Genomic DNA, 60,948 nt, shown 5'->3' on the forward strand with positions numbered 1-60,948 from the left:
TCCCATAGAATAGGGATTGGATTGTGTTGGGGAGGGACTGGTGGTCTTGTGGTGGTGCCGGATGATACGGTGGAGGCACTAAATTATACTGTGATGAAACTAAATGATGCAGTGGAGGCACCAGATTGTACTGTGGTGGTGCCGGATGGTACGGTGGAGGAGCAGGGTTGTACCGGGGTGACTTTGGATCTTCTCACTGCAAGGGTGGCTCAAACTACGACAGCGGGGAGGGTAAGACAACTTTCTCCTTTTCTCCCAAACTTGCTGGGCAAAAATGAGTCTTTCCAGCATCTCAAAGAGTTGGCTAACATCCTATAGAAGCAAACCATCTTGGGCTACTCGATTTAGTGGGGGCTCTCCTTTTTTCATATTCTTGTACCTACCTTTCATAATGAAGGGTTGAGCAATAGCTTATTTTTTGGTGTTTTAAAGTCTTTATGTAAGGAATAGTTCTAAAGAACGCGGCTTTGATACCAACTACCTAGAACCTTAAACAAATAAATTTATAATTTAAATACGGAAGCAATTAATAAAATTAGAGTTTACATTCTTTACACAATACTTTAGAATACCCAATAGAGTTACAAGAATGTCCCTACCAAAAGACAAACGGTAATTAAGGAAATAAAAAGAAGAACGAACAAATAAGCCTTCTAGAATAACCTTCATTAGCACTTGAATGGAGTCCAGGGTGGTGAACTACTCACAACCATCTTGCTTATCAAGATTTGGATCTTGGTCTTCTTGATAAGAAATGGTTAATGAAAGAGTGAACTACACTAGTTTAATAAGAATATCATACTAATCGCATATATGAAAAACTGAAGATTAGTAAAAATCATGAAACAATTAATGGAGCTCTTAATTTGAGTAAATTCATTCAATATAAAGAAAAATGTTTATTCCATACTTACCATAACAACTTTTTTAAAAACAATCTATGAAAACTCATATTTATACTACTTTTTATTTTCACGCATAAAAAAATAAGAGATGATAACTTTTATTTCTTACCTACTTACTGGTACCCTTGGGTCCATAGGGATGTCCCCCTACTCGTGAACCCAATATCCAATTCAAACAATTAACTGACCATTCCTATACCCCGTCTGGTAATGGGCGTCAAACATTCCATCACCTCGATATCTCGTTTGGTATAAGAGTGAACCATATCTCTCAAACCTTCTTGGTGAGGGACTTCTTAGTTCCGTTCGACTGAGGTAACGTTCACGGTAGGGTTCCTTATGTACTGGTCCGTCTGCCCTTTCTTTGGATACTCAGTAAGTCTTTCACATAAAGATTTCCATCAACAAAAGAACCAACCACGCACACCAATATCTCATATTATATTTATAGATCAATTAAACTATATTCATACTGACGGAATAAAACTAAGTAAACCAAATAAATTGATGAGACTATAGAAAATATAATTTAAGAACATACACCATATAATAACAAGCAAATAGAGCAGTACAAGAAAATATATAGAAAATCAGGATAATCGTGAACTAATTAGTTTCATCTCCACTAGTGACCTGTAATTATTTTAAAGATTCTCTAATTTTTCATAAAAACATGACATTATACATCGTTGAGCCTCAATTTACTGTAACAGAGAACAGGATGAGGGATCCTTACCCAGATCGGTGTTTCGAGACGTCGCATTGTTTACTATGCCTCTCAACGAGTACCAGATTTTTTGAATTTTTCCTGTGAAAATCTAAAACACTCGTCACATACCTAAAAATACCCTAAAAATCCAAAATCGATGTCCAAAGCTCTTTCCGACCAATTTTGGGGTTCTGGCACAGCGGCGCTGGCTCCGTCGTCCACGACGGCGATTCGCCTTGACCTTGCTAATTTTTGCCAATTTTTGTCGGTCTTGCACGTATCCCTATAGAAAAACATGTTAGGGGGTCTCAGTTGGCCAAAAAATCACAAAAACTGAACCTACCGATGGGGGGAAGGGGAGGACCTTCGGGTGTGGCGGCTTCGCCCGTCCTCCTTTGCGACTAGAATTCTTTCTTTAGCTAACCTTCATAAGAATTCTTTCTTACCCAAACCCTGGTTGACACTATCTCACTTTCTCTGATTTGACCACAGAAATGCTCATAATCAAATTTCGAGCGGGTAAGAGAAACTTTTACCTTTTTTGGTGGCTGACGGTGGATCCGGTGCGGCAGCGGTCGGCAGTCGACCTCCTTCTCCGGTGCCTGGTTCTTCTTCTCCGACGGGAGGTGGCAACCAGGATTTGGGTTCCTATGCAATGCGAAGTATTTATACCCATCCCGTGTCAATCTGGATCGTTCATCACGATTGATCTTGTCCGTCCAATCACGCCTAAGGAGGAAACAAATTTGGATCGTTCATCGGGATTGATCTCGTCCGTCCGATCGCATCTAAGGAGAAAACGAATTCGAGCCGTCCACGCGCGCGAGATCAATCATGGGTCATCCAATCGCTGGGCATGTGGATTGCCCACGTGGCCTCCCATGTGGCGCCGATATCAGCGTGTCTTGTCATGCGGCGTGCTGACTACCCTGTCCTACATGGCCGAATTTTTCTTTTTAACACTTTGACCTCCTATTTTTAATTTTTTTTTTCAAAAACACCTCTTAAACTCAATTTTTTACCATTTTTTTTTCAAAATTATTTTCGATTACATCCCTAACCTATTTTTTCCAATAATTTAACAAAATTAAATTAAATTAATTTATAAATAATATTTTTATTTATTTTTAAATTGTCAAAATTGATCCCGGCCTAATTTTTGGGTCTGAGTATTACAAATATTGTTAAATATTACTGTTTGGATTATTTCATCATTACTACTATTATCATAGAGTATTATTTAACTAAATAATTTAGACATCTTTTTTCTATAAAAAGTAATAAATTTGAGTCAAACTGTATTGTCATATATATTATTGTTTATAGGTAAAAAAAAAATTTATCAATACTTATTAAGATATTAATTATAATTTATTAGTTGAATCTTATAGTTTAATTCTATTTAATAATAAAAAATAATAGTTTGATTTATATATATAGGTCCCTGCATTAAAAATCATAATATTAATTATATTTATTTTTGTTTTGTTGTTTCGCACTAATATTTGTGGCATGACATATATTTAATGGATTGAATTGATAGATGTATTTTTTATTAATGGCTAATTAATCACTATGATTTTAAATTATTAAATGTTAATTTTTAAAATTTTAAACCTTTTTAAATCCTTAATTTCTTCCATGTAGAAGAAAACTAATCTTACTTTTAAAAGCAAAATATTTTCCATCTATCTTCTAAAATTCCCCATAAAGCTTGTCATATAGATATATAATATAATTTCTAAAAATAAAAATAAATATTATCAATTTTTTTCTCTAGATACACAAAAAAATAAATTCATAAAAATAAAAGCAACGAAAACATTACAACTAACGAGAACACAATAAACACATCTAACAACATCTATTACGATGAATGTCTTTTCTTCTCTTAGGAATTTGAAGCCTTGGAAGAGAAAACAAAAGGGTGATGTCAAACTTCCCAAAGAGAGTAAGAGATTTATGGAATTTAAGGGAGATTCGGGGCATGATTTTATTAAGTTTTTCTTTGTAAATTATCCTGATCGTATTCGAGTCAATAAGAAAGCAGAGCCCAAGTTTTTTAATTTGGATCCTAATTTGGTCAGCATATACTTCAGCAGATTTGATAGCTATAACCTCACTAGGAAACATGGCGAGAAGTCAAGGTGATGTGGATAATGATTACTCAAAACTGAGTCATGACATTCAGTCATTCTGGGTTCCGTTTCTTCTTTTGCATCTTGGTGGGCCTGACACTATCACTACATATTCCTTAGAAGATAATGAGTTATGGTTAAGGCATTTTTTAGTTCTTCTAGTCTAAGTTGGAATTGTATTTTATGTATTCGTAAGATCTTGAAGGAATATGATACTAAAATTAATAGCTATTCCACCATTTATTTTTGGCATTATCAAGTATCTAAAGAGGACTTGTGTTTTGAAGTCTTCAAGCTTTAAGCATTTAAGAAACTCATTATTGTCTAAACCTCAAATCAAGTACGTATTGGTCAAAGAGAAAGAACTGAAAAAAAAAGTGTTTAACAAAAAGGTAAAGGAAGAATAGAATACCTTATATCCAGTAAGACTGTCGTTTCATCCATTCACTTAATCACACAATTTTTTGTTTATCTTTAATTTTTAGTTTCTCAATTTTAACTGTAAATCATGTAAAACATGCAATACATGCATCAAGGAAACACGATTGAGTTATCATACCAATTCCAGTGTATTAACATGCAATTAACTGTAAAACAATTTAACAGAATCAACAATAGATAATTTCTGATTCTGGCTCCATTAGTAACCCGTAATTAATTATAAATATTTTTTAAGTTATAAAAAATATCGTATTATTATTTATTTAGACTTCAATTCCATAACAGAGAATAAGGTGAGAGATTCTTACATAATTTGATGCCTAAAAAGCTAAGCTGTTGACTACAGTAGGTGAAAACGCCTTATAAATAGCTAGAAATGTCCCAAAAATCCAAAATCAGTCTTAGTACCCATTTTGGCCAATTTCAAAATTCCAACACGATGGCTCCACCGTGCTCCGGCGATGACACTACCGCTGGTGGCGGCAGTCCACCTCGAGTACGCTGTTTTCGGCCAAATTTTACTGATTTTGCATCGATACATGTGAAAAAATATGTTAAGGGGCTTCAATTGGCCGAAAAAACACAAAAAACTGAAACTCACTAGCAGCGGGGCTCTCCGGTACGGCGGCTCCTCCGGCTCACGTTGTGGTTGGGTGTTTTACTCCGATCAATCTTTAGATAAGGAAACGGTGATCACAATGGTGAAAAAATTACGTAGAACAGGAATCGGGATGGGGACCCATCGGAGGCCTTTTATGAAATTCTCCGCGACGGCACTGCCGGGCTTTACCCGTAATTTTTAGCTAATTCACCGGTCTTTTTACTCTGATTTAACCATAGAGGTGTTTAAAATTGAATTCTGAGCAAAGAGAAAATATTTTACCTCTTTTGGCAGTCGAAAAAGGCTCTGGCGCGACAGCAGGTGACGACGGTCTCCTTCCCGGCAGCTGGATCTTCTTCTCCGGCGAGGGGGGTATGGCGGCTAGGGTTAAGGTTTAGTGTGAAAGGGGTTATTTGTACTCGTCCCCTTTTGATCTGGACCATCCGATCGCGATTAAATAGAGAGTAAATCTAGACCGTTCATCGCGATCCAATCTGGACCGTTCGATCGCGTTTAAATAGGAAACGGATCTGGGCCGTCCGTGCACGCGGGGGCGAATCTGGGTGGTTCAATCGCGGGTATGTAGATCAACCGCGTGGCACTGTGTCAGCATCCGTTGCCACGAGGCACGTCCTGGTTCATCGGGACTGCTAACCGGGCATCTCATGTGGCACAACTTTTCTAAATTGTATTGTGACCCCTAATTTTCGAATTTTCTTTTAAAAATATCATCAGAACCCAAATTTTTACCCTTTTTTTCAAAATTGTCTCCAATTTCATCCACCATCAAATTTTCTTCATTTTTATACTAAATTAAAATTAAAAAATTACATTTATAAATTAATTTAATTTATATTAAATTAAATTTGGACATTACAACTCTCTCTCCTTCAAAGAAATTTGGTCCCTCAAATTTGTTTCTCTCACTCTCAATCAAACAAGTGAGATATTGGGCTCTGAAGTCTGATTCTAGCTCTCACGTGGCCTCTCTCGGTGTGTGATTCTGCCACATGACCTTGACAAAGGAAATTTTCCAGTTGCAGAGTAATCTACTCTTTCGGTCCACAATACCGACCGGTACTTCCTCGCAGAACGGATCCTCCTAGAGTGGAAGAAACTCGTGGGTTAAGACGTGAGAGGAGTCCAGATTGTACTTGCGTAGCATGGACACATGAAACACATTATGGACCCTGAAAAGTTCTGGAGGCAGTACTAGTCTGTAGGTGGCGGTACCAATGCTGTCTAAGATTTTAAATAGTCCAATAAATCAGGAATTTAGTTTCCCACGTGGCCTCTCTCGGTGTGTGATTCTGCCACATGACCTTAACAAAGGGATTTTTTCGGTTGCAGAGCAATCTGCTCTTTCGGTCCACAATACCGACCAGTACTTCCTCACAGGATGGATCCTCCTAGAGTGGAAGAGACTCATGGGTTAAGATATGAGAGGAGTTTGGGTTGTACTTGCGTAGCATGGACACATGAAACATATTATGGATCTTGAAAAGTTCTGGAGGCAGTGCCAGTCTGTAGGTGGTGGTACCAATGCTGTCTAAGATTTCAAATAGTCCAATAAATCGAGAATTTAGTTTCCCCTTCTTGCCAAATCTACTGATTTTTTTGAACGGAGTGACTTTAAAGAACACTTGATCGCCTTTCTCAAATTCCAAATCCCTCCTCCAGGTGTCTGCATAACTTTTCTGCCTGCTCTGAAGCCATCTAATTATTCTTCCTGATCTTAACTATTTTGGCTATGGTCTCCTCCACGAGATCTAAGCCGAACAGTTTTTTATCACCCATTTCTTCCTAACATATCGGCAATCTGCATGGGCGGTCATATAACACCTCATACAGAGCCATGCCAATACTTGCTTGGTAACTGTTGTTGTAGGCGAACTCTATCAGGGGTAGATGGTCATCCCAATGGCTCCCAAAGTCAAAAACACAAGCTCGGAGCATATCATCAAGTGTGTAGATCGTCCTTTCTGACTGTTTATTAGTCTGAGGGTGGAATGTAGTACTAAAAGAAAGTTTCGTTTCCATGGCTTGTTGAAAGCTAAACCAGAACCGAGAAGTGAACCTGAGGTCACTGTTGGACACTACTGTCACTAGCACTCTATGTAATCTGACTATCTCTCGGATATACATTCTTGCCAACTTGTCCAAGGGATCGGTCATCCTGATGGCCAAGAAGTGGGGAGACTTGGTAAGCCAATCAATAATTACCTAGATGACATCATGTCCTGAGCATGTCCTAGGCAATACTGTCACAAAATCTATGGTGATATGTTCCCATTTTCACTCTAAAATTGATAATGGCTGAAGTAGCCCACTTGAGCGTTAATGCTCTGCCTTAATTTGTTAACATACCAAACACTTAGAAATAAAGTAAGCTACATCTCTTTTCATCCCATTCCACTAAAATTGGGGTCGCATATTTTGATACATCTTAGTGCTTCTAGGATGCATGGCACACTTTGAGCTATGGGCCTCTGTCATAATATCCCATTTCAACTCAATGTCACCTGGAACACACACTCTGTTCTAGAACCTAAGCAACCCATCGGCAGAGACTCGAAATTCTGAGTTAACTCCATATTCTGCATCTTTCTTCAGGGTTGCTAGGGTGGAATCGGCAGACTGAGCTTCCTTTATTCTTTGGATTAACTCAGGCTGAAGAGTCAGGTGGCCCAAATATGTGATTCTCTTCAAGTCCTGAAGCCGTACCTGTTGTGTGGCCCCTATCTGCCTGCATTTTGAAACCATCAAATGAGCTAATGTACCTGCACTTTTTCTACTGAGTGCGTCAGCTACCACGTTGCCTTTACTCGGGTGATATAAGATGTCGCAATCATAGTATTTGAAGAATTTTATCCACCTTCTCTGATGCATGTTGAGATCCTTTTGAGTGAATATGTGTTTCAAGCTATTATGATCGATATAGATCTAAAAAGTCTCCCATTACAAGTATTGATGTCAAGTCTTTAAGGCGTGGATGATTGCGGCAAGTTCTAAGTTGTGGGTGCGGTAGTTTTTCTCATGACTCATTAACTGTCTGGACCCATAGGTTATAACCTTACCATGCTGCATCAAAACATAACCTAACCTTAGGTAAGAGACATCACTGTAAACTGTATATCCACCCAATCTGTTCGGTAAGGCCAACACCGGTGCGGTAGTCAACCGTCTATTTAGTTCTGAAAAACTTTTTTCACAGCTCTTATTCTACTCAAACTTGACGTTCTTTTGTAACACCCAATAAAAATTTCTTTTATTTTATTTTTATTTTTATTTTTATTTTATTTTAATTTTTATTGAAATTTTGTTTAATTTTATTCTATTTTAATAATTAATTTATAAGGTTTTTAATTTAATTTAATTTAAATTAATAGAAATAAAAATAATAATAATAATAAAATAGGGTAAAATTATTTTTGAAATTTAATTGAAATTGATTTTGAGAACAAGGGGTGAAAATTTGGATTCTATGGGTGTTTTTGAAAAGAAAATAAAAAATCAGAGGTCAAAACATAATTTAAAAAAATAGTGCTACGTCAGAAGCCCGGTTAGCAGCCCCAGCCAACCAGGACAGGCCGCGTGGCAGGGACACTGACGCGGGAAGCCACGCGGGACGGAGACACTGGGTGATCCGTGTGCGCGCGATCGGAAGGCCCAGATCCGTTCCCGCGCGCACGGACGACCCAAATTAAAAGCGCGCATGGACAGCCCAGATCTCACGCGTGCGGACGGTTCAGATTTGATCATGCACGGACGGCTTAGATCGCATCGCGATGGACGATCCAGATTTATGTCTAATTTAATCGCGATCAGACGGTCCATATTAAATCATGATGGACGGCTTAGATTAAAAGAGAAATGTTATAAATAATCGCATCCATACCCAACCCCAAACCCTAGCAGCCAGAACCCTCGTCGGAGAAGACGACCCAGCCACCGAAGGAACCGGTCGCCGCTACCCGCCGCCGCACCGGAGGATTTTCTGGCCACCAAACAAGGTAAAATTTCTCCCCTTGGCTCATTTTTCGATGCTGAACCTCCCTGTGGCCAAATCGGAGCCAAACCACCGGTTGATTGGCCGAAAAAAATCGCTGAAGTCCAGCGGCACCACCGCGGGTTTCCTCAATTTTTGCCTCCGATGATGACCTTCCCGGTTCCCGTTCGATGTAATTTTTATACCACTGTGACCACCGTCTTTTTCTCTACAAGTTGACCGGAGTAAAACATCAAATCGTAACTCGCGTCGAGGAGCTGCCGTACCCAAGAGCTTCGTCGTCGGTAAGTGTCAGTTTTCTAGAATTTTTTGGCTCAAGAACCAATGCAAGTTTGGCCGAATTCGGCCGAAAATGGTCAACTCGAGGCGGATCGCTGCCGTGGGCGGTGGAGCCGTCGTGCCGAAATTTCAAAATTGGCCGAAAAGGCCCTGGGTCTGATTTGAAGTTTTTTGGGGACATGTGCAGGTACCGGAAGTGTGTTTCAGTTTCCGGAGAAAAATTCAGGGAATCTAGGGACTGCCCGTAGGCGCAGTGAGAATCCGATTTCAGACTCTGAAACAAGTAAGGATCCCTCACCCTATTTTCTATCACGATATTAAAGTTTAATAAATGATAAAACGGTATTTTATGAATTAATAGATATATATAATTAATTAAGATTGCTAATGGGGCCCGAACCTGATGTATTTGTCGGTTTGTTCTTGTTTGATTTATTTTACAGTTTTAAATGTATTATGGTATCTGATCTATTTATTTTGTGGTTTTGAATGCATAAATCACGGTTTTATTTATTATGGTTTGAATTATTGTAAACCCGATGTTGTGTTGGCTTGTTTAGTGTCGATTACTGGTTTACGTGTTTATGTTTGATTGAATAATTGAAGTTAAGAAAAATAGAAAAATGTATGTGAATTGATAAATGGATAATGTCGACAGCCTAACTAGATATCCTGGGAGATGGTGGACGGACCGGGTCCATAGGAAACCCTACCGGGAACGTGGTCTCTCATATCAGACGGGGTATGGAGACTTTATGTGTTTTGGCGCCCATACCGGACGGGGTATGGGACGACCCATTTCACCCTCATATCGGACGGGGTATTGAAGTTTATGGTTTTGGCACCCATACCGAACGGGGTATGGGGACGGCCCTGGAATTAAGTTATTAATATGAATGGTTCACGTGTAGCGGAGACCCCCTATGGATCCCCATGGATACTAGTAGGCTGACAAAAGAGAAAATTTGTTGCATGATGATTGAAATACAAAAGTATGATATGTGTTATGTTACAAAGTGTGCATGATCTTATGATGTTTATGATGTTATTCTTTCTCATAAGTTGTTTTCATGAATCTCACCGAGGTAAGTGGACAGTAAAGATTTTTTATTATCGATAAATGAGTTTGTTATAAATTATGCTCCATTGGTCGTTTTTGTTTTCTACTAACCTTTACTTCTGTGAGAGTGAGATAGTATGATGTCTTTACTGGGTTAGTGTAGCTCATTCCTTACTTATCCATTTCAGATCAGGAAGACTTAGTTCCCGAGACCGTCCCGCAGGAAGACGGTGAGTAGATGTCTAAAGATTTTATAGTTTTATTTATAACATTCATCTCTAGTATTTACTTTATTTAATTTTATTCTGCTTCCGCACTTAGAATTTTTCTTATATATACATTTCTCTTTAAAATTCTGGGGCCGTTACATCTTCTTTGTGAGTCGAGTCAGATGAGCAGCTAGACTAAAAAACTCTTCCACAAACCTGTGGTAATAACCTGCAATCCTTAGAAAGCTACGGATCTCTTTAACTGATGTCAATTTTTTCCATCCAAGCACTATTTTAACTTTTTTGGGGTTCACTGACACTCCATCCTTTGATATGATGTGTAACACCCAAATTATTTTTTTTAATATTATTTTATTTTTATTTTTTATTTTTTTGTATTTGAATTTTTTAGATTTTAATTTAATTTAATTTAATAAAAATAAAAATAATAATAATGATAAAATTGGGTAAAAATATTATTTGGATTTAATTGAAATTGATTTTGGGAAAAAGGGGTGAAAATTTGGATTATGGAGGTGTTTTTGAAAAGAAAATCAAAAATCGGGGGTCAAAATGCAATTTGATATCTGAAAAGCTAAGTTGTTGACTACGCTTACTAGTGGTTTTCGGATTTTTTAAATTTTTTTTCGGGGATTAAAATGCGCTATAAATACCTACAAATATCCCAAAAACATAAAATCAGTCTTAGGATCCATTTTTGGCCAATTCTGGAATTCCAGCACGGTGGCGGTTCGCCTTAGATTGGTTATTTTTGGTCGAATTTGGCCGATTTTGCATCAATCTCAGGGAGAAAATACATTAAGGGGCCTTGGTTGGCCAAAAAAATATAAAAAACTGAAACTCACTCGCGGTAGGGCTCTCCGGTGCGGCAGCTCCTTCAGCTCACGTTGTGGTTGGGTGTTTTGTTTCGGTCAACCTTTAGAGAAGGAAATAGTGATCGCAATGGTGAAAATATTACGCAGAACAAGAATCGAGAAAGACCTCATCGAATGTGTTTTGTAAAATTTTCTGTGGCAGTACCGTCGGGCTCTACCCGCAGTTTCTGGTCAATCTGCCGGTCTTTTTGGTCTGATTTGGCTATGAAGGTGTTTAAAATTGAATTCTTAGCAAAGAAATTTTTTTACCTCTTTTAGCGGTCGGAAAGGGCTCCAGAGCGACGGTGGGTGGTGGCGGCCTCTTTCCTGATGGCTGGATTTTCTTCTTCGGCAATGGGGGTCTAGCGGCTAGGGTCAGGGTTTGGTGTGAAGGAGGTTATTTATACCCGTCCTCTTTTGATCTAGGTCATCCATCGCATTTGATCTGGATCATCCGATCACGATTAAACAGGAGTGAATCTAAGCCATTCATTGCGATCCAATCTGGGACGTCCGATCCCGTTTAAATAGGGAACGGATCTGGGTCGTCCGTGTGCGGAGGGGTGAATCTGGGCCGTTCGATCGCGAGCACGTGGATCGCCCATGTGGCATCCCGCGTGGCACCATGTCAGCGTCCATTGTCACACGACGCGTCCTGATTTGTCAGGACTGCTGACCGGGCATCCCACGCAGCACAACTTCCCTAAATTATATTTTGACCCCCAGTTTTTTATTTTTCTTTCAAAAATACTCTCAAAATTCAAATTTTCACTCATTTTTCTCAAAATTGTTTCCAATTTTATCCTCCATCAAATTTCCTTCATTTTTATACTAAATTAAAATTAAAAAATTACATTTATAAATTAATTTAATTTACATTAAATTAAATTTGGACATTACAATCAGCATTCATTGCCTTCTCAATCAATGTGGATGATCATGATTACCCATCAATTGTCATTAAAATAACTTACATACTCCTTATTGGAGCTGTTGCTCTTAAGATTTATGCATTTTTTGTGCTCTTTTTATCAAACTGGACACATCGTTGGCTTGTCAAACAAGAGAAAATAAAAACTTTGGACTTGTATCAATCACAAAAGAGGTGGTCCAAATCAATGGCACAACACAACTTAATAAACTATTCCTCCAGGTTATCTAAAACAGCTATGGATTGCAAGTCTATAACTTGGAAGCCTGTCAAACAAGACCTACTAACTTTAATTTTTAAGTAGTTTCTACGGAAAGGTAACACAATCAGTTATGACATATACGATCTTGAGTTATGCAAGCATTTCTTGTCTCAAAGAGGTGATTATTTACTTGAAAAAAGGAATTGTTTGGACAAATTTTCTTGGAGCACAATTAAGATAGAATTTGATCATAGTATGATTCTTTGGCATATTGTTACTTATCTCTATTACATAACTTGGAAACCTATTAAACAAGACCTACTAACTTTAATTTTTAAGCAGTTTCTACGGAAAGGTAACACAATCAGTTATGACATATACGATCTTGAATTATGCAAGCATTTCTTGTCTCAAAGAGGTGATTATTTACTTGAAAAAAAGGAATTGTTTGGAAAAAATTTCCTGGAGCACAATTAAGGTAGAATTTGATCATAGTCTGATTCTTTGGCATATTGCTACTTATCTCTATTACATAGCTAATATTCCTAAAAAGACATATCTTGAAGCCATAGACTCAAATTGCCTAATTAGCAAATATTTATCGAACTACATGATGTATCTACTTCTTGAATGTCCATTTATGCTTCCAAAAGGTATTGGGCAGATAAGATGTAAGGACACATGTACAGAGTTGATGGAATTTCTAGAGCTAAAGTTTGAGTTAAAAGGGTTTCCTAATGATAAAAGAGAGGCTTTAAAGACATTGTTGCAAGTGGAATTTGACAAGTCAGAAGATGAAAAAGGAGACCAAAGTAAATCAATTTTATTTGATGGGCGTAAGCTTGCAATGCAACAACAAGCCTTGGAAGCCTAACCAGGTTGGGACAGAAACAAAAATGGAAGATGGTAAGTGAAGTATGGGTTGAAATGTTAGAGTATGCAACTAGTCATTGTGGATGAAAAGAACATGCAAAACAACTTAAAAATGGTGCCCATGTTTGTCTAGACATGGCTCATCTTCAACCAACTTTTTGGTGCTTGCTTATAACCACCATAAAAAGTTAACAAAAAAATTATTGTGATGATTTCATACCCTAAGATTTCCAAGCTTGGAAATTTTGTTTGGACATTAATTTGTACTCCAAAAGAGTGCGTTTGTTTTGTTTAATACCTATTAATAACTCAGTAGATAATAAATAGTTATTCATCTTTTCACATATCTTTGTTTTCTATGTATATGTTACATAAAGAAGTGAGTTAAATTTTTCTTTTTTTTTTAAGTTAAAATTTATATATTTATTAGTATATTTTTTACATTTATATAACTTCAGGCACTTGATACATATATACAAAACTCCTATATATATATGACAGTGATGACATTAATAATTAAATTTATGAAAATAATAATAATAATATTCAGTTTATAAAATACAATATTAAATACATTTAATACTAATCAGTACCAATATTGACCATTAGATATAATATTAACTTATATGTAACAAATATTTAATTCAATATAAAATATTATCTTATATTATATTGTTATAATTATAGTACTGTTCAACCTTAAAATCCTAGCGAGTACTGAAGAATGCCTGTTGGATTCAAGTCGAAGAATGTTGGTTGGGACAATACTGTATCACTATACATGCAATATATTGTAAACTTAAGAATTTAATTTTTGTTTTCAATAGGAGTATGCATTAAAATCGAAGAAATTGAACCATGCTAACAAATTAACCAATTAAACTTACATAATATTTTTTGTTAACTGTATTGACAGAATTAATTGGTTCAAGAATAAATTAAATTATTTAAATATATTATGTATAATAGTTTTATCAGATTATTTACTAAGGTCAAACATTTAATAATTAATATATAAATATAATTTGTTATTCTATACCCAGCAAGGTACGTACAAAAGAAAAGAAATAATAATAATAATAATAATAAATATATATATATATATAATTTGTTAGTATATAATTTGTTAGCATGGTGTTACACAGTGTTGCACGACGCCGTGGTCGAAGGACAAAGAAAGAGGAGATCAGCCGTCGCTGGCTAGAGAGAGAAAAAGAGGAGAGAGAGAGAAAGAAAGAGAAGAGACGCGGTCGGGTAGAGAGAGAAAAATGAAGAAGAAGAAGAAAGGAAAAAGGAAGACGAAGAAGAAGAAGAAGAAGAAGAAGAAAAGAGGGAAAGGGCGGGGAGAAGAAAAAAAAAAAAAAAAATGAGAAAGAAAAAAAAAAAAAAAAAAAAGAGAAAAAAAATAAATAACAGAAGAACCCAGAGGTGCATTCTGGAAGTAGAAGGAGATAGGAGCCGTATATGTATATATATATATATATGAATATTTATAAGTAAATAAGAAATATATATAATTAAATAAAAAAGAAAAATAAAAAAAGAAAAGAAAAAAGAAGAAGAGAAAGAAGAGAGAAGCAGAGAGGAAGAAGGCGAAGACCCAGTGGCGGCCTATCGTGCGCGACGAACGGTCGTCAGTGTGCGGCCCTAGATCTGTGCACTGCCCAATCAGCGTGCGGCTCCCTAAACTCGCGAACTTGGCGGGGCAGAAAAAAAAAGAGAAGGAGAGAGAGAAGAGACACAAGCGGGTAGAGAGAGAGAGAGAGAGAGAGAGAGAGAGAGAGCAAGAAGAAGAAGAAGAAGAAGAAAGGAAAAAGGAAGAAAAAAAAAAGAGAAAAAGGAAAAGAAGAAACAAAAAAGGGGGAAAAAGAGAAATAAAAGAAAAGAAGAAAAAAAAAGAAAGAAAAGAAAAGAAGAAAAAAAACTAAAAATAGGAAAATTATTCAATTTATTTCTTGTGACACAAGTGTGGTGGCGCATGGTGATGCGAGCAAAACCGGGACCATGTGTACCAATGTAAAATACTTTCCTCCTTTTGCAAGTATAATTTTCAGAATTATTCGTAATTTAATATATGTATTTTTTATTATAAATAAAAAAATTTATCTTGACGATATTCGAATTTTTAAGAAGATTATAGACCGAGCTAAAAACGATTCGAATAGCATTTTTTATCACACTGTATGTAAGAATTGAATTAATTTTGTACGATAAAATAATATTGTGTATAAACTATAGATGATTTGTGTAATTATATATAAATATAAATTCTGTGTGCGTGTTTTATATAAGTAAACGTACATGGTATATGTATGTGCATTAGGTATGAATTGATAAAAACATAACTAATAAGGATAAATGTGTAAATTGTTGTATATGGTATGTTGAGTATAAATGTGTATGCGTGTTTAAGTATAAATGTGAGTGTATGTATCAGTAGAGATTGTGTGTGTGTGAATATAAATATATATTGCGTGTGAGACATACAGTGAGTGTTATGTTTACACAAATTTGGAGGAAAATATCAATGCAGTATTCTCACTATGATTTGCATAATATATAATACAATACATGAGATGGGTAACTATAAGTTAGGAGATAGCATATACATGATAACTATAAGTTGTTACATGATAAGAATAGAAAGGGTAGTCAGTAGAAGATAAATATCTTCAACACTCCCCAGCAAGCCCATGCTTCGAAGATTATAGATGAAGCTTATCTTGAATGAACGTAAAACGATCACAAAGGAAGGGCTTGGTGAAAATGTCAGCAAGTTGATCCTTGGTGGCTAGAAAACGGACATGAATATTACCACTTGCTACTTGCTCTCAAACAAAATGATAGTCGAGTTCAACATACTTGATACGAGCATGAAGAACCAGATTAGCAGACATATAAATAGCACCGATGTTATCGCACTATAAAGTAGCTTTATTGGATGAAAGAAAACCAATTTCTCGCATCAGCTCCTGTAACCATAGTACCTCAAAAGTGGTGCTAGCTATAGCCTTATATTCACTCTCTATAGAGGAACGAGCAATGGTGGGTTGTTTCTTTGCAACCCAAGAGATGAGATTCTTGCCAAGATAAATGGCATAGCCACATGTTGACCATCGATCATCAGGATACCCACCCCAATCACTATCACTAAAATATTGGAAATCAAATGTTGTATCACGAGGTAGCAGAATACCAAGAGAAGTCGTGTGTTTCAAACAACGCAAAACATGTTTAACCGCCTTCTAATGAGCCTCGGTTGGGGCATGCATGAACTGACATAATCTGTTAACTGAATAACTGATATCCAGCCTAGGGATGATTGCATATTGTAATGCCCCAACAACATGACGGTACATAATTCCATCTGAGAAGGAGATCACCCATGGATTTAAACAAGATAGGAGAGCAAACCATTGGCGTTGGGCATGGCTTAGCATCTTCGAGACCTATCTGAGAAAGCAAGTCATGAATATACTTTGTTTGAGTTAATAACAATTCATCCTTCTCATAATTGACTTCAATGACCAAGAAGTAATGAAGCTTGCCAAGCTCTTGAACTGGAAATTCAGCCTTGAAGGAAAATAATATTGCCAATGGGAGGTGAATTATTTCCTGTGAGAATTAAGTCATCAATATAGGCAAGAAGAAAAAGTTTATTAACGCCATGGTGATAAATAAATAGTGAGTTGTCAGCCTTCTAGACATGAAAGCTAAGAGAAATCAAGAATTGGCATAGGCGGGTGAACCAAGCTCATGAAGCTTATTTTAAACAATATAATGATTTTTGTAACCTGTAAACAAAAGATGGATTAGCAGCAGATATAAAACCCGATAGCTGCTCCATGTAAATCTCATCCTTCAAGGTGCCATGAAGAAAGGTGTTAGAGATATCAAGCTGTTGAATGTCCCAATTGAGAGCAGAACTAATAGACAGGAGGACTCGAATGGTGGAGGCTTCGGTAACAGGGCTGAAAGTCTCATTGTAATCAATATCGGGTTGTTGGGAGAAACCCTTCGTGATAAGCCTAGTTTTGTAGCGATCAACACTCCCATATGATTTTCTTTTAATATGAAAACTCATTTATTGCTTATGACATGTTTGTGACTTGGGCGAGGAACCAACGTCCAGGTTTTAGTAGCCTAGAGTGCATTAAACTCAATCTACATAGCATCACTTCATTCTTTATAGGGTAAGGCTTATTTGTATGTGTTAGGTTCTACCTGAAGATAATCTGGTTTGGGTGAATGTTTAACAAGATAGGCTACATGTTTACGAGTCATAGTAGAATTGGGCAATCATAAGGTGACTAAGTTTAGGGGAAAGAAAGGGATTGGTGTTGACATCATATTGAGTAAGATCAATAGTGAGAGGTACAATTGACAGAGAAGTAGATGAGGATGAGGTTGAAGAATTGGATATGGAAGTGGATTCGGGTTGATGAGGTACGGTTGAACTAGGAGTCTTAAAAGGGAATGACAAAGTTGATATGGGAGAGTTAAGAGATAAAAAACTAGAATTATCCATACCTAAAAAACCCAAGTATGTACTAACTGTTAACCAAGAATAAGGAGCAATTGTTGCACTAGTAGAAGTTGATGAGGACACGATTAAAGAGGATTTAAAAGGAAAAATCTTTTCTTGAAATTCAACATGTCTGCAGATATAAATCCTATCTAAAGAAGGATCAAAACACCTAAAACCTAAATGATAAGAAGAGTTACCTAAGTAAACACGAGGACTAGACCTATAGGAGAACTTGTGACGGTTGTATGGACGAAGCAGAGGGAATATGAGACAACCAAAAATTTTGAAGGTATGATAAGAAGGATCAATACTAAATAGCTTCATAGAGGGACAACAATTCTTTAAAACAGGTGTAGGTAATGTGTTAATCAAAGAAACTCCAGACTTAGAGGCAAATTGCCAAAAATGAAGAGGTACGTTTAAGTAACAAAGAAGTGTGAGACCCATGTCAACAATATGATGAATTTTCCTTTCAAACAAGCCATTTTGTTCATATGTATGGAGACAGGCTAAACGATGAATAATACCATGTGGACTTACAAAATTGATTAACTTTTTTATATTCACCACCAAAGTCAGATTAAAATGATTTAATCTTAGTGTGAAATTGGTATTCAACATAAGCATTAAACTGAAGAAATTTGGAAAATAATTTACTTTTATTCTTAAGAAAATACATCCATGTATATCGAGTGAAATCATCAACAAATATGGCAAAATAACGATGACCTTGACTTGACAAAACTGGTGTAGGACGTTTGTAGCAGCCCTGGTAATTCAAAATGGAAATTATATTATAAATATTAAATGCGGAAGCGAGATCAAAATTTCGGTTAACATCCCTTACACGAAAACCAAAAACGTACTTAAAATATAAAAGATTAAACTAACTAAGAGAGAAACTCGAAAATAAAACTGTGAGTATGACTATAGAGTCTCTAGGCATCCCCTTCGTCGTCCTCCTGCGGAACGGGCTCGGGAACCATGTCTTCCTGATCTGAAATGGTTAAATAAGGAGTGAGCTACACTAGCCCAGTAAGAACATCACGATATCTCACCGTCACGGAGGTAAAGGTGGGTAGAAAAACACAAAAGACCAATGGAGCATGATTTATAACAAATCCTTTTTATTTATGATAAAACCTTTACCATCCACTTACCTCGGTGGAATTCATGAAACAATATAAGAAAACAATAACATTATCACAATCATAGAATAATATAAGCTGTAAAACATAGCACTTATCACGCATTTTGTAATTCAATCATTATACAACATATCCTTTTCTCATTTACCAGCCTACTAGTATCCATGGGGGTCCATAGGGGTCCCGCTACCCGTTAACCTTTAACATTCATAATCAGTTTCCAGGGCCGTCCCCATACCCCGTCCGGTATGGGCGCCAAAACCATAAACCTCAATACCCCGTCCGGTATGAGGGTGAAACGGGTCGTCCCCATACCCCGTCCGGTATGGGCGCCAAAACCATAAACCTCAATACCCCGTCCGGTATGAGGGTGAAACGGGCCGTCCCCATACCCCGTCCGGCATGTGAGACCACAATCCCGGTAGGGTTCCCTACGGACCCGGTCCGTCCACCATCTCCCAGGATATCTAGTCAGGCTAACCCCATCATACAATTATTAGTCTACACAATCTTTCATTTTCCTTTTCCTCAATAAGCATCATCAATTCACATTTAAAAAAACAAACAGCAACTTATGCCAAACAGACAACACACAACATCGGTATCTCAGTCATTCAATCCATAGTCAGTAAAATAGTAAAATATGCACACGAAACTATAAAATGAAAACATCAAACCTCATGCTGCATTTAAAACTGTAAAACAGGACAAATAACAGTTAACCGACAAACACACTAGACTCGGGCTCCATTAGCGACCTTAAGCAATTTCACACATTCATTGATTCATGAAATACCGTTTTATCATTTATTGAACTTTAAAACCGTGATAGGAAATAAGGTGAGGGGTCCTTACTTGTTTTCGGGATCCGAATACGATTCACAGTGCGCCTACAGGCCGTCCCTAATTTTCCCTGAATTTTTTCCGGGGAACTGAAACACACTAACGGTACCTGCACGTGTTCCAAAAAAACCCAAATTAGGCCCAGGGCCTCTTTCGGCCCAAATCGCAACTCCGGCACGGCGGCTCCGCCGTGCTTCGGCGACGGCGCCGCCGCTGGCGGCGGCGAGTCGCCTCGGGTTGGCTGTTTTCGGCCGTTTTCGGCCGAATTCGGCCACACTCGCATCGGTCCCTGTGAGAAAACAACCCTAAGGCCCTCGGGGGGCCAAAAAATCACAGAAAAACGGAGCTTACCGGCGGCGGCGCTCTCGGGTGCGGGTTGAGGCTTCATATCGAGTGTAGTAATGATTCCATGAAATTTTTGGCCAATATTGCAACAGATAATCGCATTGAACTCCGCAATGGAAAGTTGACGACCAGTAGAAACAAGTTCATCAGCTAGGGCATTTGCTAATGCACTCCAAACAGAAAAAGAAAAGGGGAACCCAATGATATAGGAAAAAATCTCCTCATATAGAGAGGATAGGAGTTAGGAAATAAACATATGATCTCTCTTAAACCAAGCAAAATATGCAGGGTCGACAGTAGCAGTGGGTGGATCACCATTAGTTACTGTTCTATGTGGGATTGGTTCACTACCATCAATAAGACCCATGAGATTTTGGTAATTGAGAATAGACATGAACTGAGCCTTCCATGTCAGGTAATTTTTGGTATTTAATTTGATGGCAAACAAACGATGAGTGGTGGTACAGGTGATGGGTAAGGTAGTGGTGGTAGTGATGGAGAGTTATTTTTCATTCGAAGTTGACATTGTGTTTTTCCCGTGTTGCTCTAATACCATGTTATGTTTACACAGGCTTGGAGAAAAATATCAATGTAATATTCTCATTATGATTTGTATAATATATAATACAATACATGATGGATAACTATAAGCTAGGAGATAATATATACATGATAACTATAAACTGTTACATGATAAGCATAGAAATGGTAGTTAGGAGAAGATAAATATCCTTAACAGTGAGAATACATGTCTGTATTATAATATATGTGTGTGTATTTATGTGTGTACATATGTGATGCGTGTGAATGTGTAATCAATGTGTATGAAATGATGTATATAGTTGTGTTTAATTGTGCGTAAAAATTAAGATCTTAAGTATGAAACGAATTGAAAATGAGAGAGATTTAAAAAGAGTGTAGAGTATAAGGATCCTAGATACCTTACTCGTTTAGTATGAATCGAGGAGGGAAAAGTGCGTGTGTGGCGAAGTTCAGCAGGTATGGTGAACCTGCATATAGATAGTTATGTGGAACCTAGTTCAAACATTCAAACATGAATAAGTATTTGTGAGTGTGTGGGTCACCTAACAAACATACCTACTGTAACTAATGTGAGATTGTGTGTGTGTTATCCATGCAATAAGGGGATCTTTTTCGCCTATCCTCCATAACGATATAAACGGTATCGTGTGATAAAACCTTAGATATAATATTCTGAGTGTCTTATGATATTCGAGTATCTAAATAATTCAAATTTAATTATAATATTTTGAGTGTAGATGTGATATCCGGTAGATGTGTGATATTTGAGCAGAGAAGTATTATGAATGAAGAATGTAAATAATAAGGAAAGAATAATTTGAATTAAGTATAAGATTTTATAAATAATTTATGAGAATAAGAGTAGAGCAAAATGAAAAAGATTAAGATAAATTTTCGTTGATGATTTGTTGTATATTTATTTATGATGTTTGCTTGATACTTTTATGAATTATATAATATTATTATATTTTACATTTTGCATGAATGTATATATGTAAGTCTCTATTATAAAATCTTTTTCTTACCGAACTTGTAACGCTCACTCCAATTCATTTTCTTTCATGTCAGAGAAGACTAGAAATAAATTTAAGATCAATAGAAGATTATGAAGAAAATCTTATTAGTTTCTATTTTAAAATTATAAATTAATTTAAATGACTCATGTATCTATAAATAATTAATTATTTCGTTACAAGATATGTATATTAATATGTAATACTACTGTGTATTTGATATTCATTGATTTTATTAATTAAAAATATTGTGCAAATGTCCTTACCCACATACATTGGAATTCGGTCTGTTATAAATTATATTTAAGCATTTAAAAAAAAAAACTATATGTATTTAGTTAGTGAATTATGAAATCAAAAACCCACCTATTAATACTTAGAAATTGCATTATTTGCCGCCCAAGTCAAGCTGATTATTGAAATATTTAAAAATAAAAATGTTGGTTGGAAATGAATCCTATTGGTTGACATGGCTAGTGGTGTCTCTGGAGATATATAGCTGGATTATATATTTATTTTCTTTTATAAAGTTGGATTATATATTTATTTTATGTCATTATTATATATTATATTATAATTAATACTTAATTAACGTATAAATTTGTACAAAAAAATAAAATAAAAATCAAACAGATCAGGTTAGGGAAGAAGGATCAAACGGTTAAACCAAGTCTGGTTGACTTGGGTGTCCAAAAGAAAAATAAAGTCGCATTCTCCTCTGCTTCTTCTCGGTTTCTAAACTAAACATCTCTTCGTCTCTTCTTCTTCTTCTTCTTCTCCTCAGTCTCTTAACTCAACGCCTTCAGTAGCAGTGGCAGTTGCAGTTGCAGATCTCCACTTCAGAGCTGGTGAGTTATGATGTTTCTTCTTCTTCTTCTTCTTCTTCTTCTTCTTCTTCTTCTTCTTCTTCTTCTTCTTCTTCTCTTCTTCTTCTTCTCAGTCCCTTAACTCAACGTGTCCAGCAGCAGTGGCAGTTGCAGTTGCAGTTGCAGATCTCCACTTCAGAGCTGGTGAGTTATGATGTTTCTTCTTCTTCTCTTCTTCTTCTTCTTCTTCTTCTTCTTCTTCTTTTAGCTGTAACTGTTTGAAACCTCGGTTTCCTTTGGTTTGTTTTCTACTTGTTTCTTCAGATACACTCATCAATCATGGTTGCGACCCAAAACTAGCTTTTCCTTCTTTTTTTTCTTTTTTGTTCTGTTTTGTAGATTAATTTGCTTGCTACTTGTATGAGATTTAGAAGATGAGGTTTAACAATGGAAGAATTTTTTGATAGATCTGCTCCCATATGTATATATATATATATTATATGTATAAATATTAATACCATTTTCTATGACTTGACTATTTATTATAACCACAAACTTATAGTCCGCTGATTTTATTAATGTTCAACATACACGACATTTATTGTTATTATTTAAAAGTACAATTATTAGCCATCTTATTATTAATTTCCAGTTTTTTCCATTATAATTTTGATTTTTAAACTTATAAGTGTGTTTCAATTATATTTTAAATATTTTTGCTTTAATTAATTAAGTAACAAATAAATATAATATTAATTAATTTTAAAAAATTAAAATGTACGACAGCTCGCTTTTACTCCGGAGAAACATTTTTGTTTTATTATTTCTTTTACTTTTGGGTTTTGGGGGTCCCCATTGTTCGTTTAAAAAAAAAATAAAGAAAATTATTAAATTTAATTTGTCATATTTCTTATTATTTAATTTTTAATCTTTTTTCTCTGTAATTCCTAACATTTTTTATTCATTTCAAATGCATTTTTCACAAGAAAAACTAAAATAGATACTTTTTAATTTAATAATAATATTTTTGATATTATTTTACTAAATTATTAGTCGAAATTATTTTTTAAAATTTCGAACATAATCAAATTATTTTTTAATTTTTTATTAGAAATAAAAAATTCATCGTTTAAAATTAATAAAAAGATGTAAAATAATAAAATTGCAACAAATAAAATTATAATGAAATGGCACTAAATTTACTGATTTTGTATTATGTTTAATTTCTTTTGTTTTTTCTTTGTCTTAATTACGAATTCTTAACTTTACCCAAAAAGGTTTACTGATTCTTAATTATTTGTCTTAAACTAACAAAATTTACGTGTTGAAATGGGCTAAGCTGACTGGCCCAACCCAAGTTCATTCGGCCCGGAGAGGCCCAGCCCGATCAAGCCCAAGCTCAATCTGACTGCCCAACCAGATCCATAGAATTTATTATAATTTAAATTTCTATATATATATTACAATTATTGAAAAACTTTATAATTATGAATAATTAAAAATCATTACATTTAAATTAAAAATCATAAACCATGAACCTAATAAAGAATATGTCCAAATATTAATCTGTAGAATTCAGACTAAACTCAGCGACTTCCATTATTTTTGCAGCGACTTCCAAAAGTATAAAGTTTGATCATGCGTTATTAATTATTATAGCTATATATTATTATTATTATTATCATTTATGGATTAATCCTATGGTTCTAAAATAGTAAATATAATGATTTAATCTTTTCAGGTTGAAGGAGAAAGTGGAGCCAGTATGTCAAAATTATCTGATAGAGTAAAAGTAGTATGGAATTTATGGGAGATTAGAGGGATGATAATTATGAGCTTATGTTTACAAATCATCCTCATTGTGTTTGGCTCAAAAAGAAAACGAAGTGCCAGTTTCCTAATTCGAATTCTTGTCTGGTCAGCTTATAATTCAGCAGATTGGGTGGCTATAACTGCATTGGGTAACATGGCTAGAAGCCAGGGTGATGTAAATAACGATTTTTCAAGGCCAAGCCGTGAAATTCAAGCTTTCTGGGTGCCATTTCTACTCCTACATCTTGGAGGTCCAGACAGTATCACTGCATACTCCTTGGAAGATAACGAGTTATGGCTCAGACATTTTCTTGCACTTGTTGTCCAAGCTGGAGTTGCATTTTATGTCTTCGTTAGATCTTGGAAGACAACAAAGCTAACCTTAATAGCCATTCCAATGTTTGTCACTGGCATTGTCAAGTATCTGGAGAGGACTTGTGTGCTCAGGTCATCTAGCTCTAAACATTTTCGAAGCTCATTGCTTTCCTATCCTCAAATCAAATATGTCTTAGTGAAAGAGGAAGGAACTGACAAAGAAATCCTTCGTAGGGAAATGAAAGAGGAGAGTGAGCTGACACATGATAAGGTCGACCCTAGTAGCAATTATCTATGCCAGGCTTATTACTTATTCAAGAGATCTACTTATCTGTTTGCTGAACTTATCCTTGATTACTATGAAAGAGTAGGAAGCTACTCCATCATCCATGACAAGGAGCCAACTGATGTCTTCAAACTTATAGAGACTGAGCTGGGATTAATGTACGATATGCTCTATACCAAGGCAAGCATTGTTTATTCCTTTTCGGGAATTCTTCTTCGTATCATTTGTTTCTGTTCATCTATTTCAGCTCTCATTGCCTTCTCAGTACATGTGGATAGTAGTGAATATCCATCAAGTGACATTATCATAAGCTATATATTATTAGCAGGAGCTGTTGGTCTTGAGATTTATGCATTTATCCTATTACTTAGATCAGACTGGACAAGATATTGGTTTGCTAAGCGTAAAAAAAATAAGAGTCATTCCATTTCTTTTTCTCAAGCAAAAAAGAGATGGTCGAGATCTATTGCACAACACAATCTTATAACCTTTTGCTATAGGTTGTATGACAGTGGAGAGATTAGTGATTGCAAGTGTCTATCATGGAAACCTGTGGATGAATATTTAAAAGCATTGATCTTCCAGCAACTCCTAGAAAAAGGTAACAAAATTAGCTATGATCAATACAATCTTGAGTTATGCAAGCAGTTTTTGTCTCAAAGAGGTGATTATGCACTTGAACAAAGTAATCGCTTTGATGAATTTTCTGGGAGCACAACTAAGGTAGAATTTGATCATAGTCTCCTTCTTTGGCATATTGCTACTTATCTTTGCTACATAGATGATATTCCAGAAAACACACATCGCAACAATATCGACCCAAGTTGTCTAATTAGCAAACATTTATCGAATTACATGATGTACCTTCTTGTTGAATGTCCGTTTATGCTTCCTAAAGGGATTGGTGAGATAAGGTATAGAGACACATGTAAAGAGTTGAAAAAATTTCTTGAACTAAAATTTGAGCAAAGAGACTTTTATACTCGTGTAAGAGAGGCTTCAAATGTACTATTACAAACAGAAATTGACAAGTCAGAAGATGAAAGAGGAGATCAGAATAAGTCAGTGCTTTTTGATGGGTGTAAGCTTGCTAGACAACTGCAATCACTAGATGCTGAACAAGGTTGGAACAGGCAACAAAAATGGAAGATGATTAGCGAAGTTTGGGTGGAAATGTTAGCGTATGCAGCAAGCCATTGCGGGTGGAAGGAACACGCACAGCAGCTCACTAATGGCGGCGAGTTGATCACGCATGTATGTGTGCTCATGGCTCATCTTGGCTTGAGTGAACAATATCAATTACAGAAGCAATACATTAAACGCATGGAAGTACCTTCTTGGGTAAGGTATGCTGTTGTCCCTCCAGTGTGTTGTTTTCTTGCTTGCGAGGGAATCTTCATTTTGGTAAAGAAAATGTGTGTTGGTGTGGCTGGATTAGTATGTGGAATTACTCATACTCATCCTCATCCTTCACAAGTTGAAGATTAAGATTTAATACTTTCTTGTTTTTCCATTGTAATTCTATATATGTGTCTGCACTGTTTTATAATTGATAATTTTATGTTGCGTACATATTTTTATTATTTGTTTATAAATTTTAACAGTAATGATAAAATATTAAAAGTCAGACTTATTTTGTAAAGACTACAAATTATAATTTTATATTTAAATATATGAAAAACAAATATTGTCTTTAATTTTTAATCAAAAATATTTTTTATTTTACTTGTTTTCTTACAAAGGTAATCTTGAAACTTTGAAACTAAGGTTAAAAGGTATATCAAATGGGTTTTCAAATCATAGATAATTTATATAACTTGATGACACTTGATATAAACATACAAAACTCTTGCATACAAATAATAGTTATCACATAAATAATTAACTTTATAAAAAATATAATTTTTTTAATTTATAAAATACAATATCAAATATAATTGGTACCCATATCGACAAATAGATAGAATATTGACTTATACGTTCAATATCAACGATGTTTAGACTCAAAATGCTAAAAAATAATGAAGGCGGCTCGTTAGATCAAGAATGTTTCTTGGGACGTCATTGTATCCCTATAGATGAAATATAATTAAGTTATCTTTGATTTATATTATATATATGTGTGTGTGTGAACAAGGATCTAACGGTTGAGCCAAGTCTAGTTGACTCGGTGTCCAAAAGACAGACTTCTTTTCTTCTTCTTCTTCGTCTCCTTCTCAGTCTCTTAACTAAACATCGCCAGTAGCAATGACAGTTGCAGTTGTGGATCTCCACTTCAGAGCTGGTGAGTTACGATGTTTTTTCTTCTTTTTCTTTTTTTTTTTTGTTGTAATTATTCGACTTAAAAAAAAAAAAAAAAACGTGCTCTGACAAAATTCATGTGTTGCAATTGGGTAAGCTGACTGGACCAACCCAAGTCCATTCGGCCCAGATAGGGCTAGCCCAGTCAAAGGCCCAAGCTCAATCTAAACCCATCTTACAGCTCCAATCTGATACATAGAATTTATTATAATTTAAGGAAGTCCTTCATAGGGAAATGAAAGAGGAGAGTGAGCTAACACATGATAAGGTTGACCCTAGTAGCAATTATCTATGCCAAGCGTATTACTTATTCAAGACATCTACTTATCTCTTTGCTGAACTCGTCCTTGATTACTATGAAAGAGTAGGAAGCTACTGTAACACCTGGGCCCGGAAATTTGGTCCAGGGTGATTTTTCAAGTTATAAAATATATATATATATATATATATATGAATAATTAAAATTTTATTTTAATTTAATTTTGGTTAAATTTTTGAAAAAAAAAATAAATTATGAACGAAATTGAAAATAATTCTAGAGAAAATAGGTGAAAGTGTGAATAAGGAGGGTGTTTTTGAAAAAAAATTTAAAAATCAGGGGTAAAATAGTAAAAAATAAAAGTTTGGCCGCATGGGACGACTCAGCCAGCAGCCACGATGAGTCAGAACGTGCTGCGTTGCTGACACACTGACCTCAGCTCCATGCAGGAGGCCACGCGGGCGATCCTTATTCACACTTTCGTCTATACTACTTAAAATGCTTACTATTATATTGTGTGCATTAAATTGCTAGTTTTAATTGCCTTCTTGGTTATTTAGTTTACCTAACCGCATAGCCTTTATTTGTTGAATTGTTTTATAATAAATATCTCAATCATGTTTCTTGATGTACATATCACCTATTTGCATGACTTATTATTGATATGTAAATATGAGATATTGGTATGTCATTGGTAATTGGTTAATTGTGTGAATCTATGTACGAAATGCTTACTGGGTACCCTAGGAAAGAGTAGACGGACCCGGTACATAGAAAATCCTACTTGGACATTATCTCAGTCGGACAGGGCTGAAAAGTCTCATACCGAAAGAGTTTAGGAGATATAGTTCACTCTCATACCGGACGGGGTATCGAGACGATGGTGTTTGGAACCCATTACCGAATGGGATATGCGGACGACCGGTTAATTGACAACTTTGGATATTGGGTTCACGTGTAGGAGGACATCCTTATGGACCTCCAGAGGTATCAGTAAGCAAATAAAAAAATTAGTATTCTTGCTCACTTGCACATAAAATCATAATGTTATTTGAGTTATTGTCTTTATAGGTCGATTTTAGAAACTCATAACGGTCAGTATGGAATAAACAGTTTTATGTCAAATGAATTTATCTAAATTAAGGGCTCCATTAGTTATTTTATAATTTTACCGACCTTCAGTTGACTGTATCAGTGATTAGTGTGATATTCTTACTGAATTATTGTAGTTCATCTCTGTATTTAACAATTTCATATCAAGATCCAGATACTCAACAGCGGGAGGGTTGTGAGTAAAGGTTAAATATGGGACCCCATCTAAGTTGCCAGTGGAGGTTAATCCCATAAGATTTTAGTTTCATTTCTGTTTCTGTTATTTTAACTTTTTTAAAAAGGACATTCCAGTAACCCTATTAGACATCCTAATTTACTATGTAAGGAATATAAACCCTAATTATTATTTGTTTTCGCTATTTTAATATATATTCATTCTCTTAAGATTTCAGACCTTTATAGTTGGTATCAGAGCCACGTTCCTTGGAATCATTCCTTATACAGTGATTAAATCACTAGAATATAACTCCTCACTCAACCATTTATTGTGAAATGTAGGAATAAGGATATAAGGAGAAGAATGCCCCCGGTAAACCGAGCGGCCCGGGATGGGTCGCTTTGAGAGAATGTTAATTGACTCTTTGAGATGCTGGAGAGATTTATCTCTGTCTAGCAGGCTTGAAAAGAAAGGAATGAGATGTATGACCCTTCATCACTGCCTTAGTTTGAGCCACCCTTGCAGTGAGAATATCTGGTGCCGCTTCGGTACAGCTCTGCTCCTTCAATGTATCATCCAACATCGCCACAGTACAATTTAGTGCCCCTACCATATAATCAGGTGCTGCTATATGGTCGTCCAGCCCCTCCCCAACATAATCCAATCCCTCTTCCACAGGATCTAGTTTCACCCAGAATGGATCTAGGCTACATTGAGATGTACAAGAGATTAAACTCATCTACATTTGTAGGGGCATCTTCCTTCGAAGAGACCGAGTATCGGTTAGCAGAGACAGAGAAGGTTTTCGCAACTCTTGGGGTGGTTCTTGAACAGAATATTGTACTTACCACCTATATGCTCGTTAGTGATGCAAGTCGCTGGTGGCAGCTAAAGCAGGCCATCATACCCATTCTGGTCATTTGGGAACAGTTCCTGGTAGCCTTAAATGCGGAGTACCTCCCAGAGCGTCTTTAGCATTTGAAGCAAATGGAGTTTGCACACCTGGTCTAGGGTGATATGATAGTGTCAGAGTATGCCCGAAGGTTCCTAGAATTGCCGGTATTCCCCTAAGAGTATAATAGACAAAGGTAGAAAGATAATGAAGTTTGAGTGGGGCCCATGTCCTGAGATTAGGCAACAGTTGTATGTGTTTGAACTCAGCATCTACTCAGCAGTTCTGGCCAAGACACAATTAATAGAGAGGAACCTTCGTGTCTTCCCTCTAGCAGTGGGCAATTCCAGACCCCAGTTCTACATAGCAGACCAGCTCCTACTACACTGATTCAGCGGAACAAGAGACCTAGGCCTGTGACTCAAGCTCCTCCTCAGGCCCAAGCAGCAGGACGCGGTAGGACTTATTAGCATTGTGTTAAAAATCATAGAGACCGACTCTACAATCACCTCAACAATACCTACCGTATATATAAAAGAGCCCAACACTATGCAAAAGAGTGTCTACAAAATCAGAATTAGACCAGACCTCCCATCCAGGACAGAGCTTACACCTCATCCAGTAGGATGCTGAAGCTAACCCGAACGTGATATAGGGTACATACCCTATCTGTAACCACCTTGCACATGTTTTGATTGATACTAGTGCTTCAAATTCTTTTGTCTTATATGCTTTTGCAAAAAAATTGAATGTATTATCTGAAAATCTTGATTATGTGCTGTTTGTGTCTACTCCTGAGCATGGGACACTATTAGGGGATGTCATATACAAAGCTTTATAGAGATAGCCGATAGGGAATTGAGCGTAGACCTAATAGAAATAAACACAGAATTTTGATGTGATTCGAGAGATGAACTAGTTAGCGGCGTATCACACCACTGTAGACTATTTTTATAAGAAGTTTGTATTCAATCTTTTTAATGAAGAATCATTCATAAATTAATAAAAGTGTTAGATATTTTTTTCCTCATGACAATTGTATTGTTATATAACGTTTTAACTCGGTTGTCTTTACTACATTAGGGAAGGCTAAGAAAGAAATTTGCATTCAAGAGATCTCTGTGGTCTGAAAATTTTTAAATATATTCTCTGATGAACTACCCAGACTACCAGTAGATGGGGAAGTTGAATTTATCATATATCTTCATCCTAACACCCAGCCCATCTTAGTTGCCCATTACCGCATGAGTCAGGTAGAGATGGAAGATCTGAAGAAATAGATCAAAGAATTATAGGTTAATGGGTTCATCTAACATAATGTATCTCCTTGGGGTGTTGGAGTCACGTTTGCGAGAAAGGATGATGGGTCCCTGAGGTTGTGTATTGACTACAGGGGATTGAATAGAGTCACAATCAAGAACAAGTATTCCCTCTCCCGGATTGAAAGTCTTTTCGATCAGTTACATGGTGCTTAGGTTTTCTTTAAGATAAACTTTTGTTTAAGTTACCATCAGGTAAAGATCAGAGCAGAGGACACTCCCAAGACAGCCTTCTGAATCAGGTAAGGACACTATGAGTTCTTGGTCATACCATTTGTGTTAACAAATGCGTCAGTCATTTTTATGAACTTGATGAACAGGGTTTTTAGGCAATTTTTAGATCAGTTCATTATTGTGTTCATTGATGATATCCTGATATATTCAAAAAGCAGAGAGAAATAGTCTCATCACTTGATTCAAGTTTTATAAGTTCTTAGGGAAAAGAAGTTGTATGCATATTGAGTAAGTGTGGGTTCTGCCTTGAGCAGACTACCTTTCTGGGGCACATAATATCAAAGGATGGGGTGTCAGTGAATCCTGATAAGGTTGAGGCAGTACTCGGTTGAAAAAAATTGACTTCGGTTAAGGAAACCAATAGCATTTTAGGAATGGAAGGATATTAACGCAAGTTTGTTGAATGATTTTCTAGTCTAGCCGCTCTTTTAACCAGACTTACAAAGAAGAATGTCAAGTTTGAGAGGAACGAGGATTGCGAAAGGAGCTTTACAGAACTCAAGAAGCGGTTAACTGCCGCACCCATTTTTGCTCTACCGAGTGGGATAGGTGGATACACAGTATATAGTGATGTCTCTTACTTGGGGTTGGGTTGTGTTCTAATGCAGCACGGGAAGATTATAGCTTATGTGTTCAGGCAGTTCAAAAGTCACGATAAGAATTACCCCACCCATGACTTGAAACTTGTCGCTATTATTCACACTCTGAAGACCTAGCACCATTACTTGTATAGGGAGTCTTTTAATATTTATACAGATCATAAGAGCTTGAAGTATATATTTACTCATAAGGATTTCAATATGCGTCAAAGGTGTTGGATAGAGCTCCTCAATGACTACGATTGTAGGATTTTGTATCACCCGGATAAGGCCAATGTGGTAGCTGACGCACTCAACAGAAAAAGTGCAGGTATGTTGACTCACTTAATAGTTTCTGAATGTAGGGTAATAGGGGCTGCGCAACAGATACAACTTCGGGACTTGAAAAGGGTTATATTCCTAACCCATCTAACTATCCAACCCGAATTGATTTAGAGAATAAAGGAAGCTCAATTGACTGATTCTACTCTAGTAGCTCTACAGAACAGGGAGTAAATCTAGAATTCTGAGTCTCTGCCGATGGGTTACTCAGGTTTCAGGATACGGTATGTGTCCCATGTGACAGTAAATTAAAAAATAGACATCATGACAGAGACTCATAACTCAAAATTTACCATGCATCCCGGAAGTACTAAGATATACCAAAGTATACGACCTCATTTTTGGTGGAGCGGGATAAAAAGAGAAATCGATGATTTCGTCTCCAAGTGCCTTGTATGTCAATAAGTTAAGGTGGAGCACCAATATCCAAGTGGGCTATTTCAGTCATTACCGATCTCATAGTGGAAATGAGAACATATTACCATGAATTTTGTAATAGGGTTGTCCAAGGCATGCTCAGGATATGATGATATCTTGGTAATTGTTGACCAGCTCACCAAGTCCTCTCATTTCTTGTCCATCAAAATGATCGACCCTTAAATAAAATAGCAATAATTTACATCCGAGAGATAGTCAGACTACATGGAGTTCTGGTGATAGTGGTATCCGACAGAGACCCAAGGTTCATCTCTCAGTTTTAATCTAGTTTTCAGCAAGCAATAGGAACTAAACTATCCCTCAGTACCACATTCTAACCTCAAACCGATGGACAATCAGAACGGATAATTTGCACACTGGAAGATATGCTTTGAGTTTATGTTCTAGACTTCAGAGACCATTGGGATGATCACCTACCCTTGATAGAGTTTGCCAATAATGACATCTACCAAGTAAGTTAATGCGTAGCCCCGTATAAGGCATTGTATGGCTGACCCTATAGGTCACCGATCTATTGGGAAAAGGTGAGTGATAGAAAATTATTTTGCCCATATCTTATAGAGGAGACTGCAGCCAAGATAGTTAATATGAAGAAGAACATCCAGACATCTCAGAGTAGGCCGAGAGTTTTGCGGACACCTAGAGGAGAGATTTAGAATTTAAGAAAGGTGATTGAGTGTTTATTAAGGTCACCCCTTTCAAGGGGATCAGTAGGTTTGGTAAGAGAAAAAAATTAAATCCCCCAGTTCATTGGACCATTTGAAATCTTGGACAGAATTGGTACGTCCGCCTACAGATTAGCACTACCTCCAGAGCTATCCAGAGTCCATAACGTGTTTCATGTGTCTATGTTACGTAAATACAACCCAATCCCTCGTATATCCTATCTCACGAGCCACTTTCACTTCAAGAGGATCTATCATATGAGGAGGTAACGGCAGGTATTGTGAACCAGAAGAGCAAAGTACTTCGCAATAGAGAAATTTCTTTTGTCAATGTCTTATAGCAGAATCACACAAAGGAAGACACCAGTTGGGAGCCAGAATCGGACTTCAGAGCGCAGTACTCTCAACTGTTTAACTAGCAAGATGGCAACAAATTTGATAGACCAATTTTTTCTTAAGGGGGAGGAGAGTTGTAACACCTATACTCAGAAATTTGGCATGGGGTGATTTTTCAAGTTCTAAATATATATATATGAATAATTAAAGTTTTATTTTAATTTAATTTTGGTTAATTTTTAAAAAATAAATAAATTAGAGACGAAACTGAAAATAATTCTAAAGAAAATTGGTGAAAGTGTGAATAAATGGGGTGTTTTTGAAAGAAAAATTAAAAATCAGGGGTAAATTCATAAAAAGAGAAAATTTGGCCACATAGGACGGTCCAGTCAGCAGCTACGACGAGTCAGAACGTGCCAAACGGCGGACATGCTGACCTCAGCTCCATGTGGGAGCCCATACAAGCGATATGCGTGCCTAGGTGATCCGACAGTCTAGATCGCATCTCACGTGCACAAACAGTCTAAATGCATTACCTCTTTAGATGCGAACGAACGGACAAGATTGATCACGATGGACGGTTCAAATTCGCCCATGCAATCGACCTAAATAGGCAATAATCGGATGACTCTCCTCGCTCCACATTGACGCGAATGGACAGTCAGTATCAGAGATAAAAGAGATATTTAAACCTCTCTTCAATCAGCCTCGAAACCTTAGTCGACATCCAGCCGGAGAAGAAGGAGAAGGAGGCAACGAAAGAGAAGACCAACTACCAGAGGGACGTCGCCGTCGCCGCCACCGCCAACCGCTAAGAGATGTAAAATTTTCTCCTTTTCGCTCGGAATTAATCCCCGAGTCTCCTTATGCCCATATCAAAGCCAAAGGGTCGACTAGTGAGCCGAAAATCACGAGCAAGGTTTAGCCGAGCTGCCGCATCCAAAATCTAAGACCCTCTTCGATGATCTCTTTCTATTTCTTGTTTTATGCGATTTTTTTACTACCGTGTTCTCTATCCTTTTCTGGTGCAGGTTAGCCGAAGGAAAACTTCAGTCGCAAAGGAGAACCAGCAGAGCCACTGCACCCGGAGACCTTCCACCGATAAGATTTCGATTTTTTATCTTTTTCAGCCAACCGATGCCTCCTAACTTGAATTTTTATAGGTTTACGTGTAAAATCCCCTAAAATCGGTCAAAATCGGCCTAGCCAAGGTGAACTGCCGCCGTGGGCGGCAGAGTTGGTGCCACCGTGTTGGAATTCTAAAATTGACCGAAAAGGTTTTTCGATGCCTATGTTGGCCTTTTGGAGTATTTGTGGGTACATAACAGGTGTTTTAATTTATGCAGGAAAAATCCAAGAAACCCGAGGACCGATAGGATGCGTAATGAAAAGTACGGTGTTTCAGATATCGAACTGTGGTAAGAATCTCTCACTTTTTTTTTGTTACGGTAAATTGAAGTTTAATAATTAATTATGCTGTGTTTTGTGAAAATTAGAAAATCCTAAGATTAATTACAAGTCACTAGTGGATGCAGAACAAGTCAGTGTATATTTGTTTAGTATTTATTTTTCTCTTATACTGCTTAAAATGCTTACTATTATATTGTATACATTAAATTGCTAGTTTTAATTGTCTTCTCAGTTATTTAGTTTATTTAACTGCATAGACCTCATTTGTTGAATTATTTTGCAATAAATATCTCAATCATATTTCTTAATGTATGTATCTCCTATTTGCATGACTTACTGTTGATATGTAAATATGAGATATTAGTATGTCACTGATGATTGGTTAATGGTGTGAATCTATATACGAAAGGCTTACTAGGTACCCTGGGAAAGAGTGGACAGATCTGATACATAGGAAACCCTACCATTGATATTACCTCGGTCGAACAGGGTTGAAAAGTCTCATATTGGAATGGTTTAGGAGATATGGTTCACCTTCATACTGGACGAGATATCGAGGCGATAGTGTTTAGTGCTCATTACCAGACGGGGTATGGGAACAGCTGATTAATTGACAACTTTGGATATTGGGTTCACGCATAAGGGGACATCCCTATGGACCCACAGATGTACCAATAAGCAGATAAAAAAACATTGTTGTTTTTACTCATTTGTACATGAAATCATAATGTTATTTGAGTTATTGTCTTTATAAGTCGATTTTAAAAACTCGTAACAGTAAGTATGAAATAAATAATTTTATGTTAAATAAATTTACCTATATTAAGGGTTCTATTAGTTATTTTATAATTTTTACCAACCTTTGGTTGTCCATATCAATTATTAGTGTGATATTCTTATTGGAGTAGTGTAGTTCATCCCCTTATTTAACAATTTCATATCAAGAAGATTAAGATTCAGATCCTCAACAGTAGGAGGGTTGCAAGTAAAAGTTCCCTCTAAGATCTCATCTAAGTTACTAGTAGAGATTAACCCCTTAAGATTTTAGTTTCATTTCTGTTTATGTTATTTTAACTTCTTTAAAATGGACATTCTCATATCCCTATTGGGCATTATAATTTACTGTGTAAGGAATGTAAACCCTAATTATTATTTATTTTTACTATTTTAATATATATTCCTTCCAATGTTTTGGGCTTTTACAGCTACTCCATCATCCATAGCAAGGAGCCAATTGATGTCTTCAAGCTTATAGAGACTGAGCTCGGATTAATGTATGATACGCTCTATACCAAGGCAAGTATTAGGAATTCTTCTTCATTGCATTTTTTTTGTTCATCTTTTTCGACACTCATTGTTTTCTTAGTACATGTGGATAGTAGTGAATATCCATCAAGTGACATTTCCATAAGCTATATATTATTAGCGGGAGCGGTTGGTCTTAAGATTTATGCATTTATCATATTACTTAGATCAGACTGGATAAAATATTGGTTTGCTAAGCTTAAACAAAAGACAGGTAATTCCAATTCTTTTTCTTGAGCTAAAAAGAAGAGATGGTCGAGATCTATTGCACAACATAATCTTATCACTTTTTGTAATAGGTTATATGACAGTGGAGAGATCAGTGATTACAAGTGTCTAACATGGAAACCTGTGGATGAAGATTTACAAATGTAAAGACTCGAAACTTAAATGGAAATAAATTCATAAATTAAATGCAGAAGTGAATAATAGAGTTAGGGTTTACATTCCTTACACAATAGTTTAGAATACCTAATAGGGCCATAGGAATGTCCCTTCTAAAAGACAAACGGTGATTAAAAAAATGAATAAATAAATATCCTAGAACAACTTTCACTAGTACTTGAAGGGAGTTCAGGTGGTGAACTACTCACAACCCTCTTACTGATCGGGATCTGGATCTTGGTCTTCTTGAACTAAAATGGTTAATAAAAGGGTGAGCTACACTATCTCCATAAGAATATCACACTAATCACAGATACGGAAAAACTGAATATTGGTAAAAATTAAAAAAATAACTAATAGAGTCATTGCTTTATTTAAATACACTTAAACTTGAAGACGTTTGTTTAATACTTACTATAACAAGTTTTTCAAAGATAACCTATGAACACTCATATTCATACATTTTATTTTTACATATAAGAGTATAAGAGACAATAACCTTCCCTTTTTACCTGCTTACTGGTACCTCTGGGGGTCCATAGGGATGTCTCCCTACTCATGAACCCAATATCCAATTTAAACAATTAACCAGCTATCCCCATACCCTGTTCGGTAATGAGTGCTAAATATTTCATTGTCTCGATACTCCATTCGGTATGAAGGTGAACCATACCTCGCAAATCTTTCCAGTAAGGGACATCCCAGCCCCGTTCAACTAAGATAACGTTCACTGTAGGATTCCCTATGTACCGGATTCGTCTATTTTTTCTCTAGGTACCTAGTAAGTCTTTCACATAGAGATCTCTATCAATAAAACAAACAACTACATAATACAAATATCTCATTGTATATTCATAGATCAATAAAACGACATTTAAGCAATGATATAACTTATCATAACAAGGGATCAAGTAACCAGATAACCGAATAAACCAAATAAATCGATAAGACAACTGAAACTATAAATTAAGAACGTGCATAATACGATAACAAGCAAGTAGGATAGTGCATAAAAATAAACAGGAAATCAAGACAGTTGTGAACTAACTGGTTCTGACTTCACTAGTAATCTGTAATTATTTTTTGAGTTTTCTACATTTTTAGAAAAATATGAAATTATACATCGTTAAGTTTCAATTTACTATAATGGAGAATAGAGTGAAGGATCCTTACCTAAACGGTATTCTAAAACGTCGAGCTGTCTATTACGCCTCTTATCAGATATCGAATTTCCTTAATTTTTTCTATGAAATCTAAAACACTTGTCACATACCTAAAAATACTCTAAAAATCCAAAATCAGTGTCCAAAACTCATTCCGACCAATTTTGGAGTTTCAACACGGCATCCTCGCCGTGCTCCAGCGCTGGCTCTGCCGCCCACGGCAGCGGCTCGCCTCGGCCAGGCTGGTTTTGGCTAATTATGGCTGTATTCCTATAGAAAAACACGTTAGCACCTCGATTGGCTAAAAAATCACAAAAAAAACTAAACCTGCCGAGGGGAGGACATCTGGGTGCAGTAGCTCCGTCGGTCCTCCTTTGTGGCGAGGTTCTTTCTTTAACTAACCTGCATAGAAAAGAATGGTGAACACAATAATTAAAAAATCACGTGAAACGATAATCGGGAAGGGGCTCATCAGAGGGATTTTGAGGTTTTGGCCACCGCGGCTCCGTCGGGCTTTGCCTGCAGTTTTCGGGTCACTCATCGTCCCTTTTGCTCCTATTTGTCCACATGAGTGTTCGGAATCGAATTCCGAGTGGGTAGGGGGAATTTTTACTTTTTTGGCAGTCGGTGATAGCTTTGGTGCAGCGATGATCGGTGGTCGACCTCTTTCTCTGACGTCGGTTCTTCTTCTCCGACGGGGGCTGGTGACTAAAGTTCGAGGTCTAGTGTGATGTGAAGTATTTATACCCATCTCGCTTGATTTGGATCGTCCATCGCGATCGATCTCGTCCGTCCGATCGCGTTTAAGGAAAAAATAAATCTGGATCGTCTATCACGATTTGATATTGGTCGTCTGATCGCGCTTGAGGAAAAAATGAATCTAGGCCATCCATTACAATTTAATCTTGGCCGTCCGATCGCACTTAAGAAGGAAATAAATCAAGGCCGTCCATGCGCATGAAATCAATCCTGGACCGTCCGATCGCGGGATACGCGAATCACCCGCGTGGCCTCTCGCATGGCACCGTTGTCAGCGTGCCTTGCCATGCGGCGTGCTCTGGTTCGTCGGAGCTGTTAACTATGCAGTCCTACGTGGCACAAATTTTTCTATTTGTATTTTGACTCCCCTGTTTCTATTTTTTCTTTTAAAAACACCACTCGAACCTAAATTTTTACCTATTTTTTTAAAAATTATTTTCGATTACATCGTTAACCTATTTTTTCAATAAGTTCAACAAAATTAAATTAAATTAATTTATAAACAATTTTTTATTCATTTTTAAATCACTAAAATTGATCTCGGGCCAAATTTTAGACTCGGGTATTACAACAAACATTGATCTTTCTGCATCTCCTAGAAAAAAGTAACAAAATTAGCTATGATCAATATAATCTTGAGGAATGCAAGCTGCTTTTATCTCAAGAGGTGATTATGCACTTGAACAAAGTAATCACTTTGATGAATTTTCTTGGAGCACAACTAAGATGGAATTTGATCAAAGTCTCCTTCTTTGGCACATTGCTACTTATCTTTGCCATAAAAATGATATTCCAAAAGATACATATAGTAATAATATTGACCCAAATTGTTAAATTAGCAAACATTTATCGAATTACATGATGTACCTTCTTGTTGAGTGTCCATTTATGCTTCCCAAAGGGATTGGTGAGATAAGATATAGAGACACATGTAAAGAGTTGAAAAATTTTCTTCAACTAAAATTTGAGCAAATAGATTTTTGCACTCGTGTAAGAGAGGCTTCAAATGTAGCGTTACAAATAAAAATTAACAAGTCAGAATATGAAAGAGGATACCAGAATAAGTCAGTATTTTTTTATGGATGTAAGCTTGCTAGATAACTGCAATCACTAGATGCAGAACAAGGTTGGAACAAGCAACAAAAATGGAAGATGATTAACAGAGTTTGGGTGGAAATGTTAGCGTATGCAGTGAGTCACTGCGAGTGGAAAGAGCACCCACAACAACTCACTAATGGTGGGGAGTTGATCACACATGTATGTGTGCTCATGGCTCATCTTGGTTTGAGTGAACAATATCAATTACATAAGCAATATATTAAACGCATGGAAGTACCTTCTTGGGCAAGGTATGATGTTGTTCCTCCTGTGTTTTGTTATCTTGCTTGTGAGGGAATTTTTTTCTTGGTAAAGGAAATGTGTATTGGTGTAGTTGCATTAGTACGTGGAACTACTCATACTCATCCTTCACAAGTTGAAGATTAAGATTTAATATTTTCTTGTTTCTCACTTGTAATTTCATGTGTCTTGCAGTCAGTACTTTAAATTTGATAATTTTGTAATAAATATTTATTTGTATTATATATCTATAAATTTTAATAATATTAATAGAATAGTTATTCACTAAAAGTATTTTTAATTAAAATCTATTTGGTATTTTAAAAAAATAATTATAAAATGTACATACACTTAAAAAAGAAAAACAGAAATCATACCTTCGGTACAAATAAATAGTTAAAATTTCAAGTATAAATTTCTATTAAAAATTACAAATTGTAGTTTTTATATTTAAACGTATTAAAAACTGATCTTGCCTTTAGTTTTAACCAAAAATTATTTTTTTATTTTATTTATTTAGTTGTAAAATCAAAACATTAAGATTGAATCATATTTTTGGTAAAAGTGACTTTTTGAAATTTTAAGTACAAATTTTTATTAAAAATCAAAGTTATTTTCTGAAAATTACCAGATGTAATTTCTATATTTAAACATATTTAAAATTGATATTAACTTTCGTTCTCACTAAAAACAATTTTTCATTTTACTTATTTGATCGGAAAAATAATTTCAAAACATTAAAAGTAAAGTTTAAAAAAAAAAATTACCCCAAATAGGATCTCAAACCATTCGCATACATATTATATACAAGGAGGATTGAGCTTTAAATTTTTAAATAAATGTGATATATTTTTTAAAATTTTAAACGTATAATTAATCAATAAGAAACAAAAATGATGAAGAAATAAAATTAATTACTAATGTTAATTAATAAATAAAGTTATAATCAATTAGTTACATAGTGATAATTCTTTGTAAGTAATTAATTCAAGTCTATTTTATTTAATTAATTAGAAGATATTTTTTTATAATTAAAAAACTAATTAGTGAGGTGTTATATAATACGAAACTTTTTCGTATCGAATAATTAAAAATCAGTAATTAAAACAGAAAAAGAAAATTGAAACATCAATTTTTGTTACATTTAATTAACAATAGTGATTTACGATTACTACAAAAAAAAAAAAAAAAAGGACAGGCGCAGGGTGTCGAACCCGAGGTCAATGAGTGTTCACGTGAGGCTACAGCTTTATACATGGTCAATGTTGTGCTGCTAGATGAGAAATAGATGTGGGAGTTTTTTTATAATGTTGTTTTCAGTATCCTAATATGCACTATATTAATTATTGTATTATATTATTATTATAATGTAAATCGGATTATATTATATCATATTAATTATTATAATAATGCAATAATACATATCTGGAATTGCAACGGCAAAAAGTAGATGCAGACAAAGATTATTGAATCTTAAAAGAAGAGCTTGCCTGTCTCTTGACAATTCAAAATTCAACCCATCACCATCTCCAATTTTTTCATGACATAAAGATCTCAACCACCATTAACATCCAAACACAATAAGTCAACACCCACAACAAATAACAGACAAGAACTTCCCCATCTTAAACCTTTAAACAAAAACATTGCAACTTCCAAACACAGCACACCATTACATACAATATTATTCTCTCTGCCGTCCCCATTCAGTATTTCACAATACAATATTATCCTCTTTTCTGTATATCAATGATCATCGAAAATGCTGTTTTATGTCAAACCAAAAATGACTTTTGAAGAACAGAATCATGCCTCTAATTACGCCTTAGATTGGCTCGAAGATTCGGTCTCGTTCTTGCCCTCTTTCTTTGATGATACATATACCTCAGATGATATCAATAACTACCAGTTATGGGGTCAAAGTGATCAGGAATTAGATCATAATCTCATTCACAACTGTGTTGCTTCCCTCGACACCAACACCACCTCCAGTTCTACCAATATCGCCAGCTTAATACCCACTAATCCTCCTTTTTCTGATCATCCACCACTATCCAATTCATGGAAGAAACGAAAGAATCAGAGTCGAGAAGATGAAGATGTCTCCATTCAGGCAGTTAAAAATTCTGTTGGGAATAAGAAAATCATAAAGAAATCTACAGTAAGTAGCTCCAATAACAGTAATGGTAAAGAGGGAAGATGGGCAGAACAATTGCTTAATCCTTGTGCAGCAGCCATTTCGGCTGGAAACTTCGTAAGAGTTCAACATTTATTGTATGTTCTCCATGAGCTACAATCACTCAAGGGTGATGCTAACCACCGGTTAGCAGCTCATGGCCTCAAAGCGCTGGCTCAGCATCTCTCATCATCTCCTGTATCAATAGGACCTGGAACTTTTGCCTGCACCGAGCCACGGTTCTTTCAACGATCTTTAATTAGATTCTATGAGGTTAGCCCTTGGTTTTCTTTTCCCAACACCATTGCAAACTCTTCTATCCTGCAAATTCTTGCTCAAGAACCTGATAGAACATCTAGTCTTCACATTCTTGATATTGGAGTCTCTCATGGTGTGCAATGGCCAACACTGCTTGAAGCCTTGTCTCGAAGACCAGGAGGTCCTCCTTCTCTTGTTCGTATCACTGTTATTACTCCCACCAACGAAAGTGATCAAAGCATAGCCCCGTTCTCTGTTGGTCCACCAGGTGACAATTTTGTCTCAAGATTACTTCGGTTTGCCAAGTCTATGAACATAGATCTACAAATCAATGTAATTGATAACCACCAGTTGCAGAATCTGAACGCACAAATTATTAACACATGTTGTGATGAAAATTTGATCATTTGTGCTCAGTTTAGACTGCATCAACTAAATCACAGTTCTCCTGATGAAAGAGCAAAGTTCTTAAAGGTGTTGAGAAGTTGGGAGCCAAAAGGGGTGATACTTACAGAGAACAACATGGAATGTAGTTGCACAAACTGTGGGGATTTTGCAACAGGTTTCTCGAGGAAAGTGGATTACTTATGGAAGTTCTTGGACTCGACAAGCTCAGCATTCAAGGGGCGAGAGAGCGAAGAGAGGAGGGTGATGGAGGGAGAAGCGGCAAAGGCATTGATAAACAAAGGAGAGATGAATGAAAGTAAGGAGAAATGGTGCGAGAGGATGAAAGAAGCAAGGTTTTTGGCAGAAGTATTCGGAGAGGATACCATTGATGGAGGTCGAGCTTTGTTGAGAAAGTACGACAACAACTGGGAGATGAGAGTGGATGACAGAAATGAATGTGTAGGACTATGGTGGAAAGGGCAGCCTGTATCTTTCTGCTCCTTATGGAGGCTGGACAAGAAGGCCGATGAGAATTGACAATTCCTACTTGGTTGCTTTCATAAAATTACATTTTATACGATAAATTCTGATTGTAAAGTAATATGTTTGAAAAGGCTGTCTTTAATAGTATTATGTTTTTTGCGAGGAATCTATTTAATACATACTGTTCCAGGTATTTGCAAAATTCATATAGAATCCCTTTTCCGTCACTTTAATATAACTTGCACTCATCCTAATTAAGCTACAGACTTAAAATAAATTATACAACTTTTCTGAAATCGTTTCAGACATATCCTAGATTCACCCATGACTTTGATGCCAACAAACTTCAATCATGTAATGAGAACCGTAGCCCAAGTTTTCAGAAATCTATTCAATTGTTAACAAAAATTACAGTAATGGTTTCTCATCGAGATAGGAAATTATTTACAAGACTAAATACTTACAAGAAAGATTCCAACAGTTCCATCTATCCGTATATCTTTAACATGAAATGACCCGCAACATCTCCTCCAACCACCAGCATACAGTTTTAACAGGGGAGGACAGAATGTGTTTTTCAGTTTTAACTCAAGGTTGCTCCATGTCAATGAATACTAGAGCAACTTTCAGGTCCTGAAATCCTGGTGTGGAAATTTCAAAATACCAGAAGTCATTCTCTCCATCAAGCATAGAATACTCGCATTGAGCCTCTGATTTCCTGTCGACAAACAGGACATTTTGGTGTTAATTCCCGTTCAACCGACAAAGCGCAAGGTTGGCAACATGCTATGTGCCCACATGGAATAAAAGCAGGCACCCTTCTCCTCATCAAGCAGATTACACACAGCTGCCCATCCGGAATATCACCTATCTCCTCCTCACCCGTCAATTCAGAGTTTGCATCAATGCTGGCAGCATGGCTAGGTTGATGGGCCTGTCTTTGTTGCCTCCGCTCTTTCCATCTGTTCCAGTTCCTGAAGGCAATTTATGGATTAATTAGTCCTGCCCTGCAGCTAAAGAAGGTATAATTGGGTACTTCAGAGCATTGGTAACAGATCTACTAGGAGTAATTTGTTTGCCTTCACACTTTTCTTCCATTATTCAGAAAGGATGTGAAAAGAGAGTATTTGATTGGAGAGAGATCACAGATAAGTACATCTATAATAATAATCAACATCTTGGGAGATAAAGGGGATAAAGATCATCCCCAGTACTAAAACTTAAGTACCTCAGAGCAGCATAGCCAAGAATACTGATTGACAGAGAACCAAGAATGATACCACTCCAAAACAGTATCTTTGTCCTAAAAGCAAGGTCTAATAGCATCTGATCCTTCGTTAAGTCTGACCTGCAGCGCCGAAACATCACCTTATTGTGAAACAACATATAAGAGAAGCGACTTAAAATTCCCACTAAATTGGCTATATAGTGGCATGCATCAGCTGAAAAGATGCTAACCATCCTTTCACCACCATTAAAGGGAATGGTGCTTTCTATCATACCAAAAGCTTCAGAGAAAGTGTATCCAAATATTTATGGAAAGAAAACAGTGCACCAAGGAGACATGTCAGATACTAAAGTCAGCAGAGAAGTCCAGAAAAGAGATCCAAAACTTAACATAATGTTTGTCAAATAAAGAGCACAGATAATTGAAAAGCGAATAAGAAACTCTAACAGAATGTGTTCAAGATAAAGTTCCCTTACAGAAAATATGGAAGATCCTTGCATGACATGATCTCAGGAATTCCATTCTTAAAACTGCAAATGCCAACAGCACTTATATCCTTTCCCAAAGGAAGAATTTTCTCTTCATTAAGGAGACCAACCTTGAAAGCAGATAAAATAAGGAGCCATTAAAAAAAATAAAAAATAATTTAAGAATGGTAAATCTACCTAAATGGAAGCTAAATGCAGGGAGGAAATTAGAGAGCATTGAAACTTGAAAAGTATGTTGTAGAAACTCACAGGATATTCATGACCAAAGAGTGCCTGAAGGAATGTATAAGGGGATGCATTAACAGGCTGCAATTGGTGATAAACAGTTGTAAGAGGAAGGGGATGTAAAGAGCCCTCCGTGTTGACAATAACATAATCAGATTGTGGCCATCGACCATCCTCAACAAGAACAAAAGGTACCTGGAAAATTAAAACATAAAATAATAATTATTCCTTGCATAACCTCCATAAAGTTGAAATAAAAAGAAGGAATTAGTCAAAGATATATAAAACTAATAACTCCTGCTAATGTTTCTATTAATATCATATTGCCAACAAACTCTGGAAGCCAAGCTGTAATTTAATGTGTAGTCCATTTGCTCCAAATTTCCAGAACCAGTTCTTAGAGACATAACAACTGTTTAAAGGAACTGAAAAACACTAAAAAATGTCACTACTGCAGAGGCTGCTGTCCAAAATATTACAGGACATGAAAATTCTTGATAGGCTATCCAATGAAACATCCTAAACAGTCAAAACGAGAAAAATTTAACATTGAGGAGCTAAGATTATTGGACAAAGATTCTGATATATGTTGCATACTAGAAACACAAACCATAACGAGAGAAGTGGCCAATAATGCATCAATAGTTATAAACCTTTAAAAATGTCTCCCTGTTGTGGATATGACATGATTCAGAGATGACAATTTAACATTGAGGTATGTCTCATGTCACATTCCAAGGACCAGCAAAACTTTATACTTATGAGGGAAAATCTCCAGGCGTAGCATCCCACAAGACAAAGAAAAGTCCAACAGCATATACACCAAATCAGGGAAGATAAGTGATGAATTTACCATTCTTGATGAAGCAGACTCTTGTTTACCCCAAGATCTTCCAAATATAGCGCGCAGATCCGAAGTCCACCCAAAGAAGCCCTTCCACTCATTATATATGTACTAAAGAAGCACACGTCATAGAACCCATATTAAAGCACTTCACAAATCATTAAAAGAACAAATTTCACTAACCTAGAAATGTATGTTGAGCAGCTCCTATTGAAATGTGAAGTTTCAAGTTTATTTCTTTCATCTATCTTTTATATTTTCAACAAATCCAGAGTGACAAAACAAAAAAGCATGAAAAATGCATTTTAATATCATTAGCACAAGGTTCCAAAATAACTACCAGCCATAGCGCAGGCAAAGATTAGAAGATTTACAGCAATTGTACTTGCCCGTATGTACAAGATAAAAAGGTTATTTGAATTTCCATAATGGAAATGGATAGTTGGTATAGCCTCCATCTTTATACCAACAGCAGGATGAGCAAAATCATCAATGCCAATCCCACCAGCCAAGGCTGAAGGTACAGACAGAATTATATAAGTTTAATTTCAAAGCTTTTCAGGCATACGAAACTAATTCCTACTTTACATAACGTCATTCATACTCCCGTCAAGAAAGCAATGTTTTCTCTAGGTTTTTTTTATAAAAAAATAAATAAAAGGATCCACTCATACAAGTTTATGTTTCTACAGAGACATACAGTCTGTGTTCTCTGGATAACAACAGCTTTATCTCCAGACTCCTGAGAGACCAACACGTTGTTGTGCCTTAAGCCTTTCCAACTCCCATCAACAGCTGATTTCGCTTCTACGGTGCCGCGGACAATCACCAGAGTTGAAGAGGGATCGCTATCGGATGGCTGTGACTGATCTTCTGATGAGACCGGGAGGAGGGAACGGAGATCAGACACGCGAAGCTGCGGAGCGCTTCGGATCTTGCGAAGGGCGGCGGAATTGGCGGTGAACTTGAAGAAGGAGCGAACAGCAGCGTAGGCGAGTGCCACACCCAAGACAGCGCCGTCGAGGGAGAGAGCAAGGTGAGAGACAAGGGACGCTAAGGCTTGCTCGGGGGAAGACATGTTAGGGACTTCACTAGCATTTGGTTAGGTCACGTGAGTGGCGCAGGTGAAAGCATACAGAAGGAGATGGGAGAATTCAGTTAGTATTTTTTTGGGGACAATCAATTAAATTAGCAAAGCGAAACGATGAAGGCGAGGAGGAAGAAGATAGTACTCGGGTCGGGGTCGGAGTCGGAGTCGGGCGGCTACACTCGGTTTATCGGGCCTTCTTAAAGAAGGTTGTAGAGACCAATCCGATAAAACTGGCTTTTGGTGCGAGCGGGAGGCGGTTTACTTCTTGAGAACTTCCGACCCAATTAGGTATGGATTTTAGTATCTTGAAAATATATAATTTATTATTCATGATAATTTTTTTATTTAAAAAAAAAAATTGTAAAATTATTGAATTAACTCGTAAAAAGAGAATATACTTAGTGGTAAAATTCTATGCGTATGAACATAGTAAATAAAATATATGCATTTTTTTTTTTATTAAAAAAGGAAATTAGATTAATTTTTTTTATTATTGTAAATGAGAATGAAGGCCAATTTATGTTAATAAAAAAGTTTAGATCAAGGATGATGGCAGACATGGACACAGAGATTATAAAACCATTGAGCTGGTTGGGTTACCTCAACGTTTGCAGCATGACCCACGTCCTTTGATTATCTCTAGCCTTGAATTCTAATTGTTTACCTTTGCAATTGATGGGCAAAATCCAATGGAAGTATCGCGTCTTTGTCAACCCATATCAACAATGTCTTCTGTACGTTCATATAGATATATACCCCACGTGAAATGTCCAAAAATTTTGGATCTGTGTAATTCTACCTGTTCCTTTCTGTGTTTAACTGTACATCACCTAAAAAAAAAAGCCTTTCACAATTTCTTACTAAATTATATAATATTCTACTACAGTGCTGATCAAAAGATATATATACAAAAACATCTTCAAACATATATACATATATTATGAACGTAGAACTAATAATTTTGTGAGAGTAACTTAATATTGATTCATTTTGTAATCTTAATTTAATAAAATTAAAAATTTAATTGACTAAATTACAATAATAAAATTAGTTTCAGTTTTTCTGAATTTATTATATTCTTTTACGAAAAGGGTATATTATGTCAATTAAATTTTTTTTAATTGGACTAGTTTTACTTAATTTTTTTAAATATATATATAAAGAAAAAAAAAATATTATTATATCAATTAAATAATGTGTTATAATTTATTTGTGTGTGTGTGTGTATATATATATATATATTTATGTAATGTAAGATTTCCTAGTTTATTTATTCATTTACGTCTGTTCTTTCTTAACCTTAAACTATTTAATTTACAGATAGCAAATGGATATATGGCGAGACCTGACCCGTTTTTCTATGATATTCTTCAAGTGATATATAATAATGTGTGTGTCTTTGTGAGGTAAGAACAAAATGCAGAGCATCAAGAAACTTACGGTGATGAACTGGAGAAGTAAAAAATCAGGCGCCCAGTGAAGAGGATCGACCTTGTTCATTGATAGATTGACTAGAAGACCAAGAGCATTTGCAGTTTTTATTAAGAATAATTAATATATTTAATTGTAACCGTTTTTATTTCTGTTTTTTCTTTTGCCCATTGCCCACGTTACGTTTCTTCTTGCTGCTTTTGTTTTCTTCTGTTACGGTATTCTGCATTCTGTTTCATTTGCTGTTTTTTGTTTTCTTCTGTTATGGTACCACTGCAATAGCTATATATTGTTTCCCAGTAAGCAGCAAACATTTAATGGAATAAGGAAAATATTTTCTTATCATTTTACTTTCTCTTAGGTTCATTTGCTTCCTTCTTTTTGTCAAATTTCCTATCTTGATATCAAAGCATTAAACCTTCAACCAACATCATTTTTGCTCAGTAGTTGAGCTACAAAACACTTTATCTCCAATGGCTAGAGATCAGTCTGATGACCTCCAAAATCCTTTCTTCTTTCACAGCGCTGACTACCCCGGTTTAGTTTTGGTGTCCAATCTTCTCAATTGGAACAACTACAGCACATGGGAGAGAGCAATCAGGATAGCACTAACAGCTAAAAATAAGTTGGGATTCATAGACGAAACCCATGATCAACCGAGCAGCACCGACCCCCATGCCGTAGCTTGGTCACGTTGTAACAGTATGGTGGTTTCTTGGTTGCTGAATGCTGTCACCAAGGAGATAGCTGACAGCTTGTTATATCATGAAAGTGCACAATCCATCTGGATCGATTTACAGCTCCGTTATCAGAAGAGCAATGCACCACGTATTTATCAATTGAAATAGAGCATGAATAATCTTACACAAGGATCACTCAGCATCAACACATACTACACACGAATGAAAACAATCTGGGATGAACTCAAAATCTTTCAACCAGCTCCAAGCTGTTACTGCGAAAACATAAAGGCGTGGAACGATTATCAGGAACAAGAGTTTATAATGACTTTCTTAATGGGATTAAATCCCTCCTATGCTGCTGTTAGAGTCTAAATTTTGATGATGGAATGCTCCCCATCCATTTTGAAAGTCTTCTCACTGGTGGTGCAGGAGGAACAACACCGTGCAATCGGGTTCGACTCACACGCAGAAACAGGTCACGGTTCCGGACCCTCAGTTGCCCTAACTCAAGGAAGAAGGAGACCCACCTGTTCACACTATGGGCTTGTGGGCCACACTGTGGACAGATGTTACCACCTACATGGATACCCACCGGGCCTTAAGCCCAAGCCCAAAACACGTTTTAATGATGGAACTGTGCAAGCCCAAAAACAAACCCACAGTGCTCCAGCTGTTTTTGATGAGGGGTCTGTCCAAACGCGGGCCCAAGCCCGTAATCCACCAGCTATCTCTCGGCCCACTCATGGAACCAATTTTTTCAACCCGTCTGGCCCTCAATCCAAGCCCGAGTTCTTCTCCGCCAACCATACCTTGGCCCATGAAGTATCATCCTCCTCGGGCATGCACCCGACCACAAGACAAGTGCAGAATTTTCCCAACTCTGTCGACAACTGCTTACAGGCATCTCATTTCGCTGCTTCTGTCGATAACTTAAGCACATCGCAAATTAAGAACATTATTGCTCACCTAAGTGCACGCCTCCACCAACCCAACACTGTCATCATGCCTGACAATCTATCTCTCTCCACAAGTCATGCCACCCTTGACCCTCACGTGGCAGGTATATCTTACACACCCTTTTGTCTTTCCAACTTCACATACACACTTACCTCTGAATACTGGATCATTGACTCTGGAGCCACACATCATATTTTTTGTACACCCACATTTTTCACACACCTTAAAACTGTGCGTCTCATTCCAGTCACTTTACCAAATGGTAGTTCAGTGATAGTCAATCAAGTTGGAAGTACACCACTCACCGACACCCTAACTCTACATGATGTTCTCTTTGTCCCTCACTTTTCTTTTAACCTTGTCAGTGTCAGCATGTTGACCACCACCCACAACTGCACAATTGATTTTTCTCTTCATTTTTGTGTCATCCAGGATCGCACTCGGGACTTGTTGATTGGGAATGGTAGACGCATTGGCAACCTCTACTACTTAACTACCAGATGTTTTCCTTTTCCTGCTGTTCATTATGTTTCCACTCACTCTAAAAGTAACCTATGGCACTTTAGATTGGGTCATCCTTCCAATGTAAAACTTCAGTATATTAATGAATTCTTACAAATTTCGAATATTTCTCATTGTAAGATTTGTCATTTAGCTAAACAACATAAATTATCTTTCGTTTCTAACAATAGATTATCTGATAATCCATTTGATCTAATCCACATTGACATTTGGGGACCCTTCTCTCCACCCACTATCGAATGGTACAAATATTTTCTCACAATAGTTGATGATTGCACTAGGACTACTTGGGTGCTCCTTCGTCAAAAGTCCGACGTTCTTACTATTCTCCCTGAATTTTATACTCTTATACTTACACAATATAATATTTCTATTAAATCTGTGCGATCTGACAATGCGCACGAGTTGAATTTTCATTCTTTTTTCAAATCAAATGGTATTGTTTCTTACCATTCTTGTGTTGAGACTCCCCAACAAAATTCTGTCGTTGAACGTAAATATCAACACGTTTTAAATGTAGCACGTACTTTGCTGTTTCAATCCCATATTCACCTTGTGTACTGGGGCGATTGCATCTTGACCACTGTTTATTTAATTAACCGTACACCGTCCCCCTTGTTATGAAATAAAACTTCATTCGAACTATTAACTCAAAAAAAAACCTTCCTATGATCACTTGGGTACCTTTGGTTGTCTATGTTACTGCTCAACTCTTAATAGTTATCGCCACAAATTTTCACCTCGTTCTAGGGCTTGTGTCTTCCTTGGTTATCCTTCGGGTTACAAAGGATATAAACTTCTTGATATCGAGAGCAACCAAATTTTTATCTCACGTAACGTCATTTTTCATGAACATATCTTCCCATTTCTTTCCTCTCAATTACCTGATCCCATTCACAATGATTTCTTTCATGATCATGTCTTACCAGTTCCTCTCCATACATCTACACAGTCCTTGGATTGTCTTGTTACACCTCCTTGCTCACAACGTGAGTCCTCTCAAATGCGCTCATCTCGCCCACTACGTATAACACGACCTCCCTCTTATTTGTCTGACTATCACTGCTACCATACAGATACCCGTGCACTATATCCTATTTCTTCGTTCCTTACTCATACCAAACTTACCTCCCAATATCACAACTTTATTTGCGCCATTTCCTCCCACACTGAGCCTACCAACTTTCATGAAGCTAACCAGTCCGATGTTTGAATGCATTCTATGAATGTGGAGCTACGTGCCTTAGAGGACAATAACACTTGGTCCATTGTTTCCCTCCCTCTTGGGAAGAAACCCATTGATTGCAAATGGGTTTACAAAATTAAATATCAAGTTGATGGGTCCATAGAAAGATACAAAGCCCGTCTGGTTGCTAAGGGCTACACACGACAATTTGGCATCGATTTTTTTGACACCTTTTCTCCTGTTGCCAAATTGGTTACTGTCAAGATTTTGCTTTCACTTGCTGCTATCCATGGTTGGCGCTTGACTCAATTGGACGTCACCAACGCCTTTCTACATGGTGACCTTCACGAAAAAGTTTATATGACTATTCCTCCCAGCTATTCTCCTCGAGAGGGGGAGACTTTTCCACATCAACCTGTTTGCCGCCTCCATAGGTCAATCTATGGGTTGAAACACGCTTCCCGACAGTGGTTTCATAAGTTTTCACGAACATTGCTTCAAGAAAGCTTCTATCAGTCATAATGTAACCATTCCCTATTTGTCAGACAACAAGGTAAAACCTTCCTAGCATTGTTGGTGTATGTCGATAACATTGTTATTGCCAGTAATGACGATCAGACTATCGAAGAACTCAAAGGTACACTCAGACAAAAATTCAAAATGAAAGATTTGGGAACTCTCTGATATTTTCTTGGACTTAAAATTGTAAGAAATGACACAGGAATCACCTTGTGCCAAAGAAAATATGCATTGAATCTCTTAACTAAGACTGGATATCTTGGTTGTAAATCCTCATCTATTCCTATGGATCCTAATATCAAGATGTCTAAAGATGATGGCGAGCTCCTGAGTGATATCACCAGCTATCGGCGACTAATTGGAAAACTGTTGTATTTAATCATCTCTCGCCCTGACATATGCTACTCTGTCAATAGATTGAGTCAGTTTCTGGCTGCTCCTAGAACCAGTCACCTTCAAGCCGCCTTACGGATTCTCCAGTACATCAAGAGGACCCCTGGACAAGGTCTTTTCTTTCCTTCATCATCTGCCATTCAGATTAAGGCATTTTCTGATGCTGATTGGGCCACATGTCCGGATACTAGAAGATCCATCACTGGTTTTTGTGTTTTCCTTGGGTCTTCATTAATCTCATGGAAATCAAAGAAACAACAAGTCGTTTCTCGGTCATCTGCTGAAGCCGAATATCGCTCCATGGCCAACACTACTTGCGAAATTGTTTGGATTCTGAAGCTGTTACGTGACTTAAAGGTTCAACACCAAGGCCCTGCATTACTTTACTGTGATAATCAAGCCGCTTTACATATTGCTTCAAATCCAATGTATCATGAAAGAATAAAACACATTGAATTTGATTGTCATTTTGTTCGTGAGAAGATTCAAGATGGTACCGTGAAGACGATGCACATATCCACTCGAAATCAACTAGCAGATATAATAACAAAGGTCCTTCATCCTGTGCAATTCGCCAATTTGCTGAGCAAGATGGGTACGATAAATCTGTATTTTCTATCTTGAGGGGGAGTATTAAGAATAATTAATATATTTAATTATAACTGTTTTTATTTCTGTTTTTTCTTTGGCCCATTGCCCACGTACAAATGCCAGTACGTTTCTTCCTGCTGCTTTTGTTTTCTTCTGTTACGGTATTCTGCATTCTGTTTCATTTGCTGTTTTTTGTTTTCTTCTGTTATGGTACCACTGCAATGGCTATATATTGTTTCCCTGTAAGCAGCAAACATTTAATGGAATAAGGAAAATATTTTCTTATCATTTTACTTTCTCTTAGGTTCATTTTGCTCTTCCTTCTTTTTGTCAAATTTCCTATCAGTTTTCGGAACAAAAAATTCACATACATCACCTTCAACTTTCTTAACCCGCTCCACCTTCAGATCCTCCGTCGATGCCACCGCACAACTCAAAATCACAACCTTCTCCACGACCTCCGGATAAATCTCAGCCATCCGACCGCGTACGCCGAGAACTTCTCCACTCCCAATCTCTTCAACCCTTCCACTACACATTTCGCTTGGAAATAATCGCTCCGCTCTGATTCACTCGTACATGACTTTCCGAAAAACGATAAATCAGGAAAATACAAATTGAATCTACGAGAGAGTGGGGCCACTTGATAAACGAATTGCCACCTCGAGTAAGCACCATAGGCGTGGATCATCACCAGATTTGGCTTCGCCGAAGCGGCGGAGATTGGTGATCCAGATCATCTAAATCGACGGTAAATGGTGAAAGGCCACATGGCCAGCAATACAAACATAGGATGATTAAGATTGGAAATGTATTTAGATTAAGAAAACCAGAAAGTAAGGTAGTTAAAAATGGTTATGGTGGTGGAGAGAGAGAGAAAGAGGACGAATGAGAAGCTTCATAGAGATAGATTCTTTTCTTTTTTGGTAGAAAAGGAGAAGTACAATGTAGGTGGGTGGTGAATCTAGATTTTGATATAATAGCTATGAACATATAAGAAATGTGTTGAATCAATTTTTTAAATGAATAGATTTGATTGTAATTTTGAATATAAAATTCAATTAGTGTTTAAATAAAAAATGAAATGATATTCGATTAAACATACCATTAAACAACATTAATAGAATTTGAAAAATAGTTTAAAAATGAATAGATTTATAAATCAAAATCCTAATGCATATATAAATACAAAAGAGTGCAATGGAAACAGAATAACATTTTCAAATAGTGTTTAATCGATTACATATATCAACTAATTACAAAATATATAAAGTTCTATTAAAAAAAATAAAATTTAGGCCCATTTAGCATAATTTTGATTATAATTTTTATCTTTTAAAAATATTTTTATAATGAAATAGATAAATTTTTAAAAACTAATTATACTAAATATAAAATTTTTAATTTTTAAAATTGATAGTATTTTTTACAGTTATTTTTTATTAAATATTAAATAATTTTTAAATAAAAATATTTCTAATTAATATTTATTTAAATAATATTTTTAAAATTCACAGTAGAAACTAGTATTTTGGAACGCGTTCTTAATTAAAAAAGAGAAATAAGTAATCACCCACACCTTTTTTAACTAAAGTAAACAGAATGGAAGGAAATAGATACCTTACTTGCAGAGTTTCCAAGTGCTTTTCTTTTTCAACTTAAGCTTTTTGGGCGGCTGGATTTAGCTTTCCACCTAGATTCCTTCACTACTACTGTCTTTTACCTCCACTATCTACAATACTCTCATCACCTGAAAACAAACCATTCATATATTTATCGTTGAAACCCTTCCAAGTACTCTCCAACCATGGCTATTACTACGTATACTTACGCAACCCATAACACATCACATAGATCAGTAGCCATGGTGATGGCTCTAGTAGTGTCAATAGTGCTGTCACCACTGTATGTTGTGAGAAGATCAAGAAATGAGCAGAGAAGATATTATGAGACCAAACTCGACTCTGGTTTTGTTCTTCCTCTGCTTATTGCTGGGTTGATAATCGCCATCAGAACTACTTCAGGTTCTTCTTTGTCCACACGGAGATATTCGCTGCTTCCTTCGCCAGATCCTTGTTGGGTGCTTAGAATTGGGAGCTCATCGTGGGGACTCGGGGGACTCCTGATCTTGCTTCTTCTTGTTTTATCATGGCAGGACTCTCTTCAAGATTTTTTTTGGAGATAGAGTTTTTTTTACAATGTCTGAGAAATTGGTGCAAATTAGGATCCTCTGCATCAATTCAAGAATCTAGCTCGGTGGAATGTTGTCGTCTAATTAATAATAGATAAGATTGAGAAACCAAATAATTCAGCCTTCATTGAATCTAGTTAGCGTGTTTATTTCCTTTTGCTTTTCTTTCAGTAACATTTTTTATGGCATAATAGAACCATAGAACTGTTCTGTACAGCAAGTAATGCATCGTGCATCTACAAGAATGACTAATTATCACTAGATCCTACCACTATAAAAGAGAATCAAACAAGAGTCAAACGAAGGTCAAATTCTCCACCCACTGCCTCCAATGTCGTCCGTGTAATGAATCACAGATGAATATCAGCTTCTCCAGCCAATCGTGCTATTTATCGGGGTACCAGTGCTTGACATAGCCAGTCCACGATTGTACATGCGCTGAATCTCTTCCCTGTACTCCATCAAAGACTTATCAGGTATTGTAGGAGTCAACTCCACAACATCCCCCATCTTCAGCTTACATGTGGGATCACTCACTGGCTCATGGTTCAGCCTTGGCCTTAGTTCTTCCTTCACAGACAAACCATATATACTACATTTTGAGCTTCCCCACCCAACTCTTGCAAGCAGATCCATCATTGTCGACTCTGCCGGAAGCTCTTGCACCGACATCTGCGACAGTAAAAATTGGAAACAAATTACAACTTGTCAGCCGTTGACAAAATGAATATTAAATTACATAACGAACGTAAGAAACATTTCCCCGTAGAAGATTTATCCAGAGAAAATGCAGCAAGCGATACTGGTAATGGTTAATTCATGGTAAGGAGAAAAATACAAACATTCTGACTCAATAGATCCTCCTGTACCATAAAGCCAAAACATGGATTACTTCTTTAAAGAGTATAAACCACACATGAAGTTGTTTTGATAAAAAAGTTTCCAAGGCCTGGGCAGGTTTAATGTGTTTCAACCGAGGCTAAACGAATGTCTAGATAACAATCAAAACTACAGTCTGAAAGGAACAACAAACCACAATTCGATTACCAAACTGTTCAGCTGTACCCACTTCGTTAAATATAGAATGGATGAATACAAGCAGCGTCAGAGACAAACCTTATCATTTTCAATCATGATGACAAAGACAGGTCCATCCTCACAACAGTGTGGCTTATAGGAAAATGGGCAATCATCAGAATGAGAAGGGAATTTGCAGGGTGGCTTGATGGAATCAGAATAATCAATAGAAGTCTGGTCATTATTTATTGTTTCACAATGCCAGGTTATAACCCATCGTGCCCACTCAACCATCTGAACCACAAAGGAAGAGTGCTTGCAGTCACCTTCCTTGTATCTCCAGTGAGCTGCAAATCCAAACTCCGCTTGTAAATGCATCTCCTTAGTTCGAATTTGCACTTCAAGAGGAACTTTTCCTTCACCCATAACAACTGTATGCAAAGACTGATACCTGTCAATCAAATCAATAGTTAGTAGAGAAAAGAGTAACAAATATCACACCAGAATTTATGAAGATATAACATACCCATTGAACTTGGGATGAGTTATGTAGTCCTTAAGCTTTCCAGGTACTTCAGACCATAACTGGTGTACAACTTCTAAAGCACTATAACAGTCCTCCTTGTTTTCAACAATTAAACGTAATCCGTGAATATCATGGATTTCATTCATGGTTAGCTTTTTTCTGCACAATATGAAATACCACAAGTTAGGAGAATCCTTCATAACTATACTAATACTGCATACTCATAAACGGTTAGAAAATGGCATATGCTAACCACTTTTATTTTAAACCTAAAAAATAAAGGAGCCCAGATATTTAATAGATGATTAACAGAAACAGAATATCCTTCAGAAAATGGATTCCACCATCTGAATGAATCCTTAAAGTAACACAATATCAAACTTATAAGAAGGCTAACATAACTTTAGGCCTTTTTGGAACGAAATAGTTTCGGCAAAAATCCAACTAACAGCCAGAAAAACTAAATAGCTTATAATACCATAACTCTATGTGCCAGAATTGATACTGAAGATATACAGATACATCTGCAATGCATCTAGCATATTTGCATGCAGACACGAACATGTCTGACCATGTAATATTTGATAACTTACAGAGTGAATAATCTGTGTGTGTGTGTATATATATATATATATATATATAGAGAGAGAGAGAGAGAGCACATACTTCAACATTTTGCAGTAGATGCTATACAAGCTTTTATGCCTTCCAGATAGAACGTGATACGAAATGCCTTTCTCCTTAAGAGCTTGCTCTAGTTTGTCTATAGCAGAGGTAACCATTGCTTCATCAGATGATTCCATAAGTCTAGAGGACAGTTCTTTGTGCTGGTCTGGGTTGACATGCTTGAAACACAGATTTTCTAGTTGTACCTTCCAACTATAGATTCCTAATCGATTGGCCAAAGGTGCAAATATTTCTAAAGTTTCCTTAGCAAACCGCTGCTGCTTAACCAAAGGCAACGCATCAAGAGTCATCATATTATGCAATCGATCTGCCAATTTAATGAGAACAGCCCTAGCATCTGCCATCGCTAGGAACATGGTGTGCATGCGATCTGCCTCAACAGACCTGCTAGCAGTATTGTTCTCACGAGCAAGTTGACTCAGTTGGCTGAGCTTGGAAACCTATGTTAATGCCAGAAAAGAGAAACTTATTCTCCTCTGAGGATAAAAATCCATATACAATAGACTAACACAACAGGAAGTACAAGAAAGTGAACACATTTTCAATCAAGAGAACAAATGAATATTTTCATTGCACACCATCCTCTAAGGGAAATAGTCAGATGGATGAGAGAAGTACCAAAAACAAGTCAACAAATGTTAGCAACAAAAATGTATGGGATTAGATCTCCCCAAGAGTGGCAGACTTATTCAGAAAAATCTTATACCTAAGAAGGGACTATGATTATATAGTCAATCCAGAAACCCGAGAAATATGATAACCCAAGGTCAAGGCATTAAAAATTTCTGAATTTCTCAAGCTAGTACAAAACAGAGCAATATGCAAATAAGATAGCAGCAAACATTCTCATAAATATTATTCAAATGACAAAATAAATAAAGATGAAGAATACTGTTTACTCATATAAAGACAACATCTACATACACACCACCAAGTGAGAGAAACCAAAGTTCCACATCATAAACATTTTCTCATTGGCTGACAACTCGCAATATGTTCTGGTTTAACTGATCTACGATTTAAGATTTAATAAAGAAACCCAGTTAACAACAACTCAAATTAAATGCCAAGGAGAGCTCAGACAAAGCTCCATAAGGCATGTATTGTACAGGTCTCAGAATAAAGTCATCAGATAACACAACATTCAATATGAATTATTTTTCTTACCCCTTCAACCAAGTCAGCAACCCCTGCTCCAAATGTCCTGAAGATATACTCATAAGTCAAATAGGAATCATCAAGCGCATCATGTAAAAGACCCGCAGCAATCACGGAGGAGTTAGCACCAATTAATGCCAAAAGCACTGCAGTTTCCACGCAATGTTGCAAATAAGGATCACCACTTGCACGCCTCTACAAGAAAGACAACACAACCATCTCAACTAAATATTTGTAAAATAAATTTCCAATGATCAAAACACATAATGAAGATCCATGTTCAATCTGACCTGCCCTCTATGTGCCTTCTCAGCCTCGTGGAAAGCCTTAATCACAAAATCATCAAAAAATATTTTGTGCCTCATTTGTGCACCCAACAGCAACTCTTTTGCACGAGGTTCAACATTGCCTCCCACAAAACTATCCTCCATGTTAAACGTCAGTTCATCAACAATAACTGAAGAAGACGAGCCTTTATCAATAGAACCGTCACTGTCTGCCTCAGAACTCGGCGAATCATAATCAACGCACGAACCCAGTGCATTTCTAATGAACCCATTAAACAAAACATTAGCGTTTCCTCGGAAGGAGATATCAAAGTTCTTATCTCGGGAAATTCTCATTGGTGGACTCCTTGCAGACCCAACTCCACCATTAGAACTGCAGGAAAACGGACCCTGAAGCACCGAAACCGGGCTCTGGTCCCTTTTCAAATAAGACCCACCGCCGAATTTACTCGGTGAATAGCGGAAGGAGCTGCTCAAACTCAATTCTTTCATTTCCTCACCTCTGTCGTGCCATAAAGACCCCAAGTCCTCCCCTCCTCCGGAGAAACTCGAAGAAGAAGAAGATGCGTGTTTGACGGACGACGACGAGAACAAACAAGACAATCCACCAACGATCGTTTTCTGTGAAGATGATGCCGTGGACGTAGCCGAAGAAGAGGGCCTGGAGTTCAACTCGAAATCACACGATGCATGAGCATTGATCTGGTGCGTCGTGGAACACACACTGCTAGGTGGACTAGCGTAGAGTGCTATTGTTGTGGGCACAGCCATGAAGGGGCGGTTTTTTGTGATCGGAAGTTTCTGGGATTTCAGATCACAATTTGACAAGGAATTCACAGATCGAGAAAGACTCTCACTGAAATCGAAATTTTTGTTTAAGACGTTTTCTTTTTCGTGGAAAGAAACCAACTATTCTAGAAACCAAGCAATAATTTTCTCTGAAAACCTAGAAGTTTTCCCTAAAAAGCAACCAATTCTGTGAAGAAACAAATAGTTTTTCTCCCAGACCCAATAATTATAATAAATATTTTTTAATAGGAAATTGGATCTAGGGGTTTATGTACGTATATATACAGAAGGAAAGAGCAGAGAAATGAGGGATTGAAGAAAATATTTTCTAGAGAGGTAGTATGAAGAAAGAGTATGTACAAGTCTATACGAATTAAGACGTAGAAATTGACAAATAAAAAATAAAAAAATCACACCTTAAACTCGGAGTGAATTTTTCAAAGTGCTAACCCTAATTGTGAGAGAATGAAAGAGAAGGTTTGTTTGTTGTTTTGATTTTCCTGGAAGAAACTTCTCCTCCTTTCTCTGTGCTCTTATTCGCTTAGCAACCAGGCGACGGAACAGTGAAATTACGAGACTGTCCTTGGAATTTTGATGCAAAGCAGTGAAATATTCAAAACTGTTGATAATAACGGATAATCTAAATTAAAGATTTGTGATTAAATTAATCAATCAATCAATTAATTAAAAATTGTTGGGTTAATTGGAATTTAAATATAATAAGAAGTAGATTGATCTGGCCATACAGTTATGATTACTGTAAAATCAAATCTTAACCAATAAAATATAAATGGGGAGTTTTTTAAATATATCCGATCCAGCTCAACGGAAGATTGACAAATCACAATTATCTTTTTAAATATAATTAGCTGGTAGTGTATGTTTAATTATAATTTAATTTCTAATTGGGTGTTTGGGCTTATCTAAAATACGATTAGATGTTGGAACTAAACGTAATTAACATATTT

General features: G+C 36.5%; 5 protein-coding genes across 8 annotated transcripts; 2 read left to right on the forward strand and 3 right to left on the reverse strand.

The window, feature by feature from the left end:
• Positions 1–22,313: 22,313 nt before the first annotated feature.
• Positions 22,314–26,454, forward strand: LOC110818466 (uncharacterized). 4 transcript variants are annotated; one of them, XM_088218275.1, is made up of 3 exons: positions 22,314–22,500; positions 22,593–22,662; positions 24,200–26,454. In XM_088218275.1, the coding sequence occupies exon 3, from the start codon at positions 24,224–24,226 to the stop codon at positions 26,357–26,359; it is 2,136 nt and encodes a 711-aa protein (XP_088074401.1). In that variant the 5' UTR covers positions 22,314–22,500; positions 22,593–22,662; positions 24,200–24,223; the 3' UTR covers positions 26,360–26,454. The 4 variants fall into 4 exon arrangements, with proteins under 4 accessions (XP_088074401.1, XP_088074403.1, XP_088074402.1 ...); XM_088218277.1 differs by having other exon boundaries at positions 22,615–22,662; XM_088218276.1 differs by having other exon boundaries at positions 22,618–22,662.
• A 15,081-nt stretch (positions 26,455–41,535) lies between these two features.
• Positions 41,536–43,361, forward strand: LOC148266470 (GRAS family transcription factor). Its single transcript, XM_088218278.1, has one exon. The coding sequence runs from the start codon at positions 41,627–41,629 to the stop codon at positions 43,220–43,222; it is 1,596 nt and encodes a 531-aa protein (XP_088074404.1). The 5' UTR covers positions 41,536–41,626; the 3' UTR covers positions 43,223–43,361.
• A 174-nt stretch (positions 43,362–43,535) lies between these two features.
• On the reverse strand, positions 43,536–47,170 carry SPL2 (E3 Ubiquitin ligase family protein). Its single transcript, XM_022047310.2, has 6 exons — positions 46,654–47,170; positions 45,963–46,064; positions 45,134–45,304; positions 44,873–44,994; positions 44,397–44,516; positions 43,536–44,142 (listed from the first exon to the last, which is right to left on the reverse strand). Exons 1-6 carry the CDS (start codon positions 47,029–47,031, stop codon positions 43,851–43,853), a joined length of 1,185 nt encoding a protein of 394 aa, XP_021903002.1. The 5' UTR covers positions 47,032–47,170; the 3' UTR covers positions 43,536–43,850.
• Positions 47,171–47,437: 267 nt separating this feature from the next.
• Positions 47,438–54,633, reverse strand: LOC148266471 (alpha/beta-Hydrolases superfamily protein). The gene is given in 7 exon segments (XM_088219108.1): positions 47,438–47,838; positions 52,238–52,356; positions 53,122–53,265; positions 53,432–53,565; positions 53,620–53,807; positions 53,810–54,034; positions 54,036–54,633. Coding segments are annotated over 7 exon segments (975 nt in total). The 5' UTR covers positions 54,066–54,633; the 3' UTR covers positions 47,438–47,703.
• Positions 54,634–55,616: 983 nt separating this feature from the next.
• LOC110819889 (putative GTP diphosphokinase RSH2, chloroplastic) lies at positions 55,617–60,493 on the reverse strand. The gene is made up of 6 exons (XM_022049219.2): positions 59,195–60,493; positions 58,914–59,099; positions 57,726–58,186; positions 57,060–57,218; positions 56,633–56,984; positions 55,617–56,188 (listed from the first exon to the last, which is right to left on the reverse strand). Exons 1-6 carry the CDS (start codon positions 59,960–59,962, stop codon positions 55,880–55,882), a joined length of 2,235 nt encoding a protein of 744 aa, XP_021904911.2. The 5' UTR covers positions 59,963–60,493; the 3' UTR covers positions 55,617–55,879.
• Positions 60,494–60,948: the final 455 nt, after the last annotated feature.

This window comes from Carica papaya, chromosome 4 (assembly GCF_054855325.1).
Source record: "Carica papaya isolate Zhongbai chromosome 4, ASM5485532v1, whole genome shotgun sequence".
In the NCBI taxonomy this organism is placed as follows: domain Eukaryota; kingdom Viridiplantae; phylum Streptophyta; class Magnoliopsida; order Brassicales; family Caricaceae; genus Carica; species Carica papaya.

Excerpts from the sequence above, each read along its gene's own strand:
- LOC110818466 (XM_088218274.1), top strand. The coding sequence starts at position 24,224 with ATGTCAAAATTATCTGATAGAGTAAAAGTAGTATGGAATTTATGGGAG.
- LOC148266470 (XM_088218278.1), top strand. The coding sequence starts at position 41,627 with ATGCTGTTTTATGTCAAACCAAAAATGACTTTTGAAGAACAGAATCAT.
- LOC110819889 (XM_022049219.2), bottom strand. The coding sequence starts at position 59,962 with ATGGCTGTGCCCACAACAATAGCACTCTACGCTAGTCCACCTAGCAGT. Across the intron at positions 57,219-57,725 it reads ATCTACTGCAAAATGTTGAA|AAAAAAGCTAACCATGAATG; the intron begins GTATGTGCTCTC and ends CATATTGTGCAG. Across the intron at positions 56,189-56,632 it reads TCATGATTGAAAATGATAAG|ATGTCGGTGCAAGAGCTTCC; the intron begins GTTTGTCTCTGA and ends TTACTGTCGCAG.
- SPL2 (XM_022047310.2), bottom strand. The coding sequence starts at position 47,031 with ATGTCTTCCCCCGAGCAAGCCTTAGCGTCCCTTGTCTCTCACCTTGCT. Across the intron at positions 46,065-46,653 it reads TTATCCAGAGAACACAGACT|TACATATATAATGAGTGGAA; the intron begins GTATGTCTCTGT and ends GTGCTTCTTTAG. Across the intron at positions 44,517-44,872 it reads AAGGATCTTCCATATTTTCT|GTCAGACTTAACGAAGGATC; the intron begins GTAAGGGAACTT and ends TCGGCGCTGCAG.